The sequence below is a fragment of the Microtus oregoni genome, unplaced genomic scaffold, assembly GCF_018167655.1.
Source record: "Microtus oregoni isolate MIOR12 unplaced genomic scaffold, Mior012 000024F_ref0000369, whole genome shotgun sequence".
Lineage (NCBI taxonomy): Eukaryota > Metazoa > Chordata > Mammalia > Rodentia > Cricetidae > Microtus > Microtus oregoni.
In genome coordinates, this window is record NW_024543083.1 from 17,169,659 (window position 1) to 17,223,983 (window position 54,325).

Consider the following 54,325-nt stretch of genomic DNA (forward strand, 5'->3'; position numbering starts at 1 on the left):
TGAATCACCCACACATTCTCGAGAGGTGAGGCTCCTTAAGCCCCATCCAGAGTCTAGCTTGTCACCTCTCCAAGGCATTGAAGATATGCCAGTGGATTTGGTTGCTACAATCTTCATTCTTCTACACCAGTACCCCATCCATCTTGAATATTGCTTTCTGTTAGTCTGATGGAATAGCCTCAGAAACGCTTAACTCCTGAAGCAAGGCTAGATTTCTCTCAGACTCTGGGTCATTGTGCTGAGTTTTCACTGTCCAGGGCTGTCCATCCAAGGCCTTGAAGAGATCACATGCCTCAAAGGGTGGCTTAGGACTGGTCAGGGTATGGTTGACCACCGTGGGCCACTGTGGGTCAGGCTATGTTAAGACACTTGGGGTTTGGAGGGGGGAATCAGGACCATGTGGCTTTTAGGTCTTCTAGTCCCTTGTAGGTGCTTAGTGGGACAAGTGGGTCATATTCATCCCTCTGTGGGAGCCAGATATCTTCCCTCTGCATTCTTCCTACAGGGCAGCTATTCTTACCTCACTAACTGGCTAGGGCCAGCATCCCACCCTGTGGTCACATTGGCCACAAAACTCTCTCAGTGGAGAGTATGCCTTTATTCTCAAGTTCAAGTGTAGGAGGCCCATGGGTGTTTCCTAGGCTGCATCAGGGCCACAGGAAGGACCAAGGTCGGATTCCCAAGCTCCATCAACAGAAGGACAGGAGTTGCCAAGAGAGGGGTATCGAAGATGCCGAGGGAGGGGTCGGAGCAGGACATAGAAAAGGGACAAGGGGTTGGGCTGTCAGAATTGAGTTTTGTCTCTTTCATTTGTTTTGACTGTGACAGACCATCTCAGGGAGGAAACCAAAATAGGCTTAGGAGGCAGAGGCAGGAGGATCTCTGTGTGTTCAAGGAGAGCCTGGTCTACTTACATAGTAAGCTCCAGGACACAGGACTACATAGAAAGACCCTGTCTCAAAAAATAAAAGACCCAAATAGATAAATAAATGGCTGAGGAGGAGGAGGGAGAGGACGAGCAAAGGTGGAGGCGGTCTCCTGGCAGATAGCACTCCAGCCCTGTGTGGCCAGGCCAAGAGGAAAGTCAGGAATGGGAAAGAATGAAGTCCTGTCGTGTTTCTGAGTTCCCGAGAGGGAAAGGCCAAGGCCAGAGCATGGGCAGGGCTGCCAGTTCCGGGAGAATGGAAGCTTGGTGTTAAAAAGCCATTCACTACTAGGCTGACCTGATCTCTGCAAGTTTTCCCCGGGAGCAGCAAGCAAACTGGGCATCAGTGGGAGCTGGAATCTGAGGTTCTGTTCATGCCAGCGCTAAATCCCATTGGCTGTGGCTCTAACTGGATTCCCAGGTTCATTTCTTGCTGTATTCTAAAAGAAAGATGGGGCCAGATATCGAGGCTCATGCCTTTAATCCTAGCACCCAGGGGTGGGGCACAAGCTGGCAGATCTCTCTGAGTTCTCTATCAGCCTGGTATACGTAGTGAGATGTAGACCAACCAGAGCCACACAGTGAGACCCTGCCTCTAAAATAAATAAATAAAAACAAAATAATTAAAAGATTAAAGTTTAAGTAAATAAAAGAAAAATGGGGACACCAAAACTTAGTATAGAAACTTTGTTTATTACGGTTTGGTCAAAACAAGGAGAGGGTTAAAAAATAAAAACAAACCCATGTTCTCTCCATCTGTCTTACTGTGGCCTCACAACCGATAGAAAATGAAGCAAAGGCCTAGAGATACTTGTGTAGCTGGGAGACAGGGTCACACTGGGGTACTGTCTCTATTCTTAGCATTGAAGTCAGGTTCATTTACACTGGGGGTGTATGGAGAATAGTACTGAGCACCAGCACCAGTGTCTCCAATGGACCAGCCAAAATTCTATTAATCCCCACCCCCACACTCCCCGTGGGCTTCCTGTTAGGTACTTCTCTGAGGCGTCTAACTAGCCCAGGTTAGTTCCCTACCACAGCCAGCAAAGTTCACGGACTTTTTCAGAAGGAACTTCTAGCGGGCAGCTGTAAGGGGCTCAGGACAGAACACCACACACACAAAAAGTGCTTCTGAAAAAAAAAAAAAAAAAAAAGTGCTTCTGAGATGTCCGATCGGTGCCACCGCTGACCCCAGGGTGCTTTACCTCAGCACGTAGATAATCACGACTCAGAAATGTCTTCTCGGGTTTCACCTCGCTAAGAAAAGCGGTCCGCTGGTTTCCATGCCCGGAGTCTGAAATCCCAAGAACCTGACGGCGGGCTATGGGGACAGGGGCAAAAGGAGGCCAGGACCATGGCACTATGCCCCTGCGGTAGCGAGAAGAGGCAGGGAGGTGGCAGCGACTTGTTCCGAGGCTAGAGTCAGGTTCTGAGGTTTGGAGAAGAGAGTATCCGTAGGTGGTGGCCTTCAAAGTCGCTTGTTCTCAGCCTTGAAATGGAAGAGATAAAAGTAATAATTAAAAAAAAAAGACTTTCTTTTTCTGCATAGGAGCTTCAATTCCAAAGTCCAGCCAGCCAGGCACTGAGGCTTGAAGGAGTCTTAGACGACTGCAAAGTGGATCCCGGTCTTCCAAGCTCGGCGAAGGTTTCCATCTCGATGACTTTTTGGGATCCCTAGAGCCAGGCTGCAGCAGGTGCACCCGGTCTGCGCGCCCGGAGTCCCTAGGCCCTCCCCTGCCCACAGGGCCCCCACCCCAGCCCCGCCCAGTCCACCACCCGCCCCGCCCCGCCCCCACACTGGCTCCGCCCCTAGTCCCCGTCCCGCCCCCGTCTCAGCCACGCCCCCGCCGGAAGCACTCGCGCGCCCCAGGGCAGGCGGCGCACCGGGGTCCAGCGCTCTGGGCTGCGCTGCGTCGGAGTCCCGCGATCGGCCGCCCTTCTCCGCATGGATCCCGCGGAGCGCGCGCAGGCGGCACGGGCTCGGGTGCCCAGGTAGGTGCGGAGGCCGCGCGCGGGGTGCCGGGCGCCTGCCCTGGACTGGATCTGAGCGGATCGCTGCTGCGCGGGGGACGCGCTCTGGTCCTAGGAGAGAAGAGAGGGGAATGAGGGGCGGAGGAGTGGAAGGGATGGAGGAGGGGAGGAAGAGAGGGAGGAACGGCGGGCCGAGGATGGACTGAGGAGAGAACCGAGGGGTGTCGGGTGGCGGAGATCCTGGACCCCAACCGCATCCTAGCGGGCGCGGAAACTTGGTTCGGGAAACAGGTTCTTTTTGTGGTTTGTAGGATCGATCCGTATGGATTTGAAAGGCCCGAAGACTTTGATTATGTGGCTTATGAAGAATTTTTTTCCACGTACCTGGTGATACTCACCAAGAGGGCGATCAAATGGTCCAAACTTCTAAAGGGAAGCGGCGGGGTCCGAAAAAACCTGACAGGTGAGAGGCCTGATGTTGGCTGGCATAGCAGCCATTCGACCAAACGTGACCTCCCCCAGCAGCCAGACCCTCTGTAGCGCGATCCCTAGCACGACCTCTGGACTGCGGGACCTCCTGTAGAGCGACTTTGCAGCAGTTAGAGCCCTCGTGGCAGGACTCCCCAGCAGTAGAACCCAGTACAGGGCAGCCCGCGAGTGTGCTTCCCCCCACCCCCCCCCCACCCCCGCCCCCAATCCCCAGCATCAGGACCTCACTATAATGGGACTCCTCAGCAGCAGGGTCCCTACCAGCTGGAGCTCCTAAAACAGACCTACCACTACCCTGGCGCTCACACACAAGCAACTTCCTAGGAGCTGGATCCCTCAGTAGCTGATCCCCCACCACCCACAAGCACCACTCCTGGGACACCACGAGATCCTTGCCCAATCATTGACTGAGGGTGTGTGTGTGTGTGTGCCACAGCAGGCAGGCTGGGGAGCTCCACACTTCACTGCCCTTCCACCATGGTCACCACGCCCTCTTAACTGAAGATGGGCAAAGTCCATACTTACTTGGAAGCTTCGAGGAAGCCTCGTGTTCTGAGAGGGTTTAGAACAGCGCCTAGTCCCCAGAGACTGGGTAAGAGTGGGGTACTCAGGGTGAGGCTCTGGGTATGTCGTTCCCTGACAGGAGCAGCATTGGGGGACTGAGCACCAGATAGACCTCATGCTTCAACATCAGACAGGCTGGGCTCCTGGTTAGTCCAGTTCTAAGACAAACCTTCTTCCTGGTCTCAATAGCAACCAGTAGGCTTTTCCAATCAGCTTTTTTCCCCTTCCCCTATCATATTTGACTGCTGGTTGTTTCCTTGCTAGAATCAGGTCCCTCCCTGCTTGAAGGGAACTTTGTTTATTTCACTGTGGAACCCTGAGTACAGGGAGCATTGTTTTGTTAAAGTAATAGGGACTTCATATTTGTTAAAGGTGGCGATTGCCAGGTGGCCAGACCTGCAGTGTAAGCCTGAGGACATTAACGATGGTGCTAGAGCTGGATGGCCCAATCAGAAGGGCTAAGGTCGAGGGCAGAGGACACTCCTTGTCCCATCCTGTCTCTCTGTGCCAGCATGTTTCCGGCATGTTTCGGCTAGCACCTACTTCTTTGGTCTTCTCAGGCTTGGCAGTTTTATTTATACTTAATACATAATCCATGCACGTGGTAAACGTTTTCGTTATACGGAAAGATAGAACATGAAGTTGTTTCTCTCCCAGCCCAGGCTCTAGTCTACCACAGAAGTAACCGCTGGGTAGCCTGGCAATGGTGGCGCACACCTTTAATCCCAGCACTCAGGAAGCAGAAGCCGGGGGTGGGGGGGGGGGGGTTGTGGGGGTGTCTTTATGAGTAAGAGGCCAGCTTGGTCTACGGAGTTCCAGGACAGCCAGGGCTGTTACACAGAAAAACCCTGTCTTGAAAAACAAAAAACAAAAAAAAAAAAAAAAGGCACTGGGGACTTCTTCCACGTGCTGGCATGAATGCGTCCTTCCGAGGGCCAGGCAGGCCGCGAACTGTGACCCTTTACAGGCCTCAGACACTGGGCCTGGTTAGCAGTTGTCTGGTACCGTCTTCAGCAGGTCTGGTTTGCTTTGGAACACTTGTATCAACGCTCTGGACGTTTTAACTTGATGGGCTGGGAAGGAGGCAGAATGCTCCCGGCTCTCCCAGAGGACCCAAGTTCAATCTCCAGCACCCAGATGGGGTGGGTCACAACCTCCTGTAACTCCAGCTTTCTGGGAATCAAATGCCTCTGGCCTCCGTGGGCACACATGCTCTTGTGTAAACACCCACATGCAGACACACCCATGTGCAGACACACCCATGTGCAGACACACACAAACACACGCGATAAAAAGTAAAAATAGCTGGCTTTATAGCAAATGCTTTTAATCCTAGCACTTGAGTGGATATCCGTGCGTTCAGGCCTGGATTACAGCCAGGACCACACGGAGACACCCCCCCCCCCTCGCGCCCCATTTGTTTTGTGAGACAGTGTATCACTGTGAAGCCAAAGCTGGAACAAAATAGAACTCTCTATGTAGACCAGATTGGTTTCGAACTCACAGAAGTTCCCCTGCCTCCATCTTCTGACTGCCGACTGAGATTGAGTGTGCATGACACCACTCCAGGCCTGGCTAAAAATAAGTGTCCCCCCCCCCCCCCGCCAAAAAAAAGTTTCACTTGCTTTAACCATCGTTTCGCTTTACCATCATTTCGATTATGTAACGTTCATTCTGCTGTCATTATGGTAACAGGTAGCGATGGTGCAAGCAGATGTGTCTGGCTCCTGGCAGACCCTGAGCCTGAGGAAGGGTGAGAGCTGCCCTGATATTCTGGCAGGAAACAAGCCTAATTAGTTGGGGGTGTGGGGGGGTCCCTGGGAGTCTGCCAGGTGCCCCTGTTTCTAGGTTTATAGGCAGGGAAGCTGTAGAGCTGAGGAAGTTCAATCAAGCGTTAAACAGGAGTAGGCAAGTCATTTCAGAAATGGGAAATTCCTGCCAGGTATTCTAGGTTGACTGTAGTGTAATCAGCAGGGCAAATATCCCCAGGAGAGAGATCACATGACCAAGGAATCTGTGTTCATGTATGGGGGTAGGAGCCAGGGGCTCAATGTTAAATCCACTCTTGAGTTTCAGTAAGCATCCCTTGGTATCTGCTGACTTCCGTCCCTCTGTCCGTTCATCCCCCCGCATCCGTCTCACTTGTTTCTTTTTTTGAGTCTTGGCTGTGTAGTCCAGGCTAGTCTTGAACTTGAGATTCCTGTATTATCTCAGCCTCCAGAGTGCAGGCATTATGCCTGTTTACCACCATACATAGTTTTCTGTTTTTGGAGGTGTTCTCTCTGAGTCAATAGTACCTACAGGGCCCCTTTTGAAGTTCTTGACCTCATTGGTAAATTTTTGTTTACCTGTTATGGTCTTTTCAAGCCCTGGCTGATATAGAACTTGCTCTATAGACTGGCTGGCCTCGAACTCACAGACATCCATCTGCCCCTGCCTCCCAAGTGCTGGCCTTAGAGGCATGCATTACCATGCCTTGAAGTTGGTAATAGGATTTAAACAGGTTTGGAAGGAAACTCAAAGACATCTTACTGGCATTGAATAGAGGAAACTGTAGGACAGGCAAGCTATAGATCTCAGCAGCTGCCAGGAGATCGATTTGGGGAAGAGTTACCATTTTGGGGTTAGAAGAGGAAAAAGCTGGGAGTATGTAAGCAGCTGGATCCAGGGAGAGATTTGGGAATCTGTAAGGGGCCATCACTCCTCCTGTTCTCTTTACTACGTATTCTGGTGCCCCATGCTTCTTTTCATCTGACTTTACGCGGGTCTTCTTGGCCTTGTCTGTGTAAGGTGAGCACCTTCCCTATCAAAATGGTGTCAAACAATGGCTTCATCTATACAGAGATCACTGACCACCGATTATGCCAGAGGATGTCACCATGTTGGTATTCTGTGTGTCCCCAAGAGGTTTCTGATTCAGGATGACCCCTCTGCCTGTATGAGAAAAGATATTTTGGGTCATAGTTTGTTTCATTGGTATCAGAGGAGATTGTCAGGGTGTCTCAAATGGTCACCTGGGTCCTTTTCTTTCGTGTCCTCCCTGCAAAGTATCCCCTATCATATGAACGTGTCCAGTTACCTGCAGATCTTGTTATCTGAGACATCTCCTACGACAGTTTTAAGTCACTCTGCTGATCAAGAGCAGGCACAGTGAATGCTGTTTTCCTGCCTATGTGATGATCTGCCAGGGGCCCCCAGAAATAGAGCATGCTGTTCCTGTCCTGCCGTTCTCTGGTTAGCATCCCTACTTGGTGCAGAGGGAAAGCAGTGGCCATTTACTCCTTGGTGGCTTTAGTGTCACACACCTGAATTCCCGGTGTATTGTGGGAGCACGTTCAGGGCCAAATGCCCCAAACCTGGCTTTTGCTTGATTTGGTTGGGGCAGAGAGGTGGAGGTGGAAGCTAGCTCTCGGGGGTTCTCTGCAGGGTTTAGTGGCCACCTGTTGGAGAACCCTGCCCTCAGAAGGAGCTCAGTCTGTGAGGGCAAGAAAGCTAAATTCATCCTTTTGAAGAAAAAAAGTTTACATGAGGTAAAAGCGCATGTATATGGGGGAGGAACCAAACCAACTAACAAACAAACAAATGGGTGGTGGTGGCACACGCCTTTAACCCCAGGGGAAGCAGAGGCAGGCGGATCTCTGAGAGTTCCAGGCCAACCTGGTCTACAGAGTGAGTTACAGGACAATTAGTGCTGTTACACAGAGAAACCCCCCCCCCCTTTTTTTTTTGGTTTTTCGAGACAGGGTTTCTCTGTGGTTTTGGAGCCTGTGCTGGAACTAGCTCTTGTAGACCAGGCTGACCGCCAACTCACAGAGATCCGCCTGCCTCTGCCTCCCAAGTGCTGGGATTAAAGGTGTGTGCCACCACCGCCCGGCGAGAAACCCTGTTGAAACCTACCACCCCCCCCCCCCAAAAAAAAAAAAGTGTGCGTAGAGACTTGGCCTCTGGGCCAGCAGGGCATCCCAGCTCTATGACTGCAGCAGGCGGGCTCCGTGCTGTTTCTACGCCACAGATAAGGAAACTGAGGTGTGGAGCTAGGAATCCAGAGCGGAGCAGGTGTCCAGATGCCAGAGTCGATGTGTGGGACTATTTTGTCTTTTGTTTAAAGTTAAACAAACAACACAAAACTTACATTACTAAATTCAAACCAGAGCCAGAGTGACATTAATCTTAGTTCTTGGAGGCAGAGGCAGAGGCAGGAGCATTGCTATAAGGTTGAGGCCAACCTGGTCTACATAGCGTTCTACACAGAGTTCTAGGCTAGCCAGAGCTACGGAGTGAGGTCTATCTCCAAAAATGGAGGTGAGTTGCCAAGGTGGGGGTTGGCTAGAGAAGCTCAGCGGCTGAGAGTGCGTCTTGCTCTCACAGAGAACCTGAGTTTGGTTTCCAGCATCCATGTCAAGCTCTTCAAACTGTAGAACTTCAGCTCCCGGGGATCCAGTACCCTCGTGTGTACCTGCACTCAGGTGTACCCTCCTATACACATGAAAAATTAAGTTTCATCGCCTTCCGAATTCTACGGGCCACTCCTTGTCAATCATTTCTGAGTCAGCCTTCCCAGGATGCCGTGTAACTAACTGTTTGCCAAGGCTGCAGCATTGAGTCTGGTTTTGATATTGCTCTGGCCTCTAGATCTCAACCTTCCTAACGCTGCGGCCCTTTAATACAGTTCCTCATGCTGTGATGACCCCCAGCCATAAAATAATATCATTGCTATTTCATAACTGTAATTTGGCTGGTGTTGCGGATCCTAATGTCTGATATGCTACCTTTGTGGGGGCTGTGACCCACAGGTTGAGAACCACTGCTCTAGCGGCTCATCTAAGGTCTCATATATATCACTGGCTCGTTTCTTCTATGGCTGAGGTGTTTCCCAACCTGTTTGCTCATTAATTGACACTGGGCATGAAATCCATTGGCAAAAGCGCTCGCAGGCTTCTGTGTGTGAATGTAGGTTTTCTTAGGTAAACACGTAGTGGGATTGCTAGATTGTATATCTTAACTAGTAAGATATTGCATTGTCTAGCATAGGTAAGGCCCTTCTGATCCCAGAATCAAAAGGAGATGGGAGAGGGAAGCCAGAAAAGAAATTGCAAGTGTTTTGCAAAGTGCCTGTGCATTTTTGCATTTCCACCATGCCTGGGAGCTCCGGTGAATGCAAATTTTACGTTGTTGGCTTATTTATTTATTTATTTATTTATTTATTTATTTTCAACCATTCTTTATTGGACAGACTATTCTTTTTGCATTGAATTTCCTTTGCTACTTTGGTTAAGAAGCAATTGGCTTTCTTTGTGTGAGCCTGTTTTTCTGTATTGCTTTCTTAAAAACATTTTTTTTTATGATTGTGGGTATTTTGCCTGCATGTATGTGGGTGCTGATAATTGAACCCAGATCCTCTGGAAGAGCAACAAGTGCTCTTAGCTGCTGAGTCAGCTCTCTGGATGGCTGTTTCTGACGTTCTTTATTGTGTGCCATGAATCCACTGACCTCACCCTTCACCAGTACCATATTACTTTTGTTACTGTGAGTTTATAGTCAGCATTAGAATCACTATGTGGGGTGTGTGTGTGTAGGTTAGAGGACAACACTATGGAGTCAATTCTCTCCTTCTCCTTCCACCTTTCCATGGGTTTATATGGATTCAGGCACTAAACTTCACCAAGCATTCGCTGCAGGTTCCAGCCCACATGAAGTTGTTTTGTTTTTAATGATTTAATCTGTTGGACAGAACTGCTGCCTCGGGTCTTTTCTATTTTTCTTTCTTTTCGTTTCTTTTCTTTCTTTCTTTCTCTCTTTCTACCTTTCTTTCTTTTTTTGTAGTGTTTGGAATTGAACCTAGGACCCCATCTATGCTAAGCAAATGCTATATCATTAAGCAGTATTCTGACCCCAGGTTTTTTCTTTTTCATGGTGGCCTGTAGAATTCCAGTAGTTGCTTTTTTTTTTACATTAATTTATTTTTTAATTCATTTTATATTCCAACCAAGGTTCTCCCTGTGCTGAAGCTGTGGTCCCTCTGGGCTCATGGGCTCGTGAGCTGATTCTCGTGCAGAATGGTCCTCTTTAGCTCCCACTGGCTTCTGGCCACATAGCCATGTGCTGGGTGACTGCTAGACCTGGCCAGGTTAGGACCAGGATCCTTGAGAACTGTATCCCTTAAGTCCCTGGGCCCTTGCCTCTCTACCTGAAGCTCCACTGTTCACAGAGAACCCACACCTCTACCTACCTCCCCAGCTGAGGCATTTTTAAACTTTGTTTCGTCTCTTTGGGTTCTGAGCCTTGTACATGCTAAACACATGCTATTCCACTGAGCTACACCCCAGATAAACTCTTTGATGTACTGGGTCTACTCAGTGTGGTGGGTGATGAGCGTGTAACCCTAGCCTGTCTTCTCTCTGGCCAGTGGCTGCATTAGAAGTGAACCGTTAGTGTAGATACATGGTGTGCTTCATTTCACAGGTCTTGGGAACTTCTATTTTGACAAAGTTAATAAGCTTCAGGTCTTTTCTGGAGCGGTTTAGGAAGACAAGTGTTTGGGTGAAGGAGGAAGACTGGGGTGTCCTTCCAATCCCCTGGGCTCCGAGCTCACCTCGGTCTCTCTGGGTTTCAGTGAAGCGCTATGTCCGGAAGGGAATCCCACTGGAGCACCGGGCCCGTGTCTGGATGGCTGTGAGTGGAGCCCAGGCCCAGATGGACCAGAACCCTGGATACTACCACCGACTGCTGGAGGGAGAGGGCAGCCCCAGCCTGGAGGAAGCCATCCGGACAGGTGGGAAGCCTGCGCTCAGTGCCCTGGGCCCGTGTAGCTCGGATGGGGAGGGCAATAAGGAAGCCTGCGGATGCTGTGTTTGGGGCAGAAATCAAGACTAAGGTGTTCACAAGGGGAACAGCAGACGTTTATGGGACTACCAGCTTGTGAGCCAATGAGTGCACAGATGGAATTTCCTCTGGGGGGGGTTTAGGAGCCCCAGCAGCAGGCAGCACTGTGGCGCTAAGCAGCAGTGGTCTCGGTTGTGTTGGCGTCACTGTGAAGGGTGCTCCCTGTACCCTGGTGTCAGATGGCCTTTATGACTGACCTGGGTGCTCTCTGTGCTCTTCTTCCCTGTCCTCTAGGACCCCAGTGACAGGACTTTGCTGGCTCTCAGAAAGCTAGTTGCCAGGCAGGGTGGCTCACACCATTAGTTCCAGCTGACTCAGGAGGTGAGGCAGGAGGATCTCTGAGTTCGAGGCCAGACTGGTCTGCATAGCAAATTCTAGGACAACCAGGGCCACTGAGAGGGACCCTGTCTCAAAACAAAGATGGAACAACAACAAACCCTACCACCCCCAAAAGCTCTGCAGTCAGCATACACTGAGTATTGTGAGATTAATATTTAGGAACCACAGCTGCATCTCCAAAGGGCAAACGCCAGTGAACAATACCAGCGTGAACACAGTGTGCTGGAGTTTTTCTGTTACCTAACAGAGCACAGAAGCCGAGGGGACAGCTTGTTCCTGCCATGGGCAAGGGCTGTTCTGCGGCTCCCACTGCCTCTGAGTCTCTGCTCACATGGCCAGGGCCTGTGGGGGCCGAGGGAGTATGGGGCCCTGAGGCCGTGGGGGGGGGCAGGCAGTCTGTGGGGGCTGAGGTAGTCTGTGGGGGGCTGAGGTAGTCTGGGGGCTGAGGCAGTCTGTGGGGGCTGAGGCAGTCTGTGGGGGATGAGGCAGTCTGTGGGAACTGAGGCAGTCTGTGGGAACTGAGGCAGTCTGTGGGAACTGAGGCAGTCTGGGGGCTGAGGTAGTCTGTGGGGGCTGAGGTAGTCTGTGGGAACTGAGGCAGTCTGTGGGGGCTGAGGCAGTCTGTGGGAACTGAGGCAGTCTGTGGGGGCTGAGGCAGTCTGGGGGCTGAGGCAGTCTGTGGGGGCTGAGGCAGTCTGTGGGAACTGAGGCAGTCTGTGGGGGCTGAGGCAGTCTGTGGGGGCTGAGGCAGTCTGTGGGGGGCTGAGGTAGTCTGGGGGCTGAGGTAGTCTGTGGGGGCTGAGGCAGTCTGTGGGGGCTGAGGCAGTCTGTGGGGGCTGAGGTAGTCTGTGGGAGGCTGAGGCAGTCTGTGGGGGCTGTGGAACCCAGCCAGAGGTCTCAGAACACAGCTCTGCCCGAGGTTCTCAGTGAGCTATGGTGCTGACTCAGGCTGAGAAGCACAGGTCCTCAGGTAGCCTTGTGTATTTTAGATAATAGTAGACTATTGCTGTTTATCTGGAAAATGAGTTTAAGGTTCTGTTTAGTGCATTTTAGGAAAATAATTATTGTAGGAAAATATGCATATCATCGTTCACATTCTATTCCCCAAATTGAAACTGTCCCCTGTAAACACTAACATCTTTTATGGTAAGATTTTCTTTGCACCTCCAACTTCCAAATATTGACGCAGAGACTTGTTACTAATTATGAAAGCTTGGCTTTAGCTTGTTCCCAGCTAGCTCTTACAACTTAAATTTATATTATCTATGTTTATATTAATCCATGTTTATATAGTGTGGTTCATTACCTCTGTTCAGTATCATGCGGTCCACTTCCTCTGTGTCTGGTGAATTCCTCACCTCTCAAACCCTCCTCCTCAGTTCCTCTCTCTCTCCACAAGTCCCGCCTGTCTTCTCCTGCCTAGCTATTGGCCATTCAGCTCTTTGTTAAGCCAATCAGAAGGTGCCTTTGCAGAGATGCCTCACAGTGTAGGAAATGGCTCTCCCACAACATTACAGCTCTGGCAGGTGTCAGTTCTGCTTTTGTCTCTTACTGTCGATCCTGTGGGACACGTGCAAGCTCCATCACGTAGCCATTTTTAAATTATTTTTTTTGAAACAGGGCCTCACTGTGTAGTCCTGGGGCTGGCCTAGAACTTGCCATGTAGACCAGGCTGGCCTCAGCTAACAATCTGCATGGCTCTACCTCCCAACAGCTGTGACTGAAGATATTTAGCCACCATACCTGGCTTGTTTTAATTTTTTTATTACATTTATTATTTAGCATGTGTGTGCGTGCGCATGCATGCATGCTCACATGGATATATGGAGGTTAAAGAACAACTCGCAGGAATTGGTTCTCCTCCCATCATGTGGGTACCAAGGCTAGACCTCAGGTCCTCAAGCTTGGTAGCAGGCACCTTTGTCTTTTAGACAGGATGGTCTTCCGGACTGGCCTGGAACTCTGTATGTAACCACGGATGACCTGACTGCCTTCTGAGTGCTGGGATTACAGGTGTATGCTACCACAGCTGGTGTATGTGGTGCTGGGAATCAAACCAGGGCTTTCTCCATGAGGACAGGCACCTATCAGCTGCACCCCATCCCTAGCCCCGGTTTACGCTGGACCATCTGGATAAATAAAGAACCACACGGTGGACTTTCTGTGTCCACAGAATCACTTTGGTGCTGCACAAACAGGGCACTGAGCCTTGTCTATACTCAGCTTTACCTGTGTCACAGAAAGACACTGCCGTGTGGCGAAAATATCACAGCCAGGGGTGCCATATAGGGTGAATGCAGCCTGCACCACTAGTCTCAAGTGGCTAGGCCCTGCTCTTCCTGTGGCCGTTCTGCGTCAGGGAATGTTTATGGTTCCAGGGGAGGTGTTTTGGGCCTGGGAGGTTAGGGAGGGTGAAAGGCTGTGGCAGCAGGAAGGGGTGGGGCGGAGCAGGGTGGAGAAGCATCTGCACAAAGCCCAGCAGCGGAGTTTATTTAATTCCTGGTTATCACCTTATCTCTGGAGGGAGTCTTGGCCTGTTCTCCTTCCTGCTTCTGGGCGGGTTTTTGTTTCAGTTCTTTTGAAACTGCAGCTCACTTTGTAGTCCAGGCTAGCCCCAACTCTGCAATCATCCTTCCTTGGCCTCCTGGGTTACAGGTGTGAGCCACCACGTCTAGCCTTGTGTTGTTTGTTAAGACTGATTTTCATTACGTAGCCCTGACTGACCTGCAAGCCCCTAGGTAGAGCAGGCTGTCCTTGAACTCACAGAAACCTGCTTTCTTCTCTCCAGAGTACTGGGATTAAAGTACCAGAGAGGGGTGTGCTCCATGCCCAACCCTAGTCTTATATATTTGATCTTTGACTCTGGAGGCCTTTTCCCCATGCTGACAGTAATTGGAGTGTCCCGTGGAGACCGTGGGTCCAGGCAGCTACCTGCCATTCCTGATTCGGAAAGAGCACTAGGGCCCATCCCTGCCCTCCTTCCTGGTACCTGTACCATCTCCTGGGCTAAGGATCTTGTGTGCAGAACGCCTGAGGTGGTAGTTGACTCGGGTGCAGCCAGGGTGGTGCCACTGCTCAGATCCGAGACAGAGTCTGGCCTCCTTGGCAGCCGCAGAGAGGTTGACGGTGACGCTGGTGCGTTTCTGTGTAGACCTGAACCGGACATTCCCTGACAACGTGAGGTTCCGGAAGACGGCGGAGCCTTGTCTGCAGAAGACCTTGTACAACGTGCTGCTGGCGTATGGGCTACACAACCAAGGTGTGGGGTACTGCCAGGTGAGCCCCCAGACAGAGCTGGCATGTGTTGGGGGGTGTCATTCGATACCCCATAGGTCCATAGCAGTGACATTCTGCAGGTACAAACGGTTAGTACTCAGGCATCTGCACTAGCCCGCCCTTAGGGTCCTTACAGGATGCGTCCTCTGCTGCAGCCACTAAGGGCGCCTCCTGTGCACATTTGCTACGTTCCCTTTTAAAAGGTGGGCCTTGCGCACCTCCCAGCTCGCTCTTTCTCTCTCCATTTCTCTCTGCTTGTCCTTTTCTCTCTCTTCTTCTCTGCCTGCCTCTCCTCCCTCCCTCCTCCTCCTCCTCCTCCTCCTCCTCCTCCTCCTCCTCCTCCTTCTTCTCTCTCTCTCTCTCTCTCTCTCTCTCTCTCTGCCTCTCTCTTCTGCTGCTCCTGTCCCCAGAGTCTGGTCTCCCCCCTCCCCTTCCCTCTTTTTCCGTTTCCTTTCCCCAATAAAGACCCCTCCACGTGAACTGTGTTGCGTGGCGTCTTTCTCTTGCGCGGTGCTTTTTAAATGACTACACAAACATTATTCCTGAGTCATGGGCTCTGGGTTGGGATGCCTGTCTCAAAGTTGGCCTAGCTTTCTGTATGTCCCTGCTGGAAAAGCAGGGGACACCTGCCGGATGACTTTGAGCTGTCACATAGTGAATAAGGTGAGGGTGGAAGCTGGGAACAATGGGAGTGACATTGAGAGGCACAGAATGAAAAGGAGGCTGGGGTCTGAGGTGCACTGTGCAGACATTCTGTGGGTGTGGCCACCGTGTGATGCAGAGCCAATCTCTCGCAGTTGCTTCTGGAAGCCTGGTGTAATAGATCCTACCTGTAGATTTTGGTCTTGTTCGGATTGCCAGCTGGGGAGCAGTTTCCTGATTGGTTGGGAGTGTGCTGGAACTATGTCCTTGCAAACTGGCTAAACCAAGAATGACCCAGGTGTGGGCTGGATGACAGTCAGGGCTGCCTCCTCTGCAGCTGTTTCCTACTTCCTGTCCAGGCTCCACCCAAGAATCTGAGACTTCTGGGATTGTTGTTTCCATATTTGCCCTGCTTGTCATCAGTGTCTCCATCTCCCTTTTTGTAAGGCCACATCATCTAGCTGAAGGTCTCTATTCCTAGGGAACCTCATTTTAGCTAGAAAATCTGCACAGACCTGTCTCCAAGTGAAGCCATACTCCAAGACAGAAGACTTCTGCCTTTGGGGACTGTCTTAGGTTTCTATTGCTGTTAAGAGACACCATGACCACAGGAACCCTTATAAAGGAAAACATTTAATTGGGACTGGCTTATAGTTTTGGAGTTCATTATCCTCATGGTGGACATGGCGGCATGCAGGCAAACATGGTGCTGGAGAAGGAGGCAAGTGATCTATATCTTGATCCACAGGCAACAGGAAGTAAACTGAGGCCCTGGGCACAGCTTGAGCATAGGAGACCTCAAAGCCCACCCTGACAGTGACACATTTCCTCCTCCAAGTTCATAGCTACTCCAACAAAGCCACACCTCCTAGTAGTGACACTCTCTATGGGGACACAGTCCTGCCCATGACATGGGGAGTCATAAAGTGCTAGCAAATGGCTTTGCATTTGCTTTGATGAAGCTGTGCTGACTTCCACAGGTGCTTCCGTGTGAGCGCCAATACCTTACTGGCATCTTCCCAGTTGCTGTCACTCTCATGACCCAGGGACACAGAGCCGTTCCCGGCCTCTGGGCTGTTATGGTGCCTTGGTCTGTACACTTTTCCTTCTTTACTTTTTTCATTGCTGGGCATATCTTTTTCATGATTGAAAAGTTCTCTGTTACCCGGGTGGTGGTGGCGCATGCCTCTAATCCCAGCACTCAGGAGGCAGAGGCAGGCGGATCTCTGTGAATTCGAGTCCATCCTGGTCTACAGAGCGACTTCCAGGACAGGCTCCAAAGCTACATCCCCTGTCTCAAAAACAAACAGGGAGGGAGGGAGGAAGGGAGGGAAAGGAAGGAAGGAAGGAAGGAAGGAAGGAAGGAAGGAAAGAGATCAGCAGCAGTGTCTGCCTTTTCACGGGGGCGCTGGAGATCCGCATTCAGTTGTGGAGCTAACAATTTACCAGGGCCGCCTCCCTAGGCCCTGGGCCTCGTGTGTGGAGGACATTCTGAGGTATTAGAGGCTGGGTGCCCGGCAGTGGCAGTTGGCTCCTGGTAAGTGTATCTTTTAGAAGTATAGACAGAACAAAAGGGAGGAAGACAGAAATTATGCAAGGGTTTATTCTCTCAGAGGTAACAGGAGCACACATTGCTAGGTCCCCATCATGAGCTTCGAGGGCCATGACCTCTGCCTGGCTTTGTGCCAGTACTTGGAGCTCCTGCCCTTTGCGGGGAGTCCTCACTGTCCCACCCCTTCAGTCAGGACTTCTTGTTGCTTGCCTTTTGTGGGAGCTGAGGATTGATCATGTGAAGCGGGTGCCTTACTCTTGAGCTATTCCTGGGGCCTCTTTTCACTTCTATTTAAGATTTATTATTTATTATGTATGCAACATTTTGCCTGCATGTCAGACAGGGGAGCAAATCTCATTATAGACGGTTGTGAGCCACCTTGTGGGTGCTGGGAATTGAACTCTGGACCTCTGGAAGAACAGTCGGTGCTCTTAACCTCTGAGCCATCTCTCCAGCCCCCTCTTTTCACTTTCTTATTTTGAATCAGAGTCTCTAGGCTGCCTTGAACTCCTGGTTCTCCTACCTAAACTTCCTAAAACACTGGGATCATAGGACTAAGTCACCAGGCCTGGCTGATCTTTGCTGATTGAAACACGATTAATAAAAACTCAGAGACAGAAATTGGGGTTCAGCCTGAAGGTCAGCAAAGCAAAACAGCCAGCCACTGGCTCTTACCTCAACCTCAGTCCAAAATGGGAATCCTGCCTCCAGGAATCTCAGAATGAGACTGTCGGAAAGCTGTCTCCTCCTGTTTTATATTCCTCTCTAGGGCTGGGATTAAGGGCATGCACCACTACCACCTGGTTTCTGTGGCAACTAGTGTGGCTGCTGGGATTAAAGGTGTGTGTCACCACTGCCTGGTCTGTAAGGCCAGCCAGTGTGGCTGTTTTACTTTTCTGATCCTCAAGTAAGCTTTATTTATTAAAATACAGATGAAATGCCAGTATAGCTACTGTCCCAAACACAGTCACTAGCGGATTGCCAGAGCTCTGTACTGGTCAGACTGATCCCCACCGACTGTGCCACAAGCCAGCAGTCGGAAGAGAAAGCCTTCAGTTTTCTATTCTGGGTGGCAATCAGTGTTCTTCAGGTTGAGTTCCCTCTTTCATGTTGAATGGCTGGACAGTACAGACAGTTAGCCTTGGGCCTCTACTGTGCCACGCAAAGGTGGGTCCAGAGCAGTGGTTCTCAAGCTGTGGGTCTCCACCCCTTTGGGGGTCGCATATCAGACACCCTGCATATCAGAGATTTACAGTTTAGAGTTTTGAAGCAGCAACGGAAATAGTTGTATGGCTGGGGTCACCGAATGTTCGGTGACGGCGGCGTTCGGAAAGTTGAGAACCCCTGCTCTAGAGCGCCCCGAGTTTCCAGGAAGGGCACAGGAATAGGAACCTACCATGAGCTGAAATACTGCACTCTGTCTGTCCAGCACTCAGGTGAGGTTTGTGTCTCATTCTGATTTCAGGGAATGAATTTCATAGCAGGATATTTGATCCTTATCACCAAGAACGAAGAGGAATCCTTCTGGCTCCTGGACGCTCTTGTTGGAAGAATACTACCTGGTGGGTTGAAAGTTCTCTTTGTCCTGCCCCGTCCTTGCCCTCACTCCGCCCGGCTTCTGATGCCTTCGACATCCTGATGGCTGGGCCGTCAGGATGGAGGGAAATGGCTGGGTTAACTCAGGGATGGAGCACTTCTTGGCTTTTGTGAAGGAAGGTCTTGGGTTTATTTAATCCCTATCACTGGAGAGAGGGAGGAGAGGGGAGAAATCTATTGAAAACATAGTTGGTTTGTGGAAGCGAAGTTAAGATTTGAGTTCTGTGGTCTCTGCTGAGGGGGTGGGCTTGCCTTTGGGCAGGTGTTCTCCATGGCCCCTTCCTTGTGGTGTGTGTGTGTGTGTGTGTGTACGTGTGTGTGTGGGGGCCTTCATGTAGTTGAATTGATCACACATGAGCCACACAGCTCAGATGTTGTACTGAGTTTGTGAGGAAGCACACTGTGGACAGATGTGGTACTGAGTTTGTGAGGAAGCACACTGTGGACAGATGCGGTACTGAGTTTGTGAGGAAGCACACTGTGGACAGATGCGGTACTGAGTTTGTGAGGAAGCACACTGTGGACAGATGTACTGAGTTTGTGAGGAAGCACACTGTGGACAGATGCGGTACTGAGTTTGTGAGGAAGCACACTGTGGACAGATGTACTGAGTTTGTGAGGAAGCACACTGTGGACAGATGTACTGAGTTTGTGAGGAAGCACACTGTGGACAGATGTACTGAGTTTGTGAGGAAGCACACTGTGGACAGATGTACTGAGTTTGTGAGGAAGCACACTGTGGACAGATGTACTGAGTTTGTGAGGAAGCACACTGTGGACAGATGTACTGAGTTTGTGAGGAAGCACACTGTGGACAGATGCGGTACTGAGTTTGTGAGGAAGTACACTGTGGACAGATGTACTGAGTTTGTGAGGAAGCACACTGTGGACAGATGCGGTACTGAGTTTGTGAGGAAGCACACTGTGGACAGATGCAGTACTGAGTTTGTGAGGAAGCACACTGTGGACAGATGTGGTACTGAGTTTGTGAGGAAGCACACTGTGGACAGATGTTGCTGCTTTCAAAGCTGGGAGTCGCTCGTCCTTTTCAGGCTGCCGACCTGCCGTCTGTTAACAGAGAACAGTCACCAGGTGTAGTAAATTCAGTGTAATCAAGTCGCCACAGGCTGCGGTGAGGGTCACCAGGAAGAATCAGTGCTGTCCTGAGGTAGGTGACTTGGAACAGAGAGATTTCCTGCCTGTTCAGTCCTGTGCTTGGCCCCTCAGAAGTGAGGGTGTGTGGCCTTGAGCCTGGGATGTTTTCCTAGTTCCTGGGTCCCTGCTAAACTTCAAACACAGCCTTCGCTTCTACCTAAGTTGTGTGTTCATATTGGTCAGGCCCATTTCCCAGATGAGGAAACCAGAGGCCTAGGGAATGTGTCAGCTCAAGGCCGATCCACTGCTGTTTTTTCTGAGCCTAGTTTCTGAGGTACCAGGACTGGGTTCTGAGGACTGTATGTAGTATGTGTCCTTGCTGAGGCGTGTGGTAGGGCTGTGCTGGTGGACAGGGCCCCACCAGAGAGAAAATAGTTCCCTTTCCTCCTGCTGTTAGTCCACAGGGGTAGGGATGCAAGCTGGCTGGTTCAGTGTTAGCTTCCCACAAGCTAGAGTCATTGGGAAGGGGAACCTCGGCAGGGGAAATGCCCTCACCAGACTGGCCTATAGGCAAGCGTGTGGCACATTTTCTTGACTGGTGATTGATGGGGTAGGCCTACCTCACTGTGGGTGGTGCCATCCCTGGGAAATCAGGGTGAGCAAGCCATGAGGAGCGAGCCAGTAAGCAGCTCCCCTCCATGGCCTCTGCATCAGCTCCTGCCTCCAGGTTCCTGCCCTGCTTGAGGTCCTTCATGATGGACTGTGATATAGAACTATAGCCAGATAAACCCTTTTCTCTCCACCTTGCTTTTGGCCATGGTGTTTTATCACAGCAGTAGAAACCCTAAGTAAGATGGGGAGGCCGGGCATGGAGGCACAGCCTTTAATCCCATCACTCAGGAGGCAGAGGCAGGCTCTTTTTGAGTTTTGAGTTCAACCTGGTCTGTATAGCAAGTTCCAGTTCATCCAAGGCAACACAGGAGTCCCCATCTCAAGAAAGAAAAAAAAAAAAAAACAGCCCATAAAAAGCCCATGCCAGGAGTTTTAGTTAAAGATGCCATGAGTGAGGTCGCTTGTAGTACTGAGGAAGTGTGTGTGGTCCTTATAGGTGACGCGGTTAGTATCGGGATTGTGGCTACAGAAATCCAGCTTGGAGGGAGGGAGGGAAGGAGGGAGGAAGGAAGGAAGGAGGGACGTGGAGCAAGGAGAGGCAAGCTCCTGTAGTTGTCAGGTATCCTCTGTCCCTTCTGGGGCACGTGGTCCCGGTCTGCGGGAAGCCTGTTGGAGATGCTATTTATGCTATAAATTGGGGATGTGAGAGATTGAGTGACTCCCAGGCCACCTGACTAGCCCAGGGCTGTCCCGGTCCCTTCTCTGAGCCATTGATTGAGGCTGGGTCTAGCCCCACCCCTCCCCTCATCTGTCTTCCTCCCTGGAGTTGCACCTGTCAGTCAGCAGCTAAGCAGAAGTTGCCTGAGGACTGTTTTGTTTTGAGACAGGGTTTCACTATATACCCCTGACTGTCTTGGAACTTGCTATATAGACCAGGCTGGCCTCGAACTTCAAGATACCCAGGTGTGTACTATCACGCCTGGCTTCAGACTAGGGACTTTGCTTTTCCTGTCTGTTTATCTCTTCTCACCCTAGTGTCCCAGAACATGGGAATCCTTTTTCTCTTTTTCTCCCCCCCCCCCCCCCGAGATAGGGTTTCTCTGTAGCTTTGGAGCCTGTCCTGGAACGGAACTAGCTCTTGTAGACCAGGCTGGCCTCGAACTCAGTGACCCGGCTGCCTCCGCCTCCCGAGTGCTGGGATTAAAGGTGTGCACCGCCACCGCCCGGCCTATCTCGAGCCTCTGACCCTCCTCTCACATTCAGTGCTGAGAAGAGAGTCAAGCATAATCACACTCGCCATGGGGTGCTGAGAATAGAACCCACTAGATAAGCACTCTACCGTCTGAGCCATTTCCTTGGCATCTTCCTTATGAGGCAAAGCCGCTGTTCATCCAAGCAGCCTGGACCTCCTGGGCTCATGAGGAACCTTGCGCACAGCTTCCCAGTGCAGGGGCTGCAATTTTCCCACTATAGGAGCTGCATGCTTCCCAATGCAGGGGTTGCATGCACTCCACCCCCAGCTTCCTACTGCAGGGGCTGCATGTACTCCACCCCAGCTTCCCACTGCAGGGGGGGCATTGCTCCACCCTCAGCTTCCCACTGCAGGGGCTGCATGTACTCCACCCCAGCTTCCCACTGCAGGGGCTGCATTGCTCCACCCCCAGCTTCCCATTGCAGGGGCTGCATTGCTCCACCCCCAGCTTCCCACTGCAGGGGGGGCATTGCTCCACCCCCAGCTTCCCACTGCAGGGGGAGCATTGCTCCACCCCCAGCTTCCCATTTTGACGACTTTTAAAGTCTATTTACTTTCGTTGTTCATGCTCACCAGTTACGTTCCCAAGTTCTCAACCTTCAGACCCATAGTTGCATTTCTCATCCGTTCAGAAGAGCGGTGTATGCTGGGAATGGTCATCAGAGGGTCAGGAGTTCAAGGACAGCCTGAGACATCTGGGGAATTCTTATCTGAAAGGCCAGGAGAGGGTGTGGGAGATAATTCAGTACCACTTCAGACTCCAGGGTGCACCCCAAGACACGGGCTCCTGGACGCTGAGCCTTGGTGTGCCGTTCTTTCCTGGGGGGCACACGCCTGTGATGACTTGTGAGTTAGGCACCAACAGGAGCGCACTGTGAGACCTGCTAGGGAAGACAGCCTCTCCCAGAATGTCTTGTTTCGACACCCTTGAGGTAAAGGAGACTCTGTGGGATTTAGACTAGAAGCACACAGGGACATTCTGTAGGTTGGGGCCCCTGTGTGTTGAGTTGGACTTATGCTATGGCTAGGGTTTAGGACAAATGAAGGAACGCTTTATCCTGAAGATTAGATTCCTCTGTCTCTGCTCTTTGCCTAAGATGTGAGAGCGATCCTTAGGATGTCCTTTAACTAGGGATGTGGCTGTGTGCAGGTAGGTAGAGCTGGGGTGAGGATCTGTGAGCGGGGCACAGAGCCACAGAGTGGTAACCCCAGGGCACAGCAAGGGGAAGGCACTGGTCTCCAAGGCTGAACCTCCGGACCTGGGCCCTCACTGAGAGATGACCGAGCTATGAAGATCTACCTGCGAGGCCTGGGTGTGCAGTGTGTGTGTGTGTATGTGTGAGGTACTGTTTCGTAGGCTTATACAATGATAGCTTTGGGGCCTTCTTCATTGTATGAGGAGTTGTTCTCTGCTGTGCACAGCTGTCTCCAAACTCCCAGCCTGTCCACAGTGAGGGGTTCCAGCACAGTGGCCCATGCCATCCCTTTGTTCTGTAGACCCTGATATGGCCCAGACCCAAGGATTCTGCCTGGGTCTGCCCTGGACTCTGGGTCTGCCCTGGACTCTAGACTTGAGCTTTCACCTTTTTTGTTTGTTTGTTTTTTATACAGTTTTTTTTTTTCTATCCTGGAACTCACTTTGTAGATCAGGCTGACCTCGAACTCACAGAGCTCTGCCTGCTTCTGTTGAGTACTGGGACTACAGGCGTGCACCACCACCCCACCACCCAGCTCCTTCTTCTCATTTAGGCTGCTTGCAGGGCCAAGCTGGCCTCGCTAGTGGTTCCTTTTTTTTTTTTTTTTTTTGGTTTTTTGAGACAGGGTTTCACTGTTAGCTTTGGTGCCTGTCCCAGAACTAGCTCTTGTAGACCAGGCTGGCCTCGAACTCCCAGAGATCCGCCTGCTTCTGCCTCGTGAGTGCTGGGATTAAAGGCGTGCGCCACCACCGCCCGGCTCCCTAGTGGTTCCTAATAGAAGGTGGCGATTCCCCCATTCCCAGCAGAGCCTCTCTGCCAGCCTGCAAACTGGAACTAGTGATAAGTCCTTTTGACATGTCCTATCTGTGATTGGTAGCAAACTGGTGGAGTCTCAGCATGTGTGACCCAGAATGCATACAACTGCATATGGAAACATGCGGAATGAAAAGTCTTAGAAAGTCAGCCACCTGCAGACCACACCACTCTGTGGCTCTTCCTGGATTTGCTATCAGAACGTGGGGACCTCTGCCTTTTGTGGGGCAGCCAGGATGTGGTGGCTGAGCTAGGTGTGGGGCTCTGAACAAAGGCATGGATGTCCCTGGACTAGGAGAGGCACTGGAGCTAGGGCTGTGCATGACTCTGGGCCAGTGTGTAGTGTGGTCATACCACAGGAGAGTGGGAGGAAGGTGGGGAGGTGAAGGGGTTAATGTAATCCTCCCCTGGGAGACCGTGTCAGGGCCGTGGAGTTTGAATGGCTCTATTTTTGGAAGCTGCTCTAAGCTTCCAGACAAGGCCAAGGTCATGAAATACTCCTTTGCAAATCTTCCCTGCCTCTGCTGGGAGGACAGACCTGGGGATGGCCCTGGCTGTCTCTGAACACGCCTCTCCCAGCTCAACAGGATGAACGGTTAGCCAGCTGGGTGTGTAATCCTAGCTTGTAATCCGTGCATTTAGGAGGTCATGGCAAGGGGATCACCAATTGTAGGTCATCCTGGGGTTCAGAGTGAGAACCTATCTCAGAAACCTTCCCGCCGTCACCAGCAACACCCAGAATAAGTCACCAGCAAAAACAAGGCAGAGAACAAAGGGTGGAAAGGCCCCCAGAGGAAGATTCAAGGCAAGTGTGTGGAAGAGGACAGCTTCTCCTTCCTCCTTCCTTGAGCTAGGCTGCCCTGCACTCCCATGTCAACAGAGTCAGTTCCAACCCTGGTGTCAAATGAGTGTGCACTCTTCATCCCATGCTACAGTGGCTCACTTCATGAGCAGGACACTGTTGGTGTATAGTTAGTGTGCCATGGCTTTCTGTCTTGTCATAGACTTAATGATTTCTTTTGTAGCATAAACCAAGCATTGGCATTGCCCAAACAAGTTTTTTAAAAAGTTAAGTAGGAAGGCCAGTGAGATGGCTCAGTGGGCAAAGCCACTTGTCTCCTAGGCAACCACATTGCTGAACAGAGGGGGCTGAGTCCAGAAGCTGGTCCTCTGATCTCCATCTGCATGGCTGTGACAGCCCACCTGCCCCTCCTGCCCACTGAATAAAGCACTGTAATTTAAAGAAAAAAAATTAAATAGGAAACCCAAAAGTATTTTGTTAAGACCTGTGTCTTCGAATGAAATGCTGTTGGAAGCATTTGAGAATTTGATTATTGTTGTAATATAAAATTTTTACCCTAACATTTCCTTCCCCATCCCTCTGCTCCCCCCCTCCGCCCCATGTAGCCCAGGCTAGTCTCAAACTCACTATCCAGATAAGTGCTACTGTCCCAAGTGTTAGGATTTCAGGTGTGCCACCATACCTAGTTTTATGAAGCACTGGATAAACTCAGGGCTTCTTGCCTGCTAGACAAGTGCCGTGCCAGCTGAGCTGCATCCCAGCCCTGAGAATCTGAAACTGTCCCATTAACCTGTGCCTCCTGTTCCTCACCTGTTTGCTGTGGCCTGAACCTATCCTGACGACGTCATAGAGCCACTGACCTGTGACTCCTGTTCCTCACCGTGGTTCACCTGAGTCTATGTCCTGAGGACTTGTCTTTTCCGACCTAGCTTACTAAGCTGGGTGCCTTCGAGGCTCCTCCATGGAGGAGCTTATGTCAAAATTTCCTCCCATGGGTCATGAATCTTTTTCTGTACGGAAGATGAAACCCAGGAGCCGTGAGCTTGCTATCTACGCCAATGCTCTACCACTGGCCTACACCCTTAGCCCTCTTCTTAACTTTCATTTTGAAACAGGGGCTCATGAACTATCCAGGCTGTCCTTGAACTCTCTGCAGCTCAAACAGTCCTTGAATTTAGCCTCCCAAGAACCTGGGAATATAGGCTTCTGCCCCCAGGCCCTGCTGATCTGAGTCTCGGTTCTGTCCCCTCTGTGTGGCAGATTACTACAGCCCAGCAATGCTGGGGCTGAAGACTGATCAGGAGGTCCTGGCAGAGCTGGTGAGGATGAAGCTGCCAGCAGTGGCAGCCCTGATGGACGCCCATGGTATGCTGTGGACCCTGCTGGTATCCCGCTGGTTCATCTGCCTGTTTGTGGACATCCTGCCTGTGGAGGCGAGTACCCTGATCAACCTCAGGGCCTGTGGGGGCTGCTGTAGAGTGACTGGGGATCTCTGTCTCTACAGACGGTACTACGGATCTGGGACTGCTTGTTCAACGAAGGCTCCAAGATCATCTTCCGGGTTGCTCTGACCTTAATTAAGCAACATCAGGAATTTATATTGGAAGCCAGCAGTGTTCCAGACATCTGTGACAAGTTCAAGCAGATCACCAAAGGGGACTTTGTGACTGAGTGTCACACGTTCATGCAGGTAAGTTCTGGGCTGCTCGGCTTGTGCAGGGAGGGGCAATTCTCTGTCCCACCCAGCAACTGTCAAGTGTCCTGGTGTCTCTGCTGAGTATCAGTTCCTGTGAGTTGAGAGCTGCCCAGGTGGCTACAAAAGTCTCTCTGATCTCAAGTCTGAGGCCACTGCTCTTCACCTGGAGAGCTTGTTCTGTTATCTGGGAGAGAGGGCAGACATGTTAGTGAGGCCTTCACATCTTCAGCTAGCTCAGTCTTGTCACCAGCTGTTGACCACCAGCTTTCCCTCCTGCCCTGATCCTTGGCCCCTCAGAGGGCCACTTGTGAGGCTAGGAAATGCAGGCTGTGTGGACCAGCTGGAAACTGCTAAGGACGAGGTGGGGATGAGACCGGGCAAAACCAAGGCTGGAGGACTGAGAAGCCAGCAGAGCCCGGAGCTGAGTGACCCTGGCAGGAACCCATGCAAAACAGAACCGGAGGTTTCAAGTTTTTGTTGTTTTGACTCAGGGCTGGCTTGGACCTTCTTATGTAGACAACACTAGATTCAAACTTCAGATATCAGGCTGTCTTCTGAAGCCTGGGGTTAAAAGTGCATCGTCACATCCAGCACTAAGTCTGAGGACGCTGCAGAGGTCCCTTCCATGTTCTGTTCTACCATGCTTGAAGCCCCTTCCTGGCAAGCACCCTTTGAGGCTGGGGCGGGGGTGGGGTTGGATGGGGTGGGGTTAGCAACTCATTGCCTTTATTCCCAGCACTCAGAAGGATCTTTGTGAGTTCAAGGCCAGCCTGGTCTACACATAGAGTTCTAGGATAGCCAGAACTACAATAGAGTCCCTGTCTGAAAAAAAACAAAAACAAACAAACAAAAAAACCCACAAAACTTTAGTCCTAGAGCTCCACTAGGGAGGCCAAGACCGGAGGATCTATGTGAGAGGCCAGCCTGGGCTACAGAGTTCCAGGCCAGCCTGGGCTACATAGAGAAACCCTGTCTCAAAAAAAGCCCAAAGAAGTTAAAACAAAACCCCCAGAATTTACCACTGGGGTACATACCTCTAGAAAGGATACCCATACATACCTGGGTTGCTTCTAATTTTTGTAGTTCAGATGAAGTGTGAGCAGTTCCGAGTGGGTAAAGGGACGGGAACCTGTGGTGGGCCTCGTAGGAACCTGGGAAACAAGCCCACAGCTGTTTCCCATTCCTCATATTAGGAGGCTGAAGCCAAGCCAGGGAGGTCTAGGTGTGGTGGAGAGAGCTCTTCCGTGAGCTTCTTGGAGTTGGGGCTTCATCCCAAACTTAAGTATAATAGCAACATAGAATAAAAAAGCAGACAGACTCCAGGCTTTCCAGAACCAGCGGCTCACAGGCTGCAGAGGATCTGTGTTCTCATGACAAGATTCAAGTGTCTGGACAGTGCCTGGGGGACATCCTTCATATCTACAGGCAGGTAGTGCCTGCCACCAGTTCCTGTCTCCATGAAGAACTGGGACTGAAAGTTGTGTTTTATTGTCCCTGTGCCCTGAGTGATTTAAAATCATGGTGTTTTGCAGCTCTTATTATCATTATCTTTGCAGTTATAATTGAATTATTTGGCCTAGTGAAACAGCTTGGTGAAGGCACCTTGCCACCTCCCCTGAGCTTGGCTCCTAGAACAATACATCTCATCTTTCCACAGCCATTTACATGGTGCTTCTTGGGAAGAATGGTTTAGATTGTTTTCTCAGGAGCTGGAATAACCTCTCCTGTGCCCCCTACAAGATAGAGCCCACATGGTCTTCCCTCACAGACCTGGAAGAAATGATCTCCATTCATGGGTAGAAGCCTAAGTGTGGCTCACGCTGTGTATCTCATTAGTCCGGTTTGGATGCCAAGCGAACAAACTCAGACATGCTTTTATGTGATGTGGCGGCAGGGATGCCCAGGCCGTACCTTACCTTTCCCAGAGAACTGTCTCCATTCCTCTGGTCTCCTCATCACGTGGCAGAGCCAGACCCTGAGCTGAGCGTGACACTCCAGGACTGAGTCTTGGTTGACTGACCTCAGGATTGTAGTAGCCACTGTTGCTTGGGATTTGGAGAAACCGAAAACTAAGTGTACTGAGCACTGTGGCTGTCTTGGGGTAACCGCTTTAGGGTAGCGCAGGGCACTGTGCTGCCGTATCTTCTGGGAAATGGAATCTTCACCCAGGCCACCTCCTTGTCAAAGCTTGCCAGGTTGGTCGGCCTGCTAGGTGCCAACTTTTTTTTTTTTTTGAGACAGGGTTTCTCTGTGTAGCAAGGGCTGTCTTAGAACTCAACTCTATAGACCAGGATGGCCTCAAACTCAGAGACCTGCCTGTGCCTGTCCATTACGTGGTGGGATTAAAGTAACACCACACAAAGTGAAAAATGTGTCATGAGGGGTTGTTTGGAAAGACACACTTGCCTTTCTTGCAGAAAATCTTTTCAGAGCCAGGCAGCTTGTCCATGACGACCATCAGCAGACTGCGTGAGAGCTGCCGGGCTGTGCTGCTGACCCAGGGCTGAGGCCCACGCCCATTTCGCTGCTGCAACTCTACCGCCACAGCAGACACTTTACCGATTCCGACCGCGCAGTTCCTCTGTAAATACCTGAAGTCTTGACACTAGTAATGTGAACTTTTAAAAGAAAATGATTTAAAATGTGCTCTACACATTTTGCCTGTCTTTGGAGTCAGAATTAGAATTATCTGGCCCAGTGAGATGGCTCAGCAATCACCTACCAGGCCGTACCCGGGTCCTGGCACCGTATGTTGTTTTTTGAGACACACGCACACACTGGAAATATCTATTTCCCTTGAGATGTTGGGAACGTGAGACAGGAAGCACACCGTTTTGTTGAGTAGAGGTCAGCGGTGAGTTTCCTAGTGTCATTCAACCTGAAGTTAGTGACTGTCACGTGTGGCCCACCCCCACCTTCCCAGGATACTTTCGTGCTGTGCCTACACAGACAGGGCCCTATGAGGGATAGATGGAGCAGAGCAGCCCACCTGCTAAACATGGTTATACTTCCTTTTTAGAAATGGACCTTACAGCTAGGTTGGTGAGGTCCCTGTCCTCCATTCAGACCTTCTAAAACACCCACCCTAATGTCCCACAGCCACAGCACAGCCTGGCAGACTGACGAAATCTCCTCTGGGACAGGCTGTTCATGAAGCTAGATCATCAGGTCTTGACCAATGGCAGCTGCCATTAGTTGCAAATAAGCACTGAGCCCATTGTCTTGCAGCCAGTATGACAGCTGAAAGGGACCCCCTCACACCAAATCATTTATCAAAGCTGCCCAGTAGTCTTACCTGGATGGCCCCAAATCCTCTAAAGCGTGATGTACTAACTCTGGGAGTGGGCAGACCCAGAGCTGTACCTAACACTACTGTAGAGATATTTCACAAGGCAGTATGCACGCCCCGCCCCCAAGGTATAGCTGGGAGGGAAGCGTGCTGGGGCCCCAGGGTGCTGCTAGAGTCACCTGGGGGAGAACTCATGTGCTCAGTCTGAGTGGTAGAGAGCCTGCCCCAGTCAAGGAACAGAACTCTCTTCAGCTCAGTCCCTTTCTAACAGCTGACTTCAAGCTGCTCCTGTTCTGTTCAGACCAGAAAGGTAAAACCTGCACCGGCCCTGCCAGCGACCCCAACAGAGTATCTCCAGAGGTACAGATTCCCTCTCCCCAAAGGCAGGAGTCTAGGACCCCTTCGGTGACCAGACAGGAGGTTCGAGTTATAGGGCCAGCAAGCAAACCTTGGAAGTGCTTGCCAGTGTGGAGTCTGTATTGCTTGCTGTTGGCTTCTGAAGTCAGAGACACATGACGCTTCTATGGCAGGGCTCCTGTTCTGTCTTCTGCACCCAGAGGGAGATGGCCCACAAGATGGGGTGGGGCACTTTAGGATGGTGACCTCTCACATCAATGAATACAGCTGCTGTGGTCATTGGAGAGGTTTCCTAAGTCCTTACAAATCCCACCTGTGAGCAGAAGACACTGCAGAAGGCTGCAGCTGCTTAGTCTGGCATGGCTTGGTCTGTGCCAGACAGCCTGTGCCTGAGAGGACAGAAAGGAGGGTGGACAGATCAGACCTTCAAGGAAGCAGCACTGGCCTCTTCAGCTCAGCCCAGGTCTGATGTGTATGTGGTTCTTGTGACACAGGTGTGGCTCATCTGGAGACTGTAATTATACAGCCACATCATCATTAATTAAGACTCATCTAAAAGCAGACATGGCAGCACATGCTTCTCATCTCAGGAGTTAAAGCACCCTTTAACAGAACCATTGAACAGAAAGTTCAAGGCCATCAACTATATGAAATTCTGCCTCAAAACAGTAACAAACCACCTAGCATCTAGAACCATGACCAGTAACATTTCCTTAACAAAACAATAAACCACCATTTAGTTTTCTCCTGGTTGCTAAGCACAAGGCTGGCTATCCCAACACTGTCCCAAACCTAAGCACATGAGCAACACAATTTCACCCTCCCCCCACAGTCCCCAAACCCTATCAGCATCACTCAGAGGGCTCTCTTGGTGGATCACAGAGGCACAAGGTCCAGACAAAGAAGGAGACTTTTTATTAGCATCGTTACAGCAATGCATTACACGTGAGCTGGTCCTCAGTGTACAACCCACCTACGCCGCAGGACAGGTCAGCAGTGTGAATCTATTATTGTACACAGTGCAGAAACAGGGCCACCCTGAATGCCAACAGAAGACTGGAAATCACTTTACAAAAAGTAAATAAAAATAATGCCATTTTCTATTTAGAAAAGTGCCAGCGCGTGGGTGGCAGAGCACAAAACACTGGTGAATGTGCCCAGCCAGATGCCAGCCCCCCAGGCCAGCAGCCCAACTGAATGTCCAGAGGTTGAGCCTGCGTACGCCTCTGCGGCAGGGCTTCCCGCTCGCCCCTTCTGGCATCTGCAGTGTGCAGCAGAACCATCAGCCGCCCTCACCAGGCCCAAGGGTTCAGACCAGAAATTCCCTTTGTAAGGCTAAATCCGAGTAAAAGAATGAAGAAACCAAACACCAAATCTTAAAAAGTCAAATGGGGGAGCCTGTGCGATTCCAAAAAACCTTCTTGTTCTCCTTAGAGCTCTACTTTGGTAACATTAACATTTAACCAGTTAGCAAAATATTTAACCCAGTTAGCAAAATTAACACCGTCATTTCAATAGTTATTCCTTGTGCATAGTAAATGTTGCAAGATGAACTTCACATTTGATAAAGCAGATTTGAAAACAGTTTGCCAGAAAGTGTGCCTCCCTTCCACACCTATCTAAGCTCGGGACGTAAGAACAGACCCCTGTACGTCTGTGGTGCACCCGCCCACCCACCAGGTTAGATGGTCTGGTAGCCAGCATGACTCCTCTTCCTGCCGATGAGGTAGGCGATGAGGACGATGAGGACCAGCCCTGCCAGGGCACCGCCCACAGCAATGGGGATCAGCATGTTGTTACCATCCTGCACACACTCTTCCACTGCAAGAAAGACAGTCCAGTGTATTCACTATGGAGTCCACCCTCCCCACCCTCTTGTTCCTGAGGGGACAGGATGAGGCATGGGTAGGGATGACAAGTTTACTACCTCTGGGAAATTTGCAGGCACGAGCATTCTCTGTGCAGCTGGGAGAGCCCAGGTATGCTCCACCCAAATTAGAATGAACGGTGCCAACCACTCTGGACCAATGGTCAGTTGTGCTGTACCTAGGCACAGGTCCCTCAAAACCACTTTTAGAGAGAGCCACTACTGTCACTTTCCTCATTGTCTTTCCTCATCCATGACACCCTTGCCTCACATACCTATGCCTGCAGTTCCTTCCTCACAAGGGGACGAGGGGAACACTCTGTGAAGAAAAAGGGTGCTTCTCGCCCTGACATCTTGGTCCCACAAGAAGATCTAAGGCGCTTCTTTTGTTACCGTTACTATGGATATTACTTACCAGACCCAAACCTGCCACTTTCAACTTTGAAAGCCTGGACCTGAATACTGAAGACATTGAGGGAAAAGGTCTGGCTGACGAAGATGTGCTCCTCAGTGTTGCACTTGTACGAGTTCCCGATCGTGGCCTGAAGAGCTCTCAGTGAACTGTTAGAGGCATAGAATGAGGAATCTGCAATGGGAGACAGAGTCCGCTCAACCGTGGACCGTGGGCTACACTGGGCGAGGAGCACATGAACCACAGGAAGGAGGAAGCAAATCTTACCTTTGGCATCGGGAAGAGTCATGTTCAACTGGACATCTTGTAGGAAAAACAGGCTCGAAGTGGCATTCTAAAAAAAAAAAGACACCCGCCAGGCACCTGATTAATAGGACAACTACATTTGCAGCACAAAAACAGCATATATTTTGGTTAGCCCATTCCAGACTTTGTTTTTCTAGACAGGATTCCTTTGTGTTGCCCTGCTGTCCTGGGACTACTCTGTAAACCAGATTGACCTGGAAGTTAGAGATCTGCTTGCCTCTGTCTCCTGAGTGCTGGTATTAAAGAGATATGACACCATGGTCCAGCTCCATACTTTCTTATAAGAAATTATTGAGTTCATTTGTGTCTCTTATTAAAATGTTTATGCTGGCTGGGATACACAGTTGGGAGACACACAGGAGGCTCCGGGCACATACATTACCCAGGACTACAGAAACAAACAAAGATACTCCATGAGCCATTAACTTTCGTTGACTTTGCAAACTATAAATGTGACTCTTCCCAGGAGATGGTACAAGCAGTAGAAAGAATGGCAGTGAGGAGCAGGTGGCACAGCCTGGCTTCACACACTGCTCTTTGCAGCCACCCCCATTACCTAACTCACAATAGGTCTTCCCCATATATATGCAGATGAAGTCAGGGATATTTGCTGGTGAGAAGTGAGGAAGGAAAGGTAGAACTCCTATCACACAGGGTGGGCAGAAAGGAGAGAGCCACCTCTTCCTTCCCGAGGAAGCACTGAACTCTTCTGCTGACTGCCACCTATGCCGAGGGCATGAGAAAGGCGACACATGAGGAATCTAGTGAGCATGTCCCACTTGACAAACTAGAACAGAGCCTTACCATCCCGAATTTCAACTGCAGGAGAGTGCTGTTGTTCCCAACTCTCAGGGTCACCGCAGAGATATCGCAGGTCCCATTATATGTGTCATTTGGGCTGATGTTGAACACTCTGGTCACAGTCTGACAAGAAAAGCAAACAAGTCATCAATCCAGTCTCTGGGGACCCTCTCAAACCACAGACATGACCACCAATGGCTAATGAAGTGATAACACCCACTTGAACAAGCCAGGAGAACTATTAACCACACCCGTCCAGAGATTTCTGGACTATTCAGAATGCTACCTTCCACTAGAGGCTTGGACTGGACCCTATGATGACTATTCTCGGTGTCGACTCGACAACACCTGGAATAACTAAAACCTAAATAGCTGAGTACACTTGTGAGAAGTTTCTTCTTAATTAAATCATTTGAAGTGGGAAGAACCACCTAAATTTTTTTCTTGATTTATTATTTTCTCATATATTATTTCCTGACCAGTTTCCCCTCTCTCCTCTCCTCCCTAGTGCCCGCTCCAGGCTCTCATCCACTCCTCCACCATTTCTCTTCAGAAAAGGGCAAGTCTCCTAGGGTTATCAACCAAACACGACATATCAAGTTGCAGTAAGACTAGGCATGTCTGCTCATATTAAGGCTGGATGAGGCATCTCAGTGGGAGGAAAAGGGTCCTAAAAGCAAGCAGAGTCGGAGACAGCCCCAACTCCTACTGTCCCACAAGAAGACCAAGCTACATAGCCATAACATAAGCAGAGGGCCTAGGTCAGACCCATGCGGGCTCCCTCATTGCCCATTCAGTCTCTATGAGTCACTAGGAACCCAGACTAGTTGGTTCTGTGGTTTTTCTTGTGGTGTCCTTGACTCCTCTGGCTCCTGCAATCCTTCCTTCTCAGGGAAAACCCACTTTTAATCTGGGTCACACCTTCTGCTGGACCTTCTGCTGGCAGCCTGTATAAAGGACATGGGAGGAGGAAGCTCATGCTTTAGCCTGTTTGCTCTTGCTAGCAAGTTCACTCAATCACTGGCTTTAGAGCCTACTCTTTGGGATTCTGCTGTATCTGGAAGAAGAGCTGAGGCATCCAGCCTGGTGCACAACTACTGGATTCTTGGACCTTTCATTGGTAGACAGTCATTGTTGGGTTAGCAGGACCAAGCCTATTCTTAGAAATCATATAACATACACACTGGGATGGCTGAAATAAAATGGCCCCTCACAGGCCCATAAATAGTGTCACTATTAGGAGGTGTGGCCTTGCAGAAGCTATGTCACTGGGGGTGGGCTCTGAGATTTCAGAAGCTCATGCTAGGCCTACTGGCTGTCTTTTCCTCTGTCTGCAGATCCAGACATAGAACTTTCAGCTACCTCTCCAGCACCATGTCTGCCTGACTGCCACCACGCTTCCTGCCATGGTGATTATGGACTAAACCGCTGAACTGTACACCAGCCCCAATGAAATGCTTTCCAAGAGTGACTGTGGTCATGGTTGTCTCTGCACAGCAACAGACACTCTAAGACATCCATCCATCCATTTATCTATTCATCTATCTATCTAAAATCTATCTATACTATAAATATATATTATACATGTACCTAATATATACAAGGGACTTACTAAAATGGCTTACAGATAAACATTCTATTTCTTTAGAGAGCACTGACTAAACAGACCCCAGTGCTTTTCCTATCATTCTCCACAGGTCCTTCTGCTTCAGGCTTACCTTTCTGAACAGCCAAGACTACAGGTGCATACAACCTTGGCCTGGTTGAATAAGACACTGTAAAATTCAAACCAACAACCTTCTCCCATCCCCACAGATACTGTTCCTGTTGGGACAGACAACTTCAGAAGTGTAACAATGCTCCCACTAGGATGTAGGCACTTGTGTGAGGTGGCTAGTTAGCAGCAAGGCTTTCCTGGGCAGATGGTGTGCCACAGCCCCATCACACAAGTGCAGCTCAAGACTCAGAACGATGGACAGAAGTGAACATGGGACTCAGATCAGCAGTGCCTCTAATTCTGCACCACAACCTGCATCACCATATTCCTCTCATAAATAAACCAACCCCCCACTCCTCCTACCGTGTTATTGTCCTTCTTCAAGTAGGTGATGTTCAGCTGTAGCGCCATAGAGGCAAGCAGGCAGGTTCCGTTTTTACCAGTCACATTGTACTTAGCCACAGTGGGGTTTGTGGGCACAAGTGGTGGCAAGGGGCTAGGTGGCACAGGGGTTGGGGAAGGTCCGTCCTGCGTGCAGTGTGTCTCTGCAGGGACAATAAAGAAGTCAAGTTTGCTTATGACTACCTCAGATGCTGGAAGGCTTATCAGAAGTGGAAACACCCACTTATAAACTCTGCAGGACACTTCCCACCCACAATTGCCAGGTACATGGACAGCAGGTCCTGGGCAGTAGAGCAGAGAGGACCCAGAGCACCCTTGCCCACCTGTCAGCACCTGCCCCATCCCACACATTTTCCCATCTTAGCCTCCCTTCTCCGTGGGCACACAAAACTTATACTAGGAGATGAGGCCAAGAGAAAACTTCACCCTGTCACAAGGGGGTGATGAAGGTAGCTTGAATTCATGAGGGGGTGATGAAGGTAGCTTGAATTCAAGTGTTCACACTGAGCTATCATAAGGAAGGCACTGTGCTAGAAACAAGACAGGGGTTCCTGACAGTTAGACCGTGGCTAGGCCTGTCATTTGTTAAAACACGAACTAACTACAGTCTAGTACTATTGGCAAGGGTGTACAAGAGCCTGGAGAAGAGAAGATGGTAGGTAAGTGGGAGAGGACAGGAGAAGAGGGAGAGGAGGAGAGAGGAGAGGATGGGAGAGGAGAGGATGGGAGAGGAGGGGAGGGGAGGGGAGAGGAGAGGAGGGGAGGGGAGAGGAGGGGAGAGGAGAGGAGAGAAAAGGAGGGGAGAGGAGAGGAGGGAAGAGGAGAGGAGGGGAAAGGAGAGGAGAGGAGGGGAGAGGAGAGGAGGGAAGAGGAGAGGAGGGGAGAGGAGAGGAGGGGAGAGGAGGGGAGAGGAGAGGAGGGGAGAGGAGAGGAGAGGAGGGGAGAGGAGGGGAGAGGAGAGGAGGGGAGAGGAGAGGAGGGGAGAGGAGGGGAGGGGAGAGGACAGGAGAGGAGAGGAGGGGAGGGGAGAGGAGGGGAGAGGAGAGGACGGGAGGGGAGAGGACAGGAGAGGAGGGGAGAGGACAGGAGGGGAGGGGAGAGGAGAGGAGAGGAGGGGAGAGGAGAGGAGGGGAGAGGAGAGGAGAGGACGGGAGGGGAGAGGACAGGAGAGGAGGGGAGAGGACAGGAGGGGAGGGGAGAGGAGAGGAGGGAGAGGAGAGGAGGGGAGGGGAGAGGACAGGAGAGGAGGGGAGAGGACAGGAGGGGAGGGGAGAGGAGAGGAGGGGAGGGGAGAGGACAGGAGAGGAGGGGAGAGGACAGGAGGGGAGGGGAGAGGAAAGGAGAGGAGGGGAGAGGACAGGAGAGGAGGGGAGAGGACAGGAGGGGAGGGGAGAGGACAGGAGGGGAAGGAGAGGAGAGGACAGGAGAGGAGGGGAGGGGAGAGGACAGGAGAGGAGGGGAGGGGGGAGGACAGGAGAGGTGGGGAGGGGAAGTCTATTTTTACATGCTGTTTGTTATTCATAACTTCTCAAGGTCATGGAAGATGCATCTAGTATGCTTAAGTTTCACCTAACAAACCTTCAAGATTAAGACATGAATGATCAGGCTATAGAGACAGGCTTGATGGTTAAGAGTATATACTGTGGCATTCTAGAGGCAGAGGTTGGCAGATCTCTGTGAGTTTGAGGCCAGCCTGGTCTACAGAGGACAGCTAGGACTGTTATACAGAGAAACAATGCCTAGGAAACCAAAAGAGTGTTAAAAGCCATCACTGGCTGCTCTTCCAAAGGTCCTGAGTTCAATTCCCAGCAACCATACAGTGCTTTAATCACCTGTATTGAGATCTGATGCCCTCTTCTGGCCTGGAGGCATAAATGCAGGCAGAATATTGTATACATAATAAATAAATCTTATCAAAACAAAACAAAAAAACCCCACAATTTTTTAGAAAAACAAAACAAAATACAGGCGGTAGTAGCGCACTCCTTTAATCCAGCACTTGGGAGGCAGAGGCAGGCGGATCTCTGTGAGTTGGAGGCCAGCCTGGTCTACAAGAGTTAGTTCTAGGACAGATTCCAAAACTACAGAGAAGCCCTGTCTCGAACAAACAAACAGAATAAAAAACCAGTGCTATCTGTAACGTGACAATATGTATTTCAGATGAGGACTCTATTACAACTGGGCTTTGCTTACATCAGTGCAGGAGCACCTGTAACTAGTGCAAATGGCTATGCCGCCAGGCATGGTAGCACACACCTTTAATCCCAGCACTTGGAAGGCAGAAGCAGGTAAATCTCTGTAAATTTGAGGCCAGCCTGGTCTACTCTATGATCTTAAGGACAATCAGAATTATGTAATAGATAGCTGGGCGGTGGTGGCACACGTCTTTAATCCCAGCACTCGGGAGGCAGAAGCAGGCGGATCTCTGTAAGTTCGAGGCCAGCCTGGTCTACAAGAGCTAGTTCCAGGACAGGAACCAAAAAGCTACGGAGAAACCCTGTCTCAAAAATCCAAAAAAAAAAAAAAAAAAAAGTAATAGAGAGACTGTCTCAACAAAACAAAAGGGATGACAACGTCACAGCAAAGCTTTGTTTCTAGACACTGACTTCACAACAGCTCCCTATGAATGAAACACTTTTTTTGTTTAACTTTAGGGGGCAGAACAGGGCCCGCACTAGTGTGACCTGTGGAGAAAATAAGTGCTACACCCTGACCCTCCACTGACAGAGCTGAAAGACAGCCTGAGTCAGCTCCTCCAGCAGTTACGTTACAGTCTTCCATTAGGGTTGCTGAGGAAGCCTAAGAAGAAAAGCCAATCAGGGCAGGTCTGGATTTTTGGAAGGCTGTTAGGTCAAGTAAATCTTAGACAAATCACATACCCTCACCTGTCCAATGGACAATTTCAGAGCTGACTGGATATCAGGGATCACCAGCTTAGTCAACAGGTATAGGCCAGGGGCCATAAGGTGAAGCCAACCCTGAGCTTGCCTGAGCTGGTCTAAGGAAACTGGCTCACAGGTAGAGGGTTTTGACAAGATCACTCTTTCACATTCCATGGGTGACTGAGACCAAGTGTTTAATCCCATGCTCTCGCCTCTTCACCAGGACGTACCCACTCTCACCTTCAAAGGCAGAAGGTAAAAGGCATCTGGTAAAAGCAGAAGGGCTGCCAGGTGGTGGCACAGTCTCACTGCCCTGTGGACACCTCATCCCAGCACCTTACCTTCTTTGCTGAAGTTGCCATTCGACAGGTAGGCCTGGATAGTGACATCACGGAGTGTGATGGTCACATTGCCCATGTGGACCTCGGTCGCACTCAAGCATCGATATGTTTTGTTGATGTCTGCCTTGATGTCAGTTATGGAGTCTACAGAGTGGATCCCTAGATCCAAATCAACAAACAAAACAAAACACACAATTTTTAACTGTAGGTAGTACTTAGTAAAATGTGACTTATTTACCACCAATTTGTATTCTTTCTTTTCTTTTGAAGCTTAAAGACAGTTTATTAGTGGAAAAGAAAAAAACCTCAGGGCAAGCAAGCCGTAAATCTCAGAGGCTAACTGAGGGAGGAAGGTGGAGAAACGGAAAAGGAAGAGCCATGCCATTAGCTGCATGCAGTCAGCCACAGTGGGGAGTAAAAAAGCCTGAAGTACAGAGAAAACATACTTAGGCTCTGGCCAGCATCTAAAAGAAAGGGACAGAAGAGAAAAAGGATGTCAGGACTAAGAAAGGCAGGGACCTAAGAGACCCTCGCGTGGCTCTTGGAAAGGCCGGTCCTCCACCCGTCCCTCCAGGTGTGGGATTACCACAGAGGTCCCACCTTTGGCGCTAGCATTGGAGAAATGCTGTGTGTCTGACAAGTTGTATGTGAAGCGCATGTGCTGGACACGATAAAGGGTTGCGTTTTTCGTGAAGTTGAGCGTCAGTAGATACCCGCTTCCAAAAGCAACAGTGAGGCTGGGTTCAGCAACATTTTCTCTACCACAAGAACTGCTGCTGTTCAGTACTTCTGCAGAGGGCGGCAGATCGATGGTCGAGTTCTAGAACAGGACAATTCCAACACAACACACTGAGAATGCATGCTGCCAAAGGGGGCTCTGGATGTCCATTGATAGAAACTTAACCGTCCACCAGTGCTCAAGTGGTCACTTACAAACACTGTCCGTGGCACAGCATTAGTGCAGACTGCTGGAATACAGGGCAGTTCAATGTGTGCATCCCTGTGTACTAGGAACTGCCAAACACTGCTGAGTAGACAGTGGTGGTCTAGCACAGAGACAGTGTTTATAAAGGGTGCAGTTTTAACGTAACTGATAAAAAGCTCCCTGCAGTGTCACCGACAGAAATAGGCTGACAAGTGAATCAAGGGAGAGAGAACAACTTATTAGTCATAGCTAAATCTGCTTCTCATTCACTCTGTGCACAGCTTCATTCTAATACTCAGGAGGCTGAGACAGGAAGATCATACTTTGAGGCTGGCCAATGCTGTGTAATAAAATACAGCATAAATTTTTTAAAAAATATACTAGCAAATTAATTTCAAGTTATAACAGAACCAAAGCCAAAGTTACCTTGAAAGTAAAGAATCTAACTGAATCTACTTTTTTTTTTTTTTTAAGGACAAAGTGTCTCTTTAAAGAAAGTTTCCTGGGGTGAGAGAGCAAGCTCGGCTGGTACAGCACTTGTCTAGCGCGCAGGAAGCCCCAGCCTTGCTCTCCAGCATTGCACAACTCGAGCCAGATGGGGCAAGACTATAATCCCAGACTTGGATTGGCAAGACTTGGGAGTGGGAAGCTAGAGGATCAGGGATTTCAGGTCACAAGGGGGTATGTGAGATCCCATCATTCACAATACAACCACCAACCCACCCACCCACACACCCTCATCAGCCCCAGGCCCCAAAACCACATAAGAGAAGTAAAAAGCTGAGGCAGGTAAAATGGCTCAGTGGGTAAATACACCTGCCATCAGGCCCAGTAACCTAAGTGCAATACCAGGGCCCACGGCCCACATGGTAGAAAGGCCAATTCTACCAAGCTGTCCTCTAGCTTCTATCCATGCACTGTGGCAGACTGCTCACAAAGTGTATATGTACATGTGTACACACACACACACACGCACGCACGCACGCACGCACGCACAAGTTGAGCAAACGCATATGTAAATTTAAAAAGTAAACTATAGAGGGGCTGGAGTGATTGCTCAGAGGTTGAAAGCACTGGCTGCTCTTTCAGAAGACCTGGATTAAATTCCCAGCACCCACATGGTGGCTCACAACTATCTTGAACTGCAGTTCCAGTGGATCAGATGCCCTCTTCTGGTCTTCATGGGTATTGCACACATGTACTGCATAGACATATGCAAACACTTATTTACAAAAAATAAGTAAATAAAAACTACTCAGAAGCTTACGTAAGCTTGGACAATTACTTACTACAAGAGATTTCTGTGAGACCAAGTCTTTCCATATTTACACAGTAACCAGTAAAAATGAGTTAGGGATCCAGCAGCTCTAAGAAACAGCAGTCCTGCAGACCTAGTTCCTACTAGCCTCCAGTGGAGAACTGAGTGTTACTGTATGGGGCTGCATGAGAAAACATGACACTTCCAACCAAGAACTGAAAATAAAATGTGATTCAGGGTTGAATTTATGAGATAGGTTTCATGTAGCCCAGGCTAGGCCTGAACTCCTGGTTCTTTATAGGTTTGGTATATCTCGTGATCCAGGGATGCATTTAAGAAGGCAATAACATATAACGAGTATGTGAAATGCCCACTAACAGGTAATTAGAATTAAATTTAAAATACAGGCTGATCATCTGCTAGCAATCTAAGAACTATATAAAGTCTGTACTCAGCGTGTAAACACAAACCCGCTTTAATGTAACCACTAAGAACATCTTTTGCTTGTTTATTTGTTGGTCCAGGGTCTCACCAAGTTTTTCTGACTGGTCAGAGTCTCAGCTTTGTACACCAGGCTGGCCTTGAATTAAAAGATTTGCCTGGCCTGGCACTGATGGCGCATGCCTTTAATCCCAGCACTCAGGAGGCAGAAGCAGGCGGATCTCTGTGAGTTCCAGGCCAGAGCTACACAAGAAAAACCCTGTCTTTAAAAAGTAAAAACAAAACAAACAAACAAAAAAATCAACAAAGGTTTGCCTGCCTCTGTCTCCTGACTGACAGCTTGGATTAAAGGTGTGTGCCACCAGGTTCTTAAAGGAACACAGTCTAGCATTACTCATCAAGCCAAGCCACCACACAGGATACATCTCTTGGAACATAGTGACTGTCTGGAGGAAATGAAGATCAAGAAATGTAGAGCTATATATTGGCCATGAAAACTATTAAGAAAGCTCACCAAGGTGCACCAGTAAAGCATCTGGCAAACTTGCTGACTACCATGAGGTTCTACAAAGTGGTTATAAAACAACCATGAAGAAACCCAGAAAATGTGGTCACTAAACAGTGGAAACAGAATGCAAATGGTTTGCTGTGGATGCAGAAACAGCAGAGATCACCTATGGACCTAGAAGCTAGAAGCCCAAGTGAGAAAGGCAGACCAAGGTTGGGTAATTTTTCAGAGTCCCACAAATGTTGGTGTCTCCTACCTGAGAACCATGTCCAGTCTCGTAGATGGTCCAGAAGGAGGCAGAGAAGTTAGCCATTATACAAGCTGTGCCATTGTTGTCTTTCACCACAAACAATGCTGAGGCACCGTGTGCAAGGCCTGCTGCTTCCAGTAAAAAGAAACAATCACACACCTACTTCAAAACACAACTGGTATTTCTGTTTTCTGTAACTTTTATTAAGATTCATGGTATTTGGTAAACATTGAACCAGACAAGTGGATTATAGGCTGGTGTCCTTCTAACCTCCCAACCCTGGAGCCCATAGAAAACTGCCATCAACTTGCCAACCACACCTACAGCTCCTGCGTGCTGGTATCAGGGTACTTACCCTAGGCACATGTCCCCCAGAGGATCTATCTATAGGACGTGATAGAGTCTGAAAGGTCCACCGCAAGCCAAGCATCAGCCTCCTAGAGGAGCTCAAGGAGAGTCTGTAACTAGTAGCTACAGTGTGGCTAGTTTTGACCTCAGACCAGGGTTGTGGCAAAAGAAGAACTGAGCTCAGTGTCTGGATTCCACCAGCATGGCTGAGGGACACTGGGCACATCCTCAGTCCATACAAATGAGGGCTGCCCTATTTGTGGAGGTTCAAGGACATATGGAGGCTCTGAAGGTTTTCAAGTGAACAGTGGTCTTTCCAGGACAGCTCCACTCTGGCTTTTTAAGTAAAGCTAGTAAATCTCACACCGTAATCCTAGCACTGGGGAAGCTGAGGCAGAGATCTCCCGTCGGCCACCTGCAGTGTAGAGACCCACTACAACTAACAACCCCACTCTCCTAATCGAGATGCCCAGAAGCGAGTTTGACTGAGCACAGAAGTGCTCACCCCTTTATTATAGTCCCAGCACCCAGGAGGCAGGCGGATCTCTGTGAGTTCGAGGCCAGCCTGGTCTACAAGAGCTAGTTCCAGGACAGGCTCCAAAAACTACGGAGAAACCCTGTCTAAAGAAAAAAAAAAGCCAGGGGGAGCAAGCCAGTAAGCATCAACCCTCCACGGCCTCTGCATCAATTCCTGCCTCCAGGTCCCTGCCCTGTTTGGATTCCTGTCCTGACTTCCCTTCAGTACTGAACAGAATGAACAGTGATACAGAAATGGAAGCCAGATAAATCTTCCCCAAGCTGCTTTTGGTCATGGTGTTTTTTTTAATCTATACCTTTTAGTTTAGCTTTTTTTCCCCCCCAAGTTACAAGAGTGAAATAAATTGGGTTCAAAGTCCATTTGTTTTCTCAGGAAGTAAGATTTTTCTATTTTGTTGTTATTCATTTGTTTGTTTTTAAGCGAGAGTCTTGCTGTGTTTCCCTCTTGGACTCTGAGTTTACTAGTAGAATATCCCAGCCTGGAACTTATGCTCCTGCCTCACCCTGAGGTAGACATCTCAGGCCCCAGATGTGTCAGTGTCCTTGGAAGGAGTGTGTGCAAGCTTGTGACAGCATGGCTGATAAGCCTGTGCAGTTGTATGCCTTTAGAATGGCAGACGTACCTGGCTTTGTTCATCTGTAACTGTAATGAAGCTTACCAGTTGTCAAAGTATCGCCCCCCCATTTTTTTTTTTTTTTGAGACAGGGTCTTGCTTTGTGATTTTATCTGACTATGTGTAGACCAGGCTGCCTCTGCTGGGATTAAAGGCGTGCACCACTACCGCCTGGCACCCCCCGGCTTTCTTATGGAACCCAAGACCAGCAGCCCAGGGGTGGCACCACCCACAATGGATTGGTTACTCACCCATTAATTGCTAATTTAAAAAAATGTCCTATAGGCCTGCCTACAGCCCCATCTTATTAAGGCATTTTCTAAATTCAGCTTCCCATATCTCAGATAGCTCTTGCTTGTGTCAAGTTGACATAAAACTAGCCAGTATAAGGGCCGAGTGTGGTGGCATACATGTGTCATCCCAGAACTAGATAGGAAAGACAGAAGGATCACACAAGTATTTAGGCAGCCTGGCTCACCCATCAAGTTCTAGGCCAGCCTATGGCTACATAACAAGTTTCTGTTTCAGAGAAACAACTGAAACTAGGGGTCAGGGAAATGGCTCAGTGGTCAAAACTACTTGCTGCTCTTCCACAAGACCCAAGTTCGAGCCCAGTGCCCACACTAGGTAGTTCACACCCATCTGTAACTCTAGTTACATGGGGTCCAACATTCTCTTCTGGCCTCTGTGAGCACCTCTCACACATACACAAAATAGCTTATTAAAAAAAGAAAACACCAAAAACCCCAAGCCCCAAACCCACAGCCTGACCAGTGGCAGGAACAGTGAGTATTTGCAAGCCCAAGGCTTCCTGGTCCTTACAACGTCCCGAGGTCACACTCGGCCAACACAACAGACACCCTATGGGAACACACAGTCCAGCTTTAACTAAGCTGTCTTTTCTTGAGTTTTCTTGTCAGTATAGGAATTTGCCAATCAAAGCAGTACACATCCATATTCAAAGGAAAACAAAGTATTACTATAAATTAAAATAAACGTTGTGACTTTTGAGAACATTCCCAAGTCACTAACTGCTACCATTCCCTGGTGAGTTTTTCTTAATAAACTGTCTTTAGTTCTACTACATAGAACAATAAAATAAAATGGGGGGGGGGGGATGGCTCAGCAGTTAAGAGCACTGGTTGCTCTTTCAGAGGACCCAGATTCAGTTCCCAGCAACAACATGGCAGCTCACAAGGATTCCAGATCCACAAGATCTGATGCTCTCTCTCTTCTGGCCTCTGTGGGCACTGCATACACACAGTGCACAGACATACATGTAGGCAAAACACACATGTATAAAATAAAAAGATAAAGATAAACTTTGTAAATAAAATGGGGCTAAGAGATGGCTTGGTGACTTAGAGCACTCGTTGCTTCAGAAGACCTGGGCTTCTCAGCACCTACATGGTGGTTCACAAACATCTGCCCACCTGTAACTCAGTACCAGGGGATCCCGTGCCCTCTTCTGACATTGTACATGCAGGCAAACAATCATATACATAAAAATGAATCTTTAAAAAATTATTTAACGTGCAAAATTTAAATCTTTTAACAAAAAGAGCTTTTTTCGAATCAGTTACAATGCCTATGGCAATCCTGGACCCGGGACAGGATCAGCTGTCAGGAATCCCACTTGCCTACTAATGACAATCCATTCCTTTCTCATTTCTCCAGGGGTCAAAGGGCAAGCCTGGTTAGTTCTTTCAAAACAACGCATTACAGGAAATCCCCTTCCCTGTACCTAGTGAGGCAGTGGGAAGTAGGCAGCTCAAGCCTGAAGCTCTTCAGTTACTGCTGGCGTGACCTTGGGCCAGGAGCAGCCACCTAACCACCCCATTACACAACTGAGACAGGAAGAGCGCAGCCTCAAGGCTGCCTGACACTCTCAACAGTTCACCCTTTTATCAAAAAGCCTTGCTACTGACTCACTTTTGTTTGGGAGGCTCTCTTGCTTCTTTGTCAAGGATGTCCTGGAATTCTTGGACTGAAGACCTGCTTAACAACTACTTGTGACACACTTACTTTATGACAGGCACTTCTCAAACCATGTTTCCATCAGGTTACTATAACAACTCTAAAAGACAGTTACTATGATAATCCCTCCTGCTGAGATGGAGAGGCCCAGAGGTACTAAAAGCAAGTGAGTGGTCCAGTTTTTGTTGGCTTCAGTGTGTGGCTGCTGACAGTGCTGCTTCTGCAGCACTTGGTGAGGGAGTATTTTTGAAGCCAGTCTTACACAGGGAGACCCTGTCACCAACCAGCCGCACCCTAACTTATCTTGGCTTGATTCCTTTAAACCAGGTTTCTTATCTAGTGACACATAAATCACCATTGAACACTTCAAGACCAAAGTTCCACCGCAGGCACTGAATTGCCCACCTCTAGAGGAGCAGCCTCCTTCCCTGCTGGCGAGCTTCCACAAGGCTGCTTTGTGCTGTGCAAGCTGCTGTGGAGAAAAGACAAGAGTCTCACTGCCAGACAGCTGCCTTTACTTAGATCCAGCTCAGGACCACTGCTATCAAGCTGGGCACGTCGTCATGACAGCACCACCCACGGGCCTGTGTCAGGACAGGAGGCCGGGGCTCTGAACTGGACAAAGTAGATGGCCATTCCCAGGACAGGTGCCAGGAGCTACAGTCTACATATGCATAGTTAAAAGGCCAGCTCAGGATAACAATTGGGTATCAATTCAAAATTGAAGGACCACAGGACGTTTGAGCGCCAATCTAGGGGAAGAGCTCAAGATCCCACGGTCCAGGCTGACACTATTAATTAGCAGACTTCTCAGACCTCTAGGCTGGCAGAGCTCATCCAGAAAGGGGAAGGTCATGGGGTCAGCCAACAACTTAACAGGTAGTCCCACTAGGCAACCAAACACACTAGTTTCGGTTCACACGAGGCTGCTTTCTAGTAAGTACCCCAACGCAATGGCAGCTTAGCGGGGCTAAAAACTAATGCAGGAACAATGAATAATTTCAAAGTTAGAATTTTTCTAAAGATAAAATTATTTTTGAAGTTATGAAATTGAAATAAAGATTTAAGTAAAAGCTAAAGCAAACTTGTTAAAGTGCTTTTGTGAAAGCTGGGACATAACTCATGGAATACAGTACGCAGTGTCACTGATTTTTCTCTCCACTTAATTTGATTTTTGAGAAAGTGTCTTACCCTGTAGCCTAGGCTGGCCTCCAATTCACAGAAACTCTCCACGTTCACCTGCTAAGTGTTAGGATTTCAGGCATTAACCACCACGTCCAGCAAAAAATAAATAAAAAGGATTTCACTACCTAACCCAGGCTGACCTCTAATTCGAAATTCTCCTGCCTCAGCTTCCCAAGTCTAACAAGAATGAGGGACCACTAGCTAGTTCTAGTTATCTATTGTTTATTTAGCGGCAGGGTCTCTAGTCCTGGCTGTCCTGCAACTCAGTACTCAGGGCACAGACCCGACTGGCCTGTTAAAGAGTTCCTTCTGTTTCCCTAGTGCTTGATTAGAGGCAGAAGCCACCACGCCAGCCAGAGGTTAGCTTTAAAAAGATCAAACGAGGCCTGGCATGCTGTGCCCAAGGCTTTAACCCCAGCTCTTGGGAAGCAGATGCCGGCGGAACTCTGAACTCAGGTCAGCATGTTCTACATGGCTGAGGTCCTAGTTTTTGTTTTGTTGTTGTTGTTGTTTTTTTAAAAAGAGCAAAGAAAGGAAAGTATACACAGTCTAAGGGTTTTATGTAGTTCTGGCTGTGCTGGCGATTTAACTCCGGGCCCACAAGTAATGTCACTGTAAGTTAGTTACTGTATGGCTGAGTTACATCCCCAAACCCCGTGAGCTCTTCTCATGAAGCCATTGCGACACGACCGAACTTGTTTCAGCAATTCCTATTCTAGTTACAGCTCCTGAACTGTGAAGGGTCACAAGTCCCTTAGCAAGGTTTGAGACCGCCGGGTAAGCGCGCCTCTCTTCTGAGATGAAGAGTTCATTTCACATCGCAGAAAAAAAAAAGGGGGGGGGGGCCCAAATTCCACAAAGTCACAGAATTTGGGGGTCTGACGGGTCTTAAGAGGTGCTCGGGAATTCGTTAGCATGTGTGCCCAGGAGTACCCGTCCCTAAGTGGCCCAGGTGAACTCTCGCCAGCCACCTCTCTCGGGTCCTGCAGATGCGGGCACTGCGGCTAAACCCATCGTGTTGCTGAGGTCCGGCGGTGAGGAAGGGCACCTCAGGCAGGGCTCACAAGGTAGCCCGGGTGCCAGCAGCACCGCCCACCGGGAACTCGAGCGTCTCAGGGGGCGCAGGCTGGGCTCCCAACGCGCACCCGAGTCCTGAGGCCCGCCCGGGCTCCGAGATAGCAAGCGCCACTGCAGGGCCGGCCGGAGGCTCGAGGCCTGCTCGACGCCCGCGGCCCGGGCGCCCCGTTCCCAGCCGGCCTGGCGCCCCCTTCCCAGTTCGTCCCGAGACGCCGACCCCGCCCGGCCCTCCCGCCCTCCCAGGACTCACCGAGCAGCAAGAGGAGCAGCGGCCGCCGGGCGCCGGGGGCCGCCATGGCGCGACGCAGCCGAGGCCGGGATGCGGCGGTTGCGAGGCCGGCGGGAGGGCGCGTCCACCGACTCGAGAGGCCCGGCAGCTGCGGCGCCGGCACAGAGGGGACCCTGCGGCTGGCAGCGCGTGTCACGTGAGCAGCGCCGCGCCCGCCGGTCACGTGAGCCGAGGGGGAGGGGGTCTCGCGAGAGCGTCCCCGGCTGCCGCTTCCTCCCCACCTCTCCCCCGAGCCTCCGCTTCGCGTGTGATGCCGTCACGTGTCGGTCGCTGTCACGTGACCCGCCGGCCACGTGATGCGTGGCCGTCGGCCGTTTTCCCCGGTGTGTCCCGAAATGGAAAGTAGGCTGTGGCTTTGAGAAGGGAAAGAAGTAAACGCTGCCAGGGAAAGTGAGGGCGGAAACGGGAAGCGGGGAAGGCTGGACCGAGGCCAATAGGTCAGGCTGCTTGCCACCGTTCAGTCGGCTGACGTCCACGGTTAGGGTCATACCAGTGTTTACATCCAGGACAGTGTGCAAAGCCATTTCCAGGTGGGTATTCACATCTAAACCCACGTCCTAGCTAGTCCCAGGCTGGCCTCCACTCTCAGGCGAAGAACTGGTGTCTTGGACCAGCCACAACTCTTGTCTTTTCCGTGGTCCAGGCACAGGGCAGCCCTTAAGGGCATGTTGATGGTGCCAAGTGGTGGTAGGAAAGACACTTTTCCCCCCTAACGACAAGATTTCACTATATATCCCTAACTGGCCTCCTAAAGACTCGCCTACTTCTGCCACCTGAGTGCCGGGATTAAATGCATGCGTGCAGCGCTTCTGAGCAGGTTGTGGAAGAGCTTCCTGATTGATGGTCATTTTACTTGAGATGAAGAACTCAATACTAAAATATCTTCCTCTTTGTGGACGTAAGACTCAAAATTCCGGGGTTTATTGTTGTTTGGTTTTTCTTGGTTTTAGGCTAGGATGTCAGCCGGAAGCCCCGGTTGACCTGGAACACACTGTGGACCAGGCTGCCCTCACACTTTGGGCAATCGTCCTGTCTCTAGTGCAGAAGTTACAAGTGTACCATCATGACCCACAAAATCCAAGTTTTTATGTTACTGTTGTTTTTGTTTTGGGGACAGAGTGTCTGCATAACCCTGGATGTCCTGGAACTCATTTTGTAGACCTGGCTGACCTCAGTGATCAATCAGCCTGCTCTGGCCTCCTGAGTGCTGGGTTTTAGGGTGTGTACCACCAAGCCCAGTTCACTAAAGCTGTTTATGCGGTGGAGGAATTTAATTCTTTCACCAGAGAGGAAGGAGGTGGCAGAGGGGCTGGAGAGATGACTCAGTGTTTAAGAGCACTTTTGGCTCTTGGGCAGGACCTTGCTTCCATTCCCAGCATCCACATGGTTCACAGCTATTCATAACTCCCATCCCAGGGAATCCAATGTCCTCCTCTGATCTCTGAGGGCACCACACATGCCCGTGATGAACAGGTATACAGTCTAGCAAAACACACAAAATAAAACCAATTTTTAAAGAGAAAGAAAGCGGGAGACATGGGTCAGAGGTCAGTTTGTACCTAAATGAAGAACAAGGTCCCTTTCAAGAGCAGGGTGTGCGTGGCTGGGTGGTGGCGCATCCCTTTGATCCCAGGACTTGGGAGCCAGAGGTAGGTGGATCCTAGGCCAGCCAGGATAACAGACTTGTTTCAAAGACGGGGGTGGATGTGGTAGAAAACTATGAGGCCTGGTGTCCCAAGCTGGTGATCCAAAGACTTATGTTACTTGTTTATTTATTGCTGTTATAAAACATAATCAGGGCAACTCAGAGAAGGGTTTCTTTGGGGCCAGAGGGTTAAGAATCCATTACCATCATAGCATGGAGGATGGTGGCAGGCAGGTAGGTGAGGCGGGAGAGTGGCAGCTGAGAGCTCACATTTTGATCCCTAAGAGGAAGCAGAGAGCACATTGGGATCCCCTTATTGTGATGTAGCGCGTTAGTAGTCATGTAGCAATGTTGTCCAAGTAAAATAAAATGGTGGGGGGCTGGAGAGATGGCTCAGGGGTTAAGGGCACTGGCTGCTCTTCCAGAGGACCAGGGTTCAATTCCCAGCACCCACATGGCAGCTCACAGCTGTCTGTAACTCCAGTTCCAGGGTGTCGGACACCTTTGTACCAAGGCACATAAAGTTAGAAAAATAAAAATAAAGAAAGAAAATGGTGTCTCTCTTTGGATTGCTCTCTGAAGTAGAGGGCTAACAATTGGAGGACTTCTAAAATGTTTGTTTTCTCCTGAACATCCTGATGTTGAAAATTCACCAGATAATTTTTTTTTGAACGGAAACAAAATTCCCCAACTGAATTGTGCTTCCCAGCCCCTGAGGTCTGCTTCCCAGCCCCCTGAAGTCCTTTTATTTCATCAGTATTGGTGGGTGTACAGAACCCCGAAGCATTCCCAACATTCTTTGCAGCTAAGGGGTAGTTACTGGCCTGAGCCCAGCTGGAGGTAGAACGTGGTCAGATGAACTGAACGTGGAGCCAGTGTACCGAACACCTGGCATGAGTCGGCGCTGCGCAGTGGCAGCAGGAGCTGACCTTGCCTGGCCCTCACTGGTAGACTCTCTGGTAGAATCTGTGTATTCTCTTACGTTCCTGGCTGTTCCATGGTTAGTACTTGGCCTGATTTCTTTTGTATCCTTTTTTGGAGACTCTGTAAGTTTCTCTGAGCCCCTGCTTAAATCCTGTGTGAACAGTTTACTGTGTTCAAGGAGAGTCCTTACCTAACACAACACTAACTTCTGTGAACACTAACAGATGAACAGGACATAGAGACAAAACGAGAGGTTAAGGAAACGTGACTTTATAGAGTATAGAATGTTAAAGCAGTACAGTGAGTTTATATTGCTTTTCTTTTTGAAGTTTTATTTTATATGTACGGGTGTCATGCCTGCATGAATGTCTGTGCACTTGTATGCAGGTCCCCAGAGGGCCGGAGGCATCAGAACCCCCTGGAGTTAGACGAGACTGTGAGTGTCTTAGTTAGGGTGTCTTTAACTGTGAAGAGACAGCAACTCCTCCAGAGGAAAGCGTTGAATTGTGGTGGCTGTCTTACACGTCGGGGTTTCAGTCCATAATCATCATGGCAGGAAGGAAGGCAGCATGCAGGCAGGCACGGTGTTAGAGAATGAGCGAGAGTTCTTACAACGTGATCCTGCAGGCATCAGGAAGTGGTCTGAGACACTGGGTGGTATGGTTTCTTGAGCATATGTGAGACCTCAAAGCCTGACTCCACAGTGACACACTTCCTCCAGCCAAGCCACGCCTCCTTTTGGGGGTCGTTTTCTTTTTAACCACCACAGTGAACCATAAAATGTGGTACTAGGAACCAAACCCAAATCCTCTGCAAAAGCAATAATTCCTCAGAGCCATGTCTCCAGCCCCTTCTCGTGTGTCTTACGTGTTTCTAAGTCTCTCTCCAGGAGCTACTCAGGTTGCTCACCTGATGGCCGCGGCAAGGGTCAAGTGCTCTTATTTAGTCTCTGAAGATGGGCATATTTTCTGATTACTGATCTCCCTTGAAGTAGTTATACCTCATTAGTTTCTTTTCTAAAGTTATAAGAGATCTTGTTGGGGAATATTATTTCCAGATGTATGACTTTTGTTTACACTGCATTTGTTTAAGTCTGTGAAGCTGTGTCACTGTGCCTGTCTAAAACACTTGATGGTCCTAATGAAGAGATGAACGGCCAATGGCAAGGCAGGGGCAAGGATAGGCAGGGCTGGCAGGAAGAAATGAGGATATGGAGCAAGGGAACTAGGGGAGGAGGATATCAGGGGCCAACCACCCAGCTACACAGCTAGCCACGGAGAAAGAAGTAAAGAAAGGTATACAGAATTAAGGAAGATAAAAGCCCAGAGGCAAAGGTAGTCTGGATAATTTAAGAAAAGCTGGCAAAAAGCCAAGCTAAGACCGAGCATTCCTAAATAATAATAAGCCTCCATGTGTGATTTGGGAGCCTAGCAGTGGGCCTCATAAAAAAGCCAAAAGAGTAAAACATTTCGGGGGCTGGAGAGATGGCTCAGCGGTTAAGAGCATTGCCTGCTCTTCCAAAGGTCCTGAGTTCAATTCCCAGCAACCACATGGTGGCTCACAACCATCTGTAATGAGGTCTGGTGCCCTCTCCTGGCCTGCAGGGATACACACAGACAGAACATTGTATATATACACAATAAATAAACAAATATTTAAAAAAAAAAGAGTAAAACATTTCACAATAGAACTTCTCAAAAGGAAAATCCAAAACTTCCTTCCTTATAAAGCAGATTTGGAAAATAAATCACTTGAAGAGCACTTGCAGCCTGGGATATCATACAAGCTACATCCTGTGACCATTGTATATCTTCCTGGACACACTGTCCCAGAGCTTGGCTCAGAGGTGGCACTTATTTGAGTCTGTTCTGGCTACAATGGTACATGCTTTTAATCCCAGCACTCGAGGTAGGAGGCCAACCTGATCTACATAGTGAGTTCCAGGACAGCCAGACATACATGGTGAGATCCTGTTTCAAAAACGAACAAAACCAATAAGTAAATAACAAACAAACAATAAATACTAGGGTCAGTTCTTGCTTGAGTGTTGTTTGAAGTCCGTTCCTCATGGCGGGAGACCCAGACTGGGAACTGAAATTCTTAAGAAACACTTCTCCATTTGCATTCAGGATTTTAACTGGAAGGCGCTGGGGTGGCGTTGGAAGGTGCGCTGAAGAATGGGCTCCGTGTTCCAGGCACTGAAGGATGGAGCTGCCAGGTTGGAGCCTTGTTCAGATCAGGCCTCAAAAGGAATGACAGGGTGTGAGGAGTTAGAATCTTGTAATCCCTGGATTTGTTGTGAAGGCTGAATAGTGGCCTCAGCCAGCCCCGTCTGTTCCTGCTTCTTAGAAAAAGGAAACCAACCCTGCAGTGAACTGAGCTCCCTCTAATAGCATTTCCTTCAGAAAACAGGGTCTCCTGACTCGGGCTGTTGGAGTGGAGTTGGGGAAGTGCCTCCTAAAGTTTTCTATTTTATGAATCTACTGAACAGGGGTGGGGATGTGGTTCAGTGGTAGGACAGTTGCCTGGAATGCATGAGGCCACGGGCTCCTTGAACTTCTGAGCACAATAACCAACCCAGGGCTGGGAGGATGGCTCGGTGGGTAAGAGTGCTTATGCAAGCCTGAAGACCAAATTCAAAGCCCTGGCACACAGAAAAGTGGCACAAGCGTCTCTAACCCAGCGGCAGAGCCAGGAGGATTGCTGGGGCTTGCTGGTGGCCAGCCTAGGTCTAGGTCCAGTAAGAGGTCCTGTGTCAGGATGGGTAGAGAGTGGTAGACCGGGGCATCTGTCCTCTTTGGCCTTACTCCGGCGAGTAGAAAGTCCCACCCAATAAATTTATTGAGATCAATTACAATTTTAGGCCGCATTAAAGTCTCATCAGGGAAACTAGACCTAAGACCAGACACAGACCAAGGAAAGGGGATACCAACTTCCTTAGAGAGACCCCATAAAGGCAGATGCCTGTCTGCAGGCAGCAGCCGCCACCAATCTGTGCTCTGGCCACCTACTGTGTGCATCCAAGGCTGAGAGAAAACTTCCAGGTCCCTAGGGCTACAGTTGGGCTAGATCCGTGCTGTTAACATGGCCTACTCAGCCCATCTATCCAATCCTCCCATTTGCCTGTCTGGTCTGCTGCCTGTCACCTGCCTGTCCCTTTGTCCAGGCCTTGTTCTGCCTTTCTTTTCTACAAGCTAGACTCAACTCTGTAGTTCCGCTCTTAACCTGTGATGCTTGCAACTGGGTTTGGGTTTGTTAGCAATACAGACTAAATTAGTAAATTCTGACATTGTAGAATGACACACAATGTTTCCTACATAGGGCACACAAAACAGTGAGGTTCACGTGGATTGTTCCTCGTTCTTTTTTGTGGGTGTGTGGATGAGGGGTATATGCCCACGTGCATGTGTGTGTGTCCACACGTGCTTGCTCATGTGTGTACCAGAGGTTGATACCTGACATCTGCCTCTATCACTCTCCACTGTATTTGGGAGACAGGGTCTCTCACTGACACGGTCTCTGGTTGATTCTGGAGCTCACCGCTGTCAGCTTCGCTGGAGTCCGGGGTTGTGCCTGCCTCTGACCGCTTTGGCGCTGGAATCATAGGTCTTCTCATGGCATGTCTGGCTTATGTGTGTGTTGGACTCCTACCTTAGGCCCTATGCGTTCACACTCTGTACACTGAGCCAGCTCCTTGTTCTTAGAGAACAGTTAGTGTTAACTGTGCTAATTTTGTGTGCCAGCTTTTGCCATCCGGGTCTCCCACCCTCTGGGTCCTAGCAGAGCCCATTCCAGTTTGCCTTCACTTAGGAATGTATTTTCAGTGGATCGAGTCCTAGGTTTCAACAGTATTTTTAAATGAAGGATTCAGGTTTCTATGGTGATTTCCTCCATCGGTTTTGTGGTAATGCTGTAAAGTAGCTTTTAAGATTATTATCTCCACCTGGAAGATAAGAACACCAAGGCTCAAAGAACTTAAGCAATTTGCCCAGGGACACCAGCCCAGCTAAGTCAGAATTTGTCTGTCTTTTGACTTCAAAATCCCAGTCAGGGGCTGGGCAATGGTGGCGTACGCCTTTAATCCCAGCACTTGGGAGGCAGAGGCAGGAGGATCTCTGTGAGTTCGAGACCAGCCTGGTCTATCTACAGAGCTAGGACAGGCTCCAAAGCCACAGAGAAACCCTGTCTCGAAAACCCAAAATCTCAGTCAGTTGGCAAATGTGGACCCTCATCTCTCCTGACTCCTGAGCAGGTCTCCGCAGCCCAGTGCT

The 54,325-nt window shown here is 49.8% G+C and overlaps 2 protein-coding genes across 4 annotated transcripts; one reads left to right on the forward strand and one right to left on the reverse strand.

Annotated features, from left to right (window-relative positions):
- Window positions 1-2,782: 2,782 nt before the first annotated feature.
- On the forward strand, window positions 2,783-34,805 carry Grtp1 (growth hormone regulated TBC protein 1). 2 transcript variants are annotated; one of them, XM_041673593.1, is made up of 8 exons: window positions 2,783-2,917; window positions 3,208-3,359; window positions 10,563-10,721; window positions 14,322-14,446; window positions 18,106-18,202; window positions 25,267-25,439; window positions 25,511-25,696; window positions 34,072-34,805. In XM_041673593.1, exons 1-8 carry the CDS (start codon window positions 2,871-2,873, stop codon window positions 34,081-34,083), a joined length of 951 nt encoding a protein of 316 aa, XP_041529527.1. In that variant the 5' UTR covers window positions 2,783-2,870; the 3' UTR covers window positions 34,084-34,805. The 2 variants fall into 2 exon arrangements, with proteins under 2 accessions (XP_041529527.1, XP_041529526.1); XM_041673592.1 differs by lacking the exon at window positions 34,072-34,805 and adding an exon at window positions 28,120-28,355.
- On the reverse strand, window positions 30,241-47,721 carry Lamp1 (lysosomal associated membrane protein 1). 2 transcript variants are annotated; one of them, XM_041673589.1, is made up of 10 exons: window positions 47,447-47,721; window positions 41,465-41,586; window positions 38,677-38,896; window positions 38,523-38,540; window positions 38,077-38,235; window positions 34,815-34,996; window positions 32,738-32,857; window positions 31,895-31,961; window positions 31,631-31,801; window positions 30,241-31,169 (listed from the first exon to the last, which is right to left on the reverse strand). In XM_041673589.1, exons 1-10 carry the CDS (start codon window positions 47,490-47,492, stop codon window positions 31,030-31,032), a joined length of 1,245 nt encoding a protein of 414 aa, XP_041529523.1. In that variant the 5' UTR covers window positions 47,493-47,721; the 3' UTR covers window positions 30,241-31,029. The 2 variants fall into 2 exon arrangements, with proteins under 2 accessions (XP_041529523.1, XP_041529525.1); XM_041673591.1 differs by lacking the exon at window positions 38,523-38,540 and having other exon boundaries at window positions 47,447-47,720.
- Between the last annotated feature and the right edge of the window lie 6,604 nt (window positions 47,722-54,325).

Excerpts from the sequence above, each read along its gene's own strand:
- Grtp1 (XM_041673592.1), top strand. The coding sequence starts at position 2,871 with ATGGATCCCGCGGAGCGCGCGCAGGCGGCACGGGCTCGGGTGCCCAG. Across the intron at positions 2,918-3,207 it reads GCACGGGCTCGGGTGCCCAG|GATCGATCCGTATGGATTTG; the intron begins GTAGGTGCGGAG and ends TGTGGTTTGTAG. Across the intron at positions 25,440-25,510 it reads TGGACATCCTGCCTGTGGAG|ACGGTACTACGGATCTGGGA; the intron begins GCGAGTACCCTG and ends CTGTCTCTACAG.
- Lamp1 (XM_041673589.1), bottom strand. The coding sequence starts at position 47,492 with ATGGCGGCCCCCGGCGCCCGGCGGCCGCTGCTCCTCTTGCTGCTCG. Across the intron at positions 38,897-41,464 it reads AGACTGGACATGGTTCTCAG|AACTCGACCATCGATCTGCC; the intron begins GTAGGAGACACC and ends GTCCTGTTCTAG. Across the intron at positions 31,802-31,894 it reads GACTCTTCCCGATGCCAAAG|ATTCCTCATTCTATGCCTCT; the intron begins GTAAGATTTGCT and ends CTCCCATTGCAG.